Genomic DNA, 68,834 nt, shown 5'->3' on the forward strand with positions numbered 1-68,834 from the left:
GAGCAATGGCATCGTCCTTAACACCGTAAACTTTGGTTATGGCCCGGATTAGGGTTGAGAGTCGGCCCCCGCGTGACACACAGTAAAATCACACCATAATGGTGGCTGGGGACCGCAGGCATTCCACGACTACATCAGAGCAGGACCATTCTGCGGGGTCTCTCCACTACTGAAACTACGCTTCTCACAGCGGCGTGGGCCGTAACCCAGAGAAGGCTTTTAGTTTGCGATAGTGTTGCGTCAGGGACTTAGCTTCTCGGTCAGCTGCTGTAAGACTCCAGCGAGTAGCTGAGCTCCATCCAAACTGCGGGAACTGCGGTGGCTCCAACCCGACCATCGGCTGCCAGCTTTGCTTCGGCTAGGACTTCCCGGGAGAGGTATAGATGTAAGCACCTGACACTCCTCCACACTAGGGATGAAACTAGGTGTCTCCATTTTGATGCTTAGTTTGGGGTATATGAGGGAGAGATGAGATCTATGCAAAACTACATCTTCTAAGAATCAAGTCAAGTCATTACAGTGTTCCTGTTCCTTATTGTAAGTACATTACTTAGCACTCATCACAATTATTTATAGACATACTACTGCGTTTGTTCCCCCCTTTCCCTTTCTTTCTTTTCTCTTGTGCGTCTAGGTTATTCTACACTATATACAGTATATATAAAAGAACGAGACAGCACACAAGATAAGATGAACTCCAAGGTGTATTGCAGGTAAGTGGCACAAAAACCAAATGTTTCGGTCCTACAAACAGGATCTTTAAGATGCATTGTTAGGTATACAGTAGATAAATGTTTGGAACTATTCCCTATATCCCATTTGGCCACTTACTGACCGTGGTCCGTGCCAGAGGAGGGGTACCCATGAAAGGCAGTTCCTGCAGATTTCACTGTAAGTGCAATTAGGTACTGTAGTCTCGTGTACTTACTCTCTGGGGAAATACTCCTATTACCCCCTTCCCAGAAAATGCACCTCTAGTTCGGTGCCTATCCCCCTAGGTGACCTGAGAACGCCTAGTTGCCCATTACTTTCTTAATAGCGTATTATCTGGAAGAAGGATAGGGTTCTACAGTATATGTATGTGCCCGTTAGTGTAAATAGTGCAAGTCTATAGTAGTGTAAGTATATAGGCATACTAACTTTAAAACATTCAAATAAGCCAGGAGAAAGTGTGACCAGCGATTATTTCCCTAATGGGTAAATTCCTCAAGACAAGAGGATAATGTCTCTCAGGAGCGGTCACGAGACCACGATTTTCTGAAGGGGCCGTGGTACTCCGGCAACCAAAGGGTTTACTTAACGCCGTGTCCTCCATTTACTTGTTATGCGTGTTCATTAGGAAGTACAGTAGGAGGTGTAGTGCTGGGAGATGGAATGTTTGAGGAGTTGGGGAGTTGTGAACCCAACAAGTTAGCCAAATTTAGCATTGTCACAGTTACACAGTCAGTGAAAACACGAGGCGAAGCGCGTCGGATTAAAAATGGAAGAGGCAGTGACTGAAACTCGGAGGGTGATATTTAAAGGGAGGTGAAGAGAATGGTACTGTACACAGAGAATCTGAGTGGGTTTTCGTCAATGTAGTTAATACAAAATACTCAGTGGCTGTCAATATATTAAAAATAATAATAAGAAGAAGAATACAGCTGATCAACTAGTCCAGCCATATTTTATTATGTAGATACAAACTGTGCTTCCCTTACTACAGAATACAAGTAAAGTGTCCGTGTAATTTAAAGTGAATGCAAAAAAGTAACTAAGAAGTGTTGTGCCTTATATTATCACTACTGACTTTGTACCTGTACATTAAATATTCTGCTATACCCCGGAGAAACCGTTGTAGGATCAACATTCCCTAGTGTATGGTCAGGTTCTCTGCGTTACGGGCTTGTAGTTTGCAGTTTCCAGGTGCACGCCGATCACAGCATCCTTTCATGAATGAGGGGCCGTAGGGACCAGGCATAAGACTGAGTTTAGTGCTAGAAATCAATTAATTCAGAAAAATCTTTGAACTGTAAACTGTCACAAACACTGCAAAAGGTAAACAGCAATATATCAAACATCCCTTTTCTATTTTTTTCTTCTTTAAGTTAAAGCATATTAATGAAAAACATCCCTTTGTCTGTGATCGTTCTCCTAACATCTCCGTAACACGAAGAAGGGTATACCCCGCACTTACAGCGCAATCAGACATTTGGCTGCGTCTCAACCGGCGTTTGGTTCACCCTGGCTGCTGGACACTCAGGAGCCGGCCGCTTCCCCAATAAGGTCAATTAATTTAAGGGGTTTAATAAAAATAATTGTTTGTTCTTGTATAGTGCTACGTAGCGCTTTACAGACATTTTGCAGACACCGTTCCTGCTGTAAAATCTATGTTTTTAGGGCCTGAGGCACAGGGAGATACAGCGACTTGCCCAAGGTCACAAGGAGCCGACACCGGGAATTTAACCAGTTTCCCCTGCTCCAAACTCAGTGCCAATCAGTGTCTTTACTCACTGAGCCGCTCCTTCTCTCCACTCATTAAGTGGTTAGGATAGGGGGTTAAGGATAGGCGTTTTAAGGCAAGGGTTGGGTTTTTTTTAGTGTCGGGGATTAGGGTAAAAGGTTAAGATTTTAAGGGTTGGGGATTAGAGTAAGGAGTTGCGGTTTTTAGGGTAAGGGGTAAAATTAGGGTTTTCTAGGGTTAGGGGTAAGGTTAGGGTCTTACCTTAGCAGCAAAGCACCGGCGATGATTACAGTAAGTTGAGCCAAATCGGCTGCAACCAAATATCCTAGTCCGAATTTACAGATGCCTTTTCTTCTTACGTTAAAAAAAAACCAGGCACTTTGTGCGCACAAGTTGCAGTTAACAAGAGGAGAGACTGTATCAAAGTGTTTTTAAAGATTTTAGCAGTTGTGTAATATATTGTAGAGCGGTATTCATGTGTCTCTGTTCCTTGTCGATATAATCAAGCACATTTTGTCAGGGCTCGTTCTACAGTAGCCATGTCACTCGCTAAATATTATTATCCGGGATTCTGTACGTATAATGTGGTATATTTGCAATGCCAGTGCACAATAGCCGCTTCATTCTACATTCTATCTATAGTCTCATCTCCCCAATCTATTCAGTAGAATGAATATATGCACTCCGCATATTTCGGGGGGTAAGGCCGCCTCTCGTCAGGTTGAGGGGGATGACGGGTGCCCCCCCCACCCCACACTCTGTGGCTATATGTTTGATAATAAATCCAGTGATATACTGTATATCTACGTGTGAGGTATCTCCATATTTATGCTATCTAGTTGAGAAGCGGTTTTGGAGCAGGACGCAATTAGACGCTGCTACTGTGTCCAAATTGGGATAGAAGAAGAGGTGTGCTTTGAGAAGACGGTTTATTTTCTTGTGTATTACGTGGAACACCTGATGCTAATTATGGGTTGTATTATCCCATAAAGGATTTTTAAGACATTATAGTCGTTTTCATACTAAACCTCAAGCTTTCTTCATGTAGATTTCTCAAGTCATCCCATGCACCTTAAGAGGAGATGTTTAAAGGGGCTGAAATGGTGCAACTGGAAAATGAGGCAATAATGCACTATACATGTTTGGGTTATCATTAGATTACAGACAACTGTCTTTATGAGATGTGTGTGTATGTTTGAACATTAGGTGCATCTGTTGCTTTGAATTATGACATTTCTAAGCCTGAGCTTGGAACACATTGTTTGTTCGCTGTATTTCCATTCTGGATCCATGTCACCTTTAGATTTCCATCCAGTCACGCTTCTCCGAGTATTCTTTTTTCCCCATAGAAATGAAAGACTGTTGTAAACCAGAATACACTGGAATTAGTGTTAGAAAACAAATCGTAGATCAGGATCTCATGATAACACAGAGTCAGGTTAGTAATACTGACTTCAGTCTACTTCTTACAAGGTTTCGGAAAACAAACTAAAATATATACATCTAATACCCTGGACCTAGTTGTCTCTTGTCACATCCTGTTCCCTTTTAGACATCAGCAGCCTAGGTGGGATAAGTGGTTCTCATCTAGCGTCAAACTCTATACATCTATGTTTCTACGTCTGCGTTGATGGGTGTCCGTTCCCCCTGCAGAAGACTTTGAGTTTCACCGCTCTGTTCCTGGCATCTTCGGCACATCAGAGGCTTGTGTAGTCCATTGTAAAGGGCCGCTCCCAGCAAGAGGACGATAAATCCCAGGATCTGCAGTGCATGGAACTTCTCCCACCCCACCGCCAAGCTGACAATCCAGATCACGACTGTCCTGAGGCTGTCCAGCACCATGCGGGTTGTGGCACTGATTTCTTTAGTTACACTAATACCCGCAAAATTAAAGAAGGCAATACTGCTAATGTTGCCCAGCAAGGCGAGTATAATTAGGGGTTGGTTGCCCATTTGGCAGAAGGCATCCACGGCATCTTCTAGGACTTGCCGGTCGTTATTGCTGAAGTTGCCTGCTGGGATGTAGTAGAAGGGGATCAACAGCAAAGTGAGGATAACAAATCCAAAGAATCCTGCAGAGCAAAAAGAATGAAAGATGGGAATGGATTAACCTCTTCACCACATGCTACCCAATGGCTTTCTGGCCTATATACCATATTAGATTATAGGGTACTCCTGAATATAAGGCGACCCCCTAATTTCAGTAGCAGTTTTAAAGAAAACAGTTTACATACACACATAATTTGTTTGTGAATGGTGCTCTAAAAGTGCTAGGACTGTGTAACGTAATTTGTTTGTGAATGGTGCTCTAAAAGTGTGTATGGTAAAACGTTATATGGCCTTTGGAACGTTTTACATACACACATACATACATACTTATATACACACACACACTCTATCTCTCTGTCTCTCTCTGTGTCTGTCTCTCTCAGTTTGAGCTTCCTGCCACAAGCAACATGGCTGCTTCAGGCCCCCAAGGTGGAGCTTCTTCCGCTTTACCCTCCTACGTCATACATCCGACTGCTGATTGGCTCGCAAAGTGGGCGGGGACAGATTATAAGGCGAGTATGTACTTTTCAATGTAACTTTATTGGGAAAAAAACATTGCCTTATAAATCGGGCAAAACCGGTAATTACATTGTAGCTACAAGTGGGGTGTTGGTCAGCGAGACAGAGTCAGGGCCAGTAAGAGGGGAAGGTCTATGCTTTGGAGTTTGTGAGAAGAGGTATGGGAACCAACGTTGTTATTAAGAGGCAGATCGGTGTGTGATGGTCACTACCTCTGTGTGAGAGCAAGATGGTTACTAACCAGAGTACTGTATATAGGAGTTGCAATAAAGTGAAAGTCCTCGGCCATATTAATACCCCCATTTAGTAATGCAGAGAATTGTTATACACATGTAGGGTCAAATTCTAAACTTGGTAAAGCGCTAAAACATTTACTATAAAACATCTCAGTGTCATCAATTACCAGAACCGAGTTATGAAGAAGAACCTAAAAATGTTTACATGGGAGACGAGGTTAAGAGTTCCCTCCAAAAATTACATGATTCTTTTATATATATATATATATATATATATATATATATATATATATATATATATAAATAGGTTTTACCAGATTGGAGTCCGGAAAAAACGAGACAGCACACAGTCTTGTAAGTCCAGTAGAACTATATTCAGTTTAGCATGGCACCACATCCAACGTTTCGATCATCCCAACGTGACCTTCCTCAGGGACGTGCCACGTCCCTGAGGAAGGTCCCGTTGGGATGATCGAAACGTTGGATGTGGTGCCATGCTAAACTGAATATAGTTCTACTGGACTTACAAGACTGTGTGCTGTCTCGTTTTTTCCGGACTCCAATCTGGTAAAACCTATTTATATACATGTGCATATGGGACAAGCATCAGCATTTTTTCTGTTGTTTACAGTGTGCCAACTGAATGTGATTTTTTCATATATATATATATATATATATTTTTTTTTTTTTCATGAAGAACACTAAAATAATGTATAGTCTCACGGTATCTTGTTTTGAAGTTCATTGTGTAACGACACAGGGAGATAAAGTCATTTGCCCAAAGATCACCCAGTCTACGAGATCCAAAGGGGAAGACTACCCATAATCATGCAAATTCAAGTGCAACACACTAACCACTTCTCCTCTTCCCCCACATAACAGTGTTACTACTTGTCTATATGGTAAAAACACTGGGGGGATTTCATAGTGAAATACAGGATGAGCCCACGAGAAAAAAGGTTCAAGCCAACGTAATTTAAACAGAAAAATGGCTTAGGAGTAATAAAGCTTTCTGTGAGTAGGGTTACTGGCTCTGCACTTCTTTAATCCAGGCTGTGCTGAAAAGCTGTTTACTGCGGCAGGCATGAGCTTATAGGGGTCCATGTTAAAATGGAATTGAAGCAAAAGGTGACACGGTGTGCTCATTTACTTGTCATTTCCCAGAATCCCTGGCTGTAGTGGAAGCACTGTATGCAAAGAGATACTGGTGATGAGCAGGGTTGCAGACCTGTCTGAAACATGTGAATATGCTCACTAGTGATATTTTTATTTGCTATGAGTTATACTTTGAATTACTCAATCAAAAACAAAAATGATGTTGATGTCACATTTTCCCAAGTCTGTGTATGTCTTATGCAGCAATCGTTATCTCTCTTTATTACAGTATAGCACTGCAATAACACTGGGGCCACAATTTGGAGGCACACTAACATTTCCCTCTGACTGGCTCCGATATGCCTTATATTTGACATTGCTGAGAAAGACACAGCTGTGTGAAATACGTCCCTTTACATACCCTCAGTGCCCACGGCGCGGAGCGGGTGAACATCATGTTTGTAGACAAATTTCTCCTCCAGAACCATCTGGATTGCTACAATCACCTGGGCCATGATGATAAGCAGGTCACCTGTAGAGGGAGAATGAAAAGATATGTAATAGTCGCTTTCTGGAATTGCGTAACACAACTTTAAACGTACAGTAAGTCCAATAACCTGTGCTGCATGTCAGGCCACTGGGAAACATGCAGAGGGAGAGCTCATTCTCACCAAGGGTTGTCAGGTGGCTTCTTCAAAAATACTGAACACAATGGTGAAAGGTGTGACTGGCTCAACACACACTCACACACCTCTCCACTCCATGCTGTTTCCTCCTCTCCTTGGCCCCACCCCCAGGGCTCCTGACACCTCCTCCTGATTGGCTGCTGCTGGGTAATACAGCCAATTAGGATGGGTGAAGCTTCCCAGCCCTGCTTAGGAAAATCCTGTGGCCCCACAAAGCCGGTTAAATCACTAATTCCAGAGAGGTAATACCGGACACATACATGTCCAGTATTACCTCTTATTTTTTACTGGACAGTGTCCAAATTACAGGACAGTCTTTCGCCAATCCTCATCTTTTTCTTACAGTCCGGTTCAAAACTGAATACCTGGCGACCCTATAATCTCACACTATGGTGAACTGTAAAATCTAGTTTTGGAATTGAAGAAGGTACTACAGTATGGTCATTTGCTTAGTACAGGTACTTTATGCACTCTGATGCTTTTCACCCGATTCATTGTACAATAATGAATTAATAAGTATTATTTGAAAATAAAGAAAATACAATATGTCAGTATTAAAGTTAATGTGAAATATTGCTTTCTTTATATCCTCACTCACACTTTATATGATAGCTCATTGATGTACGGCTGTATATGTATATATACATGTTCTACTGATACCATGAAAACATGCACCTACAGCACTTACCTGTAATGACATTATTCAGACTCTTCCCACCGCTGGAACCACTAAGCAAATCTGCCAAGCCCACCACCACCAGACCACAGATGGTGACAAAGATTCCCAGCCACTGGCTCCACTCCAGTTTCCTCCCCAGGAAAGCGACAGAAAGTAGCCCTGTGAAAATAATAACGGCTCCTCGTAGCATCTGGAAGCTGGAGGCACTGGTCATATTCAGGGCTGGAATAAAGGATCGGTGAGGAACAATGAAACTCGATACAAGACGTATACAGAAAACAACAGTATTATTAGTGGTGCTGAGATGTATCAATGTGTTTTCCACGCTACAGATTGTCAATTCTTTTTAAATGTAAGAGCACAAATTTACTAAATATATATTGAAAATTTATGGTAACATACAGTAGGATTAACTGGAATTAGGGATGCCCGTGTGGGTGGGAGGTGCCAAGAGATGTGCCCCAGGTCTGGTGTTGGCAGGTCAGACTTTTGTGATTGGCTAGCCCTTCCTTTGCTAAACCCCTGCCTTTGCTCAACAGGATGCAAACCCCCTCCCCACTCAACAGGCTGCAAGCACCCAAAAAAAATCGCCCTCCCCCCACCAACCCTGTAGTCAACAGGATGCCAGCACCCACAAAATCCCTCTCTCCCCACCAACCCTGTTGTCAACAGACTGCCAGCACCCAAAACATCTCCCTCCCCCACCAACCCTGTAGTCAACAGGATGCCAGCACTCACAAAATCCATCTCTCCTCACCAACCATGTTGTCAACAGACGGCCAGCACCCAAGAAACCCCTCTCTCCCCACCAACGCTTTAGTTAACAGGCTGCCAGAATGTCTTGTCCCGCTCACCAACCAGGGACAAAGGTCAGGAATTCAGCCCTGCGCCCTGGGAATTCTGTCAGCGGCCTGATGTGAACTAGTGACTAATGTCATTGATAATTGGCTAGATCTTGGGATCAGTACTTTTTAAAAGAAGGGAAAACAACTCATGCATTATAAGCATTTGAAAAAAACCCTAAGTTGTTTATTTTCCAGGTGTGTTGATGGCTTTAAAAGCCAATGCTGGAGCTTTCGGGATTTCCAGGATATCTTCCTCAGATGGGTGTCTGTCTGTACATAGTATGGGTAATAGGTATAAAGTTATAACAATATATCAAAATAAAATATGTTGGCCTATATTTACTAAATAGTGTTATTCCATAAGACACCTTACAGTCCACTCACATGAAATACAGTATGAGTCTATGGGGCATATGTATCATGGCCAAAGTGGAGCAATACTGGGGCAAAATAACAGCACCTTATGAACAGTATGAAAGAAAAAAGTTTCACTAAAATCAATAGGATTTTTTCCTTTGATAAATATGGTGCAGAATGTTTGCCCCACGATAGCACCGCGTTTGCGTTGATACATAGAACGCCCGAGGGAGATGTACCGATGTAAAGGTAGTGCTACTGTAATAGAAGTTTGGTTTCATGCATTGCTCCATTTTCTGCTTGCGTTTGCGTCAAATCAATGGAAGTGTTTATTACATGTGACATAATAACAAAGGAGGGAGAGGGAGTACTGCAGGGGGGATAATCCTTTTTATTGGACCAACAAGTAGTTGATATGCTACAAGCTTTCGAAACTCTCAGGGTAACCCGGTCAAGGAGCCTGACAAGTTAGAAAGCTTGTAACATATTTACTACTTGTTAATCCAATAAAAGGTATCACGCCCCCTACTCCCGCCCCCTCCTGTGTTACTACATGGAAGGAAGGACAGCACGGCCCCCCACCCTACTTTGCTTAGATTTGACGCAAATTGTAGGATAGAACATTTTCCGCCACCTCCTGATTCTTGTGATGCAAATACAAGATACAAAAGTGACGCACAGAGGCGCTGAGTTTGCAACAATTATTACAATCTGTGCATCGTGTAACTCTTCCCTGACTCCTCCACTTGTCACTCCCCATATCGCAACATGACGCAAGTGGCACAAAACATGGTGCAAAGACCACGGTACATTGATGCCAAGAGACGCAAGATGAAAATGATGCAATTTATGTTACGTTCGCTCCAAATTTGCCTTGAGACAGTACGTCCCCCCCTATGTCTTTAGAACTGGTCGCATTCTATAATTATATTTTACAAAGAAAGGGAGTACCTCCAAAAAACAGGGCACTCGCTGATATGTATCCAAAAATAGTAATATAATCTATTTTTACTGTAGACGGTGTGGTCCATAAGGGACAAAATGAGGAGCTCCTATATTCTGTGTTTATATGAAGTGATACGCATCTACAGTATATGAAATGCTTCTGTATGTGTTTATATATGATTCCTCTGTATGGTATTGATACACTGTGTGTGTGTATATATATATATACTGTACACACACACATTTCTGTGCCAATTTTTTTAGAAATAGTTGGGTGGTATGATGCTGTGTTATATTGAATGATATAGTATAATTAGTGGTATTTTAATGTTACTCTGTTTTTCCTATAGTACTCGGGTACTGCGTATACCTTATGTGTGGTACCTCGTGGAGGATTTACTTCTGCTGCTTACAGTATGTAATATTACTGCTATTACTTTATATTATGCCTTCTACCTAGGGGTGTTCTGCTCTTACACTGTTTAGGTTTTAAGGATTTGAGTGCCAACGTTTATGACGTAATAATAAATGATATTAGTATTTTTGGACACATACTGTATCAGCGAGTGCCCTGGTTTTTTTGGAACATTTCTTTAGAGACACTCCTTCTCTTTTTTATATACTTATCTAGTATCTTCCGTGGTTCACCCCTTTTGGATTTCTAGCTGGGACGTGTACCATTATTTGTAGTATTTAGGTTGTGGTGTCCCATTTTCCTATTTTGCACATTCAAAACGATTGATGTGTGGTGGTGGTGGTGGTGGTGGGCGATGGAGCTAATTCATTGGATCATGATGCTGTAGGTGTACTTACCCACATACATGATGCTGTTAGGTGTACTTACCCACATACATGATGCAGGTCCCAGTCATGTCACAGAGCGCCGGCGGAAGGAAAAGCAGGGAGTTGAATGGCTGTGACGGTGACAGAGCGGGCTCAGGTGCTCTTCTGGTTTTATAGGCCACCAGTATGTAGAATGCGCCCAGGCAGGACAATTCTCCTAGGAACATGCCCACGGCCTACAACACAGGGAGACACACGGCGTTCACCTGTCATTCTTATGGGCATGAAAGGCTGGCCAGTTCCTCATGGGTTAAATCGTAGCTCTTAAAGCCGCAGTCCTGCTTTCCATTTTTTGTTTTTTAAATGATGCGTTCTGTAACGGTGGCCTGTTGGGTTAATGCCATATTAAAGCAGCAGAACATGTCGCACCGCACGATTTTAATAATAATAAAACAAAAAAAATATATATATAACAGAATTGAAGCAGGGGGTCTACTGTGCTGAGCTTTGTTAATTTCAGCTCGTGGGACCCGCTGGTTCCTCTCCGTAGGGGGCACCGGTAGCAGCTCCGGCTGGGTTGTGTGTGGCGAACATAATGGCGGCATAAATGTCACGTGGGCCAATAGGAAGCCGTGACATCATCCCTTGCGGCTTCCTATCGGCCTTTAAACCTGCGGAGCTGGTACCGGTGCCCCCTGTGGGAGGTAAGTACCTCGGGGAGCAGGGCGTCGCTGGCGCTTAAATTAATGGGGTTCAGCTCTGCAGACCCCCAGCATCCCACCTATTAAAAAAAGCACATGTTCTGCTGCTTAAACCTACTGATTGTCTTGTGACATCTCTTAGGCTGCGTCCATGGTCCCTGATTGCTTGCTGAGGCGCGCGGAGGACCCGCTTTCCCTGGCCTTAGATCGCGCGCCGTCCGGGGGCGTGTCAGGGGGCGGGCTAGTGACGTCACGGAGCTGGTTCGCCCTCATTGGGCGAACCGCTCACGTGACCGTCCCTGTGCTCCGGCGAGCGCCAAATCTAAATTTTGTATAAGACCTACGCTTCCGCGCGCTTGCGGAAGCGTAGGCGAGCCCCTACTAAAGCCGCTCTCATTGCGGCTGTAGGGGCTCACTGGTAAGCACCAGCACGCCTCAGCGCGGGTTAGCGCGTATGCGCTGACCATACCCGAGGCCTTACTCTGGAGAGAGAAATCACATTGTTGCACTTTTGTGAGAGGGAAATCTCCTGAATGTTATGCGCGTGGTCCCATTAAGGTGCTTGTTACATGTGTATGTGGGACGGTTACATGTGTATGTGGGACGGTTATATGCGTATGTGGGACGGTTACATGCGTATGTGGGACGGTTACATGCGTATGTGGGACGGTTACATGCGTATGTGGGATGGTTACATGTGTATGTGGGACGGTTACATGCGTATGTGGGACGGTTACATGTGTATGTGGGACGGTTACATGTGTATGTGGGATGGTTACATGTGTATGTGGGACGGTTACATGCGTATGTGGGATGGTTACATGCGTATGTGGGACGGTTACATGCGTATGTGGGACGGTTACATGTGTATGTGGGACGGTTACATGTGTATGTGGGACGGTTACATGTGTATGTGGGACGGTTACATGTGTATGTGGGACGGTTACATGTGTATGTGGGACGGTTACATCTGTATGTGGGACGGTTACATGTGTATGTGGGATGGTTACATGTGTATGTGGGACGGTTACATGTGTATGTGGGACGGTTACATGCGTATGTGGGACGGTTACATGCGTATGTGGGATGGTTACATGCGTATGTGGGACGGTTACATGCGTATGTGGGACGGTTACATGCGTATGTGGGACGGTTACATGCGTATGTGGGACGGTTACATGCGTATGTGGGACGGTTACATGCGTATGTGGGACGGTTACATGCGTATGTGGGACGGACGGTTACATGTGTATGTGGGACGGTTACATGCGTATGTGGGACGGACGGTTACATGCGTATGTGGGACGGTTACATGCGTATGTTGGACGGTTACATGCGTATGTGGGACGGTTACATGCGTATGTGGGACGGTTACATGCGTATGTGGGACAGTTACATGCGTATGTGGGACGGTTACATTCGTATGTGGGACGGTTACATGCGTATGTGGGACGGTTACATGCGTATGTGGGACGGTTACATGCGTATGTGGGACGGTTACATGCGTATTTGGGACGTTACATCTGTATGTGGGACGGTTACATCTGTATGTGGGACGGTTACATGTGTATGTGGGACGGTTACATGTGTATGTGGGACGGTTACATGTGTATGTGGGACGGTTACATGCGTATGTGGGACGGTTACATGCGTATGTGGGACGGTTACATGCGTATGTGGGACGGTTACATGCGTATGTGGGACGGTTACATGCGTATGTGGGACGGTTACATGCGTATGTGGGACGGTTACATGCGTATGTGGGACGGACGGTTACATGTGTATGTGGGACGGTTACATGTGTATGTGGGACGGTTACATGCGTATGTGGGACGGTTACATGCGTATGTGGGACGGTTACATGCGTATGTGGGACGGTTACATGCGTATGTGGGACGGTTACATGCGTATGTGGGACGGTTACATGCGTATGTGGGACGGTTACATGTGTATGTGGGACGGTTACATGCGTATGTGGGACGATTACATGCGTATGTGGGACGGTTACATGCGTATTTGGGACGGGTACATCTGTATGTGGGACGGTTACATCTGTATGTGGGACGGTTACATGTGTATGTGGGACGGTTACATGTGTATGTGGGACGGTTACATGTGTATGTGGGACGGTTACATCTGTATGTGGGACGTTACATGCGTATGTGGGACGGTTACATGCGTATGTGGGACGGTTACATGCGTATGTGGGACGGTTACATGCGTATGTGGGACGGACGGTTACATGTGTATGTGGGACGGTTACATGTGTATGTGGGACGGTTACATGTGTATGTGGGACGGTTACATGTGTATGTGGGACGGTTACATGTGTATGTGGGACGGTTACATGCGTATGTGGGACGGTTACATGCGTATGTGGGAAGGTTACATTCGTATGTGGGGCGGTTACATGTGTATGTGGGACGGTTACATGCGTATGTGGGGTGGTTACATGCGTATGTGGGACGGTTACATGCATATGTGGGACGGTTACATGCGTATGTGGGACGGTTAGATGCGTATGTGGGACGGTTACATGCGTATGTGGGACGGTTACATGCGTATGTGGGACGGTTACATGCGTATGTGGGACGGTTACATGCGTATGTGGGACGGTTACATGCGTATGTGGGACGGTTACATGCGTATGTGGGACGGTTACATGCGTATGTGGGACGGTTACATGCGTATGTGGGACGGTTACATGCGTATGTGGGGTGGTTACATGCGTATGTGGGACGGTTACATGCGTATGTGGGACGGTTACATGTGTATGTGGGACGGTTACATGCGTATGTGGGGTGGTTACATGTGTATGTGGGACGGTTACATGTGTATGTGGGACGGTTACATGTGTATGTGGGACGGTTACATGTGTATGTGGGACGGTTACATGTGTATGTGGGACGGTTAGATGCGTATGTGGGACGGTTACATGCGTATGTGGGACGGTTACATGCGTATGTGGGACGGTTACATGCGTATGTGGGACGGTTACATGCGTATGTGGGACGGTTACATGCGTATGTGGGACGGTTACATGCGTATGTGGGACGGTTACATGTGTATGTGGGACGGTTACATGCGTATGTGGGACGGTTACATGCGTATGTGGGACGGTTACATGGGTATGTGGGACGGTTACATGCGTATGTGTGACGGTTACATGCATATGTGGGACAGTTACATGCGTATGTGTGACGGTTACATGCATATGTGGGACGGTTACATGCGTATGTGGGACGGTTCATGCGTATGTGGGACAGTTACATATGTATGTGGGACGGTTACATGTGTATGTGGGACGGTTACATGTGTATGTGGGACGCTAGGAAGTGAGAGCAGATTGAGAGGCTTTTACACATATCAAATGTCTCTATTTAAAGGACCAGATGGAAAAAAAAAATACTTTCTTAAAGCACAAGCAGGAAGCGCCATTTTATGGACCCCCTACAATCTGTGATCAAAGTATAACAAAGAGTAACACTGCTTTTTTATTTACAATTCAACCTCCACAATTTCTTTTAAAATAGCCTATTCCTTTACAGTTCCTAATGCATCAATGTATCATGCAGCGTCACAAAGTTGTCTCTTGCAGGAGCGGCTTTAGGATTTGCGGGGGCCCAAGGCGGTATGCTGGCAGTGTCCCCCCCCCCCACCCTTGCAAAATAAAAAGGGGATTTACCTTGATGAGTAACCTCCCTCCGGCAGCGTCACGGCACCATGACATCATGGCGACATGTGACATCACATATCCATGCCCCCAGCCACCCCACCCGCACTTCACTGGTCCCGTGCTCCCTCCTCCAGCTCCCCCCTCCGGTCAGGTGAAAGTTGGATACCGGCGCCGACAGGAGGGAGAGGAGGAAGCGCCTCGCCTTAAGACACTTTCTTTAAAAGAATTGTGCGCCCCTGCACTGAAGCTCAGCACCAGTTATTTTTTCATGGGGCATTGACATCTGCCTAGATCAGTGGTTCCCAACTCCAGTCTAGAACCCCCAGCAGCTCAGGTTTTAAGGATATCCCTGCTTCAGCGCAGGTGGCTCAATCAGTGGCTCAGTCATTTTGATTGAGCCACCTGTACTCAAGAACCGATGACCTTAAAACCTGAGCTGCTGGGGGTTCTAGAGGACGGGAGATGAGAGCCTCTGGCCTAGAGTACTACTTCATTTCCAGATCCGTCTCTTCTCCCTTTAACCCTATTACCTTCATGCATTTCTCTGCCCTGTGTTGTACAATGTGTCCCACTGGCAGCAATGGGGGTCAATGGTTAATCAAAACCCCATGCACCAGGGTGAATAATTTTTTATTTCTAAAGTACCACGAATACAAACCTGGAAGAAAGGATGGTTGACTCCAGTATTTGACAATCACAGGCGATTAATTTGCTTTCTTCGTGTATTTACCCATTTTGGCACACATTAATTAAATGGAAGAGCTGCGTGCTGCTCATCCATCCTGTCCTGCTTCAAGAAGTCCTAAACCCCTTCACTTTTCCCTCAGTGGTCCCATTATGAGTGAAGTTCCTCGCTGGGATTACGTTACGTACCTGCAGAAACGGGTGCTGGAATTGGTGAGATTCGGAATCTTTACATCCTTTAGCTGTAAAGTTGTCTGCCCACCTGCAACGGGAGTAATATCCAGGTAAGCCCTTCCCATTCAGATATTGGAATGCAACATGGGAGTCACGGTATATCCATAATGACATGTTAGGTCAGGGGTGCCCAAATACAGTCCCCAAACCCCACATTCCCCCCAACAAGACAGGTTTACAGGATATCCCAGCTTCAGCACAGGTGGCTCAATCAGTGGCTCAGTCGTAGACTGTTAACTTGTGATACACAGTGGCAGATTTTGAAATCCGTCGCCCCATGGCACTTACATGTGGCGGCCGCCATCTTTCTGCCGCCCTCCTTCCGATTAGCAGCGTCGAGTGACGCCGCGGACGTCACCGACGTGATGTCACCTGGCGTCCCATTGCCATGGTAAAGTGACGTCAACGTCATCTGACGCCATGGCAACAAGATGCCGTGTGACGCCATGTTGGTGACGTCCGCGGCATCATTTGACGCTGCGAATCCGAAGGAGGTGGAGGGCGGTAGAAAGGAGACCAGAAGGAGGCGCCCAGCATATGTAAGTGACTTCTGTATATGGGGGCGGACATTTTTGCCAGCCCCAAATTTTGCCGCCTTAGGACCGGGCCTAACGGGAAATCTGCCACTGGTGATACTCCTTGCTTCCCACCTAGTGAAAAACCCAACAGGTAACGCCACTTTAACTGCAAGTAGATACTGTATAATGCTATCTAAGATTCTGCCACTAGATGGCAGTAAAAGTTCTTAGTTTCAACTTTGTGCTGAAAAACCTACTGTATGAGGTTATACTGTAAATGTTCTATCCACATGTCCACATACAGTGTCTCAGACAGGTCTGCATCCCTGCCTCTCACCATTGTCTCTTAGCATACAATGCTTCCACTGCAGCCAGGTATTCTGGGTAATGACATGTAATTGAGCACTAACAGTGTGTCAATTTTTGCTCCTTGACCATTTTAACACGGGACCCCTATAAGCTTATGTCTGCCGCATTACACAGCTTTTAAGCACAGCCTGGGTTACAGAAGTGCAGAGCCAGTAACCATACTCACGGACATACCGTAAATCTATGAGGTCTATTGATCCTGGCAGCAAAATCTTGTGCTAATCTTTTGCACTGTGGATCTTGTGCTAATTTTTGAGACAGTTTTGCAGATTTAACATTTTGATAGAGTTACAGTAGATTCACAAAAGTGCTTTGTTTTAACTCTTTCTGCTATTTTCCGCTTTGCTCCAAACACTACTTTATTTTTTTTACAAAACCTAAGGGCCTATTCTCTCAGCTTCGAAGTATGACAAACTGTTTCTAAAGTGCCCTTTCCGAGGGGATTGGCACGCTGTGCTACCATGTAAGCCCTTTTCGCGTGTACAAATTGTGTCTAATCGGCTTCTTTTAGAAGCGGTTTCACTCCGGCTCTGCCAATCCGATCATTTTGTCAAAAAAGCCTTAAACTCGTATAGCAGGATCCCCCGCCCCCCCCCCCCCCCGAGTCACCGGTGGCTCCCCTTGCAGGTCACCGCCATGTATAAAGTGATTGTGCATGCGCAGAGTAGGCGGCCATCCCAGGGAAGGTACCTGTGGGGACAACAGCCCCCAGCATGCCCAGGGGCAGAGACCATGTGAATCAGCACAGCCAATAGGGCTAAAACCTTCCCCCTGCACACAGATAGATACTATTCGCGCGCTTGGAGACCGCCAGTCGGAGCTGGGATGAGGAAGGGATAGGTTGTGCATGTGCAAGGAGTCAGTGGCCCCTGCACTAGGCCAGAGACCCCTTAGGCCCCAGCTTGGCCCCGACTCCCACATAGAGTGTGGCTGCGCATGGGACTTGCCCTTAGATAGGGACATTGCCCACTTAGCATCTCAGTTAGGGACACATTCAGGACGCGGCTGCGGACTGATGCTGCGGCGTTCTGGGACCAGGCCACCATACGGAGAGACACTATCCAAGGTGGGACCCTCCTACCGGACACTACCCAACCCGGAGGCGGACTCATTGCTGACGCGTGGGATCGAAGGCCTCTATCTACCGTCGCTTCACCGGGTGTCAGAGCACCCGTCAGGTACAACAAGTGCACCAACTGCACACACATTAGTGGGGCAGCGCTGTCTCGCACATTTGGGCGGGAGTCGCTTCTTGTGTACACCGTGGTGGTTGGGTGCCCAGGGGCCCCTCAGGATTGTGGAAGAAGGAGGGAGGACTATATCGCCAGTGTGTGGACACCGGGTTGCGGGTTGTTGGAGGGCACGGTCATGTGTGACCTGGTGGGTTGAACTGTGTATATAATTGTTCAGTATTCTTTTGCCTGCAGTAAAACTATTATACGTACCAGCATGTTATGTTGCATGGGGTTCCTGTAACGGGGTTATCCCACATAGTAGGATCCCGTACCGGTGGAGGCGCTACTAAGTGATCACTCAGGTACACCCCAGGCTCCCAGCAGCAGAGGCTCAGGCCTCCCGTGAGCCGCAGGTACAGCAGTACATACGCAGTAGCCGCCATATCTCCCAAGGGGTGGGGGAACATGCGCTACACTCGCATTTTTTTTTTACCCCAACGGCTCTTCTCGTAGCTCCGTTATACAAACCGTTTCAAAAAAAAAAAAATTACCATCACGTAAAAGGTGGCGAGATTGGTATTGCAAGTTACATCCATATGCAAGGGCCCATTTTATACTGTTACTAGCATTTTGTCAGCACTGCTGCATTTCTATGGCCGCGGGCATGGTGCCTCGGGCTGCGCTGAGCCGCACTCCTGCTCTGCCTCGCCTGCTCCAGCTGGTGCTTTTTTGTGTCCTGGCAGGCGAGGCAGTGAGCGCACTTTGGGGGCGGGGCGAGGCGAAGGCGTGACGGAGGCGGAGCGGAGGCGTGGCTAGTCCCTAGTTCACATTGGATGGTTGCGGTCACGTGACCGCTCCTCCGCTCCCCTCAGCACCGAAATTTAAAATCCGTCTGTCTCCTTCAATTTGCTGAGCCTCCGCACGCATACGGAAGCGTGTGGAAGGGGATACTAAAGCCACGCTGATTACAGATGAAGGGGGTACGTCTCTCTGCTCAGCGCGGCTCAGCGGGGTCTGTGCTACCATGCCCACGGCCTAAGGGCGTGCCCCAGATATCCTTACACTTCCAAGTCACATCCAGAGCCTGAAATATGGGCTTGGCTGAGGAAAAACCCATATATCAGACTGGGAATGGATTTAGCACCTCAGGTCATTCCGCTTCTAAAGCACGTGCAATCTGGGCGCTTTGGCGGTGACATTTTACTATCTAGAGCCCTTGATAAAGCGCTTGTCACGAAACATGTAGGTTTTCATTCCTACCTCCTTTTTACATGATTCAATAAAAACAATGTTCCCGGGTCGTCACCCTCCCTCCGTTTATTCGCTTGGTGGAGTGTCGCAATGTTTCAAAATGTTGTTCCAGTTCCTTGCGAGCGAATCTGCACACCGGAAGATTCCCCCAACTGTCTCCAACTCAACACCGAGCCCAGGACTTTCCGCACTGCGGGGCGTGCGAGCTCTGTGGATTATCTTAGCGATTCATTTATCAAGAGGGGCTACGTCTGTATACCCAAAGGGTTTAAGGAGCCACTTTGCGCCATTTACTTCGTGGTTGCTGGACATTCCCATAGAGAAAAAGGCCAGGTAGGCGCTAGATTCATTATCCACTAGCCCCATATACAGTACTTATATTTGATATGGACTGTTGGAGGGATTCGCTCTCTGAAAGAATTGAAATGGAATTTATATAGAAACATTTCTAACTTTTCTCGAAGCACTATTGAGCCCCAGATCTCCTCCTGGACTCGTATACACTGGCTGTGTAACCAGTCACTTGGTTTAGAAGAACCGAGGACAGCATTTTATCTCACATTTCCTTCCGCTGCTTCTGAACACGCCAAGCCGTGCGGTTTGTCACGGACAACTTCTGGTCATTATAAGCTCCAATCCCCCACTTTCCTATTCTTGATGTGTTTTGCAGTATGTTGTAGTCATCTATTTCTTCATGACCTCATTTGTTCTTTGTACCTTAAATCCCAGGTGCATTGTATCTGTACCATGATGTGCTATAACAAGTAATGAGAAGGTCTACACTTCCAAATAGAACATTGTTCACCTGTCTGCCCAGCTCCCTTAGAGCATTTAGTTTCTAATGATATGGGCACCCTGAGTTTCTGCATGGTCAAATTCATTCAGGGCCTTGTTTACTAAGCAGTGTTACTAAATAAGACACCACCCAGCATACTTTAGTAAATATTTACATTTACGTCCCATTCACGTGCATAGGAGTGAGGTGTCTTCCAGCCTGGAGACTGTCTTATGGAGTAACACAACGTTTTATGGCCGAGTCAGTTGAAGTTGTCTTTCAGAACAGACGTGGGGCTATGGCGTATGTACTATTTACAGTGTTATAATAAAATGCTTTATCGGATGCACCGATGCATGCTCCTGTGTAAGAGGCAAAGGTCAATGTACTTGTATCCAACTTACGAATAGACTAGTACATGCAATGTTACAGATCAAGCATGATTTACGTTCAACTGCCATGCAAAAGTGCAAACCACATCCGCGGCCTCGCCATGCACGGAGCCTGCTCCTCGTCACATTAAGCTTGCACCCCGGCACACTAAGCCTGCGCGTAGCCTACACTAAGGCCGAGTCCATAGACGGACAGGCGGTGCTGAACCATGCAGACGCTCCGCGCTGAGCCCCTGCATCCTCATGAGGATGCCTTGAGAGGGGGCTCACGCGAGCGTCCGCAAGCGTGCTGAGGCGCTGGAGTTTTCAGCCGAGCGCCAAGCTGTTTTTCAGCGCGCTGTCGGCTGAAAACCTCCAATCACAGCACAGCAGTGTCAACGTCACGGCGCCGTGACGTCGGCGCCGTGACGTCGGCGCCGTGACGTCGACGTCAGTGCGTCGCGGGCGATTGGCCCAGCGACGTCACTGCCCCGCCTCCCTCAGTCTCCCCCCGCCTCCGATCGCGGACGCTGTCTCGCCTGTATGGGCATGAAATCGCCCAGATTTCAGCAGGCGAGCCTCAGCGTCAGCACGGCTCGGATCTCCTCACCCCTCTATGGCCCGGGCCTAAGCCTGCACTGACCTCATTTGTTGTCAGACGGAATTATTATTTGTGTTGTTGCAGTTCAGTGTGTGTCCTGCAGGTGGCACACTGAATATCTTTGCCTACAGATGCAGCCACCAGTATCCGATGGCTTGCCTTGGAAATTTGGGACAATCTCCCAGTAATGCTGCAACATTTCTGTGAGATTTCTGCAGCCATACTAATGGCCCATCGGATTAACACAGGAGGGGTCCCTGCAGTCTACATAAAATATTTGTCACAGCGGGGCAAAATAATTCTCTCTATCTCTCTCTCTCTCTCTCTCTCTCTCTCTCTCTATCTATCTATCTATCTATCTATCTATCTATCTATCTATCTATCTATCTATCCTGTGTTCAGAAACAACTGGACCCTTTTTTTATATTTTGTCATATCTTGCAGAAAAATCACCACATTTTCATGAATATGTTGGCAATCATAAGTCTGTCACAGTAGATTATTACATTTAAGAATTATTTGATAATCTAATAGATATTCTTTGGAATTGGTGATGATGACAAATGCATAGTTACCAAATCGTGTTTAGCGCATTATAAAGTGGTTGAGTCAGAGCGAGAATTAAGGTCCAAACCCTGTACATAAAATGTTTCCTGATAAAGGACAGTCGTTAGGACTGAAAAAACGAATTCATAAAACAACGTATGTATGTATGAATGTATGTATATATCTATGTATGTATGTATTTATTTATATAGCGCCATTAGTGTGCATTGCGCTTCACAGCAGTAATATACGTAACAATCATATAAATAACAAATAATACAAATAACAGATCATGGGAATAAGTGCTTCAGTCATAAAAGTAACATTTCGGAAGAGGAGCCCTGCTCCGAGGAGCTTACAATGTAATTGGTGGGGAAAACGTACAGAGACAGTAGGAGGGCATTCAGGTAAGTGCGTCTGCAGGGGGCCAAGCTTTATGTATCGTGTATAGTATTAGCCACGGTGCTACTCATATGCTTGTTTAAGCAAGTGTGTCTTAAGGTGGGTCTTAAAGGTGGGTGCTTGTCGGATATTCAGGGGAAGGGCATTCCAGAGGTGTGGGGCAGTCAGTGAGAAAGGTCTAAGGTGGGAGAGGGCTTCAGATACAAAGGGGTAGAAAGAAGACATCCTTGAGCAGAAAGCAAGAGTTGGGATGGTGCATAACGAGAAATTAGGGCTGAGATGTAAGGAAGAGCAGAAGAGTGTAAAGCTTTAAAAGTGAGGAGGAGAATTGAGTGTGAGATGCGAGATTTGATAGGAAGCCAGGAGAGCGATTTCAGCAGGGAGACGCTGAGACAGATTTAGGAAAGAGTAGAGTGATCCTGGTAGCAGCGTTTAGGATAGATTGTAGGGGAAACAGGTGAGAGGCAGGAAGGCCGGACAGCAGGAGGTTACATTAATCGAGACCGGAGAGAATGAGGGCCTGAGTCAAAGTTTTAGCAGTCGAGAAACAGAGGAAAGGGCGTATCTTTGTTATATTGCGGAGGAAAAAGCGACAGGGTTTAGATACGTTTTGAATGTGAGGGGCGAATGTGAGAGAGGAGTCGAGTGTGACACCTAGGCAGCGTGCTTGGGCTACTGGGTGAATGATGGTGCTTCCAACACATGTGGAAGGAGGTAGTAGGGCCAGGTTTGGGAGGAAGTATAAGGAGCTCTGTTTTTGCAATGTTAAGTTTCAGTCGGCGTAGGACCATCCAGGATGATATTCCAGAGAGACATTCAGAAACTTTGGTCTGTACAGCAGGTGTACGGTTAGGGGTTGAAAGCTAAATTTGTGTGTCGTCAGCATAGAGGTGATATTTAAACCCAAGAGATGTGATTAGGTCACCTAGAGAAAGTGTGTACAGAGAAAAAAGAAGAGGTTCCAGGACAGAGCCATGGGGTATGCCCACAGAGAGATCGATAGAGGAGGAGGAGATGTTAGCAAAAGAGACACTGAAAGTACGATGGGAGAGGTAAAAAGAGATCTGTGAAACGCTATGTACATTAATGGCGCTATATAAATAAAAACATACAATACAATACAATCCAGGCTTTGTTACCAATACCAAGAGAATGGAGAATGTGAAGGAGAAGAGGGTGGTCCATGGTGTGAAATGCTGCAGAGAGGTCAAGTAATATGAGCGAGCAGTGTGTAATGACCTCTGTCTTTGGCAGCATGGAGGTCAACAGTTATTTTAGTGAGGGCTGTTTCAGTGGAGTGAGCAGTGTGGAAGCCATATTGTAGAGGGTCTAGGAGAGAATAGGTATTGAGAAAATGTAGCAATCAAGAGAATACAAGACTTTCAAGGAGTTTGGAGGCAAAAGGCAGGAGGGAGACAAGTCGATAGTTAGAAGGACAGGTAGGGTCAAACTTGCTGTTTTTGAGTAATGGTATATAAGTTGCATGCTTGAAGGAGGTTGGAAAGGTACCAGAGTAGAGGGAAGAGTTAAAAATGTGTGTGAGCGTAGGGATTATAGAAGGAGCAAGAAGTTTTAGGAGATGGGAGGGAATGGGGTCAAAAGGGCAGGTGGTAGAGGGAGAAGAGGAGATCAGTAGTGACACATCCTCCTCTGAGACAGCGTAATCACCTATGCTGAAGCAGGGATATCCTAAATACCTGACCTGTTGATCCCTGGAGTTGGCCACCCCTGGGTTAATGAATAGCACTGGTTTATCGTTAGGTTATTTGCTTTAGTGCATAGGCATTGGGTAAATCTTAATGTAATTTGAGGTTAGCCTTAGGTTACAGTAAATGGCGGAGTTTAGTGCATCGGGGCCAAAGTGTCTTTTGTAGTCTCTCAAGAGCACTGACATTCTGTGTATAATTGACTGCAATACGCCTGCTTCACAGGAAGAAATGACTGTACCCGGACTGGTATTTTCTTTTTGCTGTTATTGTGATTGCCGTGATGTTTACCTGTAGGAAGAATTCCCCTGACAGCTGACTGCACTGATTATACCGCACTGAACATGCCAGAACAGGTTCATGACTCAGACATCATACACACTGAGCTCTCAAACCACAGGTAACCAAACAGGCAGATCCCTTACCCCCCTCCCATCCTTCTGATAATCACTATGGTGCATCATAACCTCACCCCATTTATGCTGATTAGCTTCTTTGCTTAGTGTCCTACATTTCAAGGTGTCCAACTAAGTTACATATATAGCATTTGCCATACAGTGAAAACACATATAAGGCTATGACTGTGTTTCCCAACTCCAGCCCTCAGGGAACCCCAACAGGTCAGGTGTTAAGGATATCCCTGCTCCAGCACAGGTGGGTCAATCAGGTGGGTCAATCACCTGTGCTGGAGAAGGGATATCCTTAACACCTGACCTGCTTGGTTTGCCTGAGGACTGGAGTTGGGAAACACTGGGCTATGATAAATACTTATCATTGTATTGTAAATACTGTATTTGGTAATCATATATTTTGAATGATTAGATCAGTACAGAACGGCTCCGCACAAATGTTGATACATCCTATTATAATTATGTTCCAAATAACACTCTGATGACCACCACCCGACTTCTCCATGAGCGCAGATACCGGAGTGCTGGGTTGTCTTCCCTGCGCAGCCATATACTGTAGCACTTAGAACAAAGCTGGCCAGTAGTAAAATCCTGATTGTGTACCTAACGAAATGGCCGCCTTCTAACTTTGTGCTGCAGTCAGTGAAATGCTGCAGCTGCAATGTAATATTATGTTACTAAGTGTAACACATTATTGTTACAGCTTTCACAGTAATAGGCAGTCTGCTCTTTGGAACACAACAACAGATCTGTCTGTGATACTTTGTTGCCAAATGGCACTGGTCCAAAAGGTGTGTGTCAGATCCTGTTCCAAAGAGAAACTGGATATGACGTTGTAAATGGTTGCTGTAACAATCAAAGGATGATCATTAGATTAAAAAAATAATTAAATATGGCATTAGGAGTTTAAAAAAAATGCAGACAGTATTACCCAATACAGAACTAATTTGTGTTGCTGCTTTAACAATGTTTGTATCTTGACCCCTAAAGATGTCCTGCTTTTAAAAAATAAATACATTTTTTTTTAGTTAGAATCATTATTTTCTTCATCTCTAGTTATGAGGTTACAATGGTAACCTTTAGACTGCTAGGCTCTAGGAGGAACTCCATTTTAATCTCCCGGACACTTACTCTTTCAAATGCTTATCTTTCCTAAATGGAGCATCAGGTATAATAATAATAATAATAATATAAAAACGTAATTAAGAAGAAACTCACTTCCCCTTGGAAATACATTGTTTAATGATTTACCTGAAAAATACACAAATGGCAGCAGAGAATACTCTGAGGAAGGCATTTGTATGAAAAGAAATTTCCCTAATAAATATTAAACTACAGAATAATGATGTGTGAGAATTACATAAGGTGGCTGTATTTCTCGTACATACAGTATATAGTTTGCTTTTACTATTGAATATGCAATACCCTTTCATTGGCTAGATCCACAAAGCGTTTAACTCAGGACTCATAATACACTGTTATCACAATGAGTACAGACGTTATCTTCCCGAGGTAAACGCAAACCCAGGCAGCTAATTATATTATATTACGCCTGTCTTAAGTAAAGAGGGTGTTATCTCCCTCCAGAACCTGAAATATGGGTTTTGCTGGACAGGAGAGAGACGCATATTTCTGGTCATGTTAAAGCAGCAGTCCAAGCTGCCGTTAAAAAACAAAATCCCATCTAATATGCGCATCAATAGAATCCACATAATGATAAGTAATTAGCTAAGTTGCCGATCGATCGGCGAAGATTCGGCTTGGGGGGTTCACTAAATGGCAGTCAATGCAGCAGAAGAGGACCAAAGATGCAAAGTTCTGAGTGGAAGATCATGTGACCAGGCAGTCACTATAGTAGATACAATTGGTGCACTGCTAGAGAGAGGGCAGGGCTCAAAAAGGGGTGTGCTGTTTCAGAAGAGGAAGGGGATGTGACTTTGTAAATGGTTGCTATAGAAAAAAAATGCTTGTTACATTATAACACATTAAAAATGTAATTCAGAAATGTTTTTTTTTTTTTTTTAAATGTCTCAAGTATTTTCTCATTGTACAGAACTGATTTATTACAAAAACCAAAACATGGGATATTGCTTGGTCTGCAGCTTTAAAACCCTGGGTTAAGTATCACGGAGCTCTGTGGATTGTTTCAGCACTTACTTCCACTACAGCTAAAGCAAGTGCCAGTTACGGCTGAAAACAGCACTTAACACTGCGTTAGTGAGCTTTGAAGGTACATGTTAGCACATAACGATGCATTAACCTAAGTGAATGTCTCATTAAGTCCATAACGAAGCTCTGTGGGTTTGGGCTTCTGTGGGAATAAGACCACTGTAGCAGGGAGGTTTCCCTTACCTTGGGAGAGTTGCCAGCTCCGCTGACAGATACTTGGAGGTGCGTCAGCCATTTTGGTACAACTCTGGGGGAAGCTGAGGCAGCTCCAGGGAGGTTCAGGATATCCTCTGCGGACTGGAGCTAGCGTAGCAGAGCTGACTGGCACTGCAAGGAAGAAGGTTGTGTCCTGGGAGCCAGTAGGCTGCCTGGGACTAGGCTACAGTAGAACTTTCCCTTAGGCCCCAATCACTGTAGCTCAGTATTGTAGGGAAGGCCCATAGTTAGGGACCTTTCCTAAAAGAGACAGCACCGGTGATACTGCGGAGCCGGACGGACTCCAGCAAAGAACCCCTCGGCCTTCCGAGAGTACGCTTGCGGCTGCCGGTAGTAAGGAGATAGGGGAGTGGTGTCGGAGGCCCCGCATCGTGGGACACTGTGTCTGCCACCATTAAGGGAGCGAGGCCCTCGTTGCACAAGCTGCACAAAGGAATGTACCCAACGTGCACCAGCAACACTAAGTGGGGTAGTGCTACCATCCACATACTATTGCACCGCGTGGGTGACACATGTTATTCCAGGCTGCTTGGGATAAGGGAAGGGAGGACTGACATTGGATTGTGTGCTATTGTTGTGATATATGGTATTATGTGTTCTGCATTACCCTGTTGGTAAAAGTTATTCTGTTTATGCTATGGTGTGCGTATTTATTGAGTATATGTTCCCATGAGGAGCCATCCCGTCTACGCTGGGATCATCACGGGTGGAGGCGCTGCACCAGACACACCCCAGGCTGCCAATCAGCAGAGGCCCAGCCTCCTGTGAGCCTACAGGTAGCACCGGAACACTAATTGTCTGCTATTTCCGTTAGGGGTAGGGAAAGGGTGTTACACCATATAAAAACCCCTTCTGTCTGAGATAAAATCAGATGGAGCTGCAAGTCCAGTCCGATTATGTCACTGCTCTTACTTGGGAGCAATAGCCAATAGACAGAGGGGATAAGACAAGCAGGGAATTCTGGGAGATGAAATAGCAACTACCGACTTTCTCCCTCTGAAGTAGGTTACAGCTAAAATTGTGCAGCGTTTGAGCTTTTTGGGTAATAATTCGAGTACTACATAGAATTGACGACTCTTTCATATGATGTGCCTAGCTCAAAGTAATTTTTTTAGTGGCGCGCTCCTTAAAAAAGAAAACCTGTGAGAACAGAATAAGTGACACCCCAACTAATACAAAGACAGAAGCGAAATGAAGGCTCTGTTACGTATCCAGTTTCACTTCATCAGAAGTGTGACCGTGCTCGGACACGCCTGGGCGCCAGCGCACTGTACTCTGAGATTTACTACTGGCAAAAACAATATAAAAGAAAGGACCTGTTAATTTAGGAGATTATGTTTCACTCGCCTTATCAGCTTTCACCACGCTGCCCGGGCTATACGCCAGCTATATCATGATAAATAGAACTTGCTCAGTGCTTGCAGGACAAGCGGGCTACAGTATAGAGCAGGGGTGGCCAACCCCAGTCCTTAAGGGCCAACAACAGGTCAGGTTTTCAGCACAGGTGGCTCAATCAGTGGCTCAAAGACTGAAGCAGGGCTGTGATATCCTGAAAACCTGACCTGTTGGTGGCCCTAGAGGACTGGAGTAGCTCCCCCCCACCCCTCCCCCCCACACACACACTCCTGGTATAGTGGAACACTAATGCGAAAAGGAACTACAGTATATGAGGAGATGAAATATTGTATTAGACAGAAACATTTATATTTGGCCACCAATGTGAATCTTCAAGACAAATGAATAAATAAAGATGTAGAGCTCATTTCCAGCAGCTGTTGATTTTGAATCATTGGGTGCGTTCTCCTTATTGGGCTCTTAAGACAGCAATTCCATTGGACCCTTAACCCTTACAGTGCAGGTGCCACCTGCCCGTTCGGCATTTATGGTTAGGCCGCATCTGTAGTGGGCGTGACAGCATGTGCATGCGCGGTGCGAACACCAGACCTCTTCTCCACGAGGCCGCCCATAGTGCGCGCAACCTCACAAGCGATTATTAGCGACCGCGCAACAGATTTGTGAAAAGACAAATAATTTTGTCATTTTTCGCACGACAGCCGCGACACGGTCGGGTCACGGGCACGATTCAGCCGGCGAGGGCGAACCGCTCACGTGACGTCACGGCCACGCCTCCACGTTGCGCAAACCCTGTGAGCACAAATTGCTCGAGCGACGCCATGCGCTCCATCGCGCGCCCACTATAAACGTGGCCTTGTGTGAGCGGTGCAGGAGCGATCAAATGACAGCGACCGGCGCTCGGATACTGGAAACGGCAGGGAACTCAGCCCGACCACCCCGAGAAAACAAGCAAGTGCTTATTATATGACGTACTGTAGATCATAAGGCTCATAACATAGCAGGTGCATCTAAAGGACACTGAGCTAGCAACCACAGACTTTCTCCCTCTGGCAGTAGGTGAAAGGTAAAATTGTTTACCATTTGAGCTCTTTGGGGAAATAATTATTTAACGCCCTACATGTAATTATAGGACCGTTGTACCCTTGCTGTACTTGGTCGTTGCAATTAAACATAGTTTAAACTATTAAAACAAATATTAGTGCTTTCACTTTATTAACAAAATCGAGTCCACTTATTGGGTAACTACTATTCTGCCTTGTTAACACATGCAAGAAAGAAGATGAAAAGACACGAAAACAAGTATAAAAGGACTTACAAGGTATTCTAGCGGCCCACACTGGAAGGGTTAGGTGATTGTTGGATTCTTATTGTATGACCGGAACTCACATATCCTATAGAGAGTTCTGAGATGTTTCCCGATTTATTACATTTATTTTTCTCTTAACCCAAATTAAAATAGTTTGGTCTATTGCATCTGTAAAGCTGTGGTACCTTTTGCTATTCTTTAAAAATGTATTAACTGAGCTAATAATAAGTTGCACGTGTCGGAGAGCCTTGGAAAGCTGTGTTTGGGTATCTTAACACCAGCCCCATGTTATGTCCCATGTTCCCTGTGTGAGACGTTACACGGCGGGGAGTTCATGGTTGCACATTTGCAGGGACTACATTACATGGAAAATGTCCCTATGACAAACTCACATCATGACCACACAGCTAAAACATTGGAATTAGTTGTATAGTGTACACTATAAAGCTGTAATTCTCTCTTTGCTATATTCATTGCTCATGCAATCTGCATAAAGATGAAGCAGCATTGGCCTCTGCCATATATGGTACTACTGTATGTAGCATCCCCGGAAACAAAATGGCGTTTAAATCTCATCTTTAAATGGTCAACAGGAAGCCACAATGGCATCTGTCTCAGCTACGTATTGATTGCGTATTGAAACGCGTAGGTGCGTTCATCTAGTCCATCTTTTTCAGTTTGCAATAAGCTTATGTTTATCCTGAGTTGCCCTGGATTGTTCTGATTTTTTTCCATGTTTGGCTGTCGGTTGGCTGTGCTCTGGCATTACAACAGCACAAAAATAACCCCTCAAAAAAGCTGTACAAATCCCTCGACGTGGCTAGGACAGCACCAAGACAAATCCAATTGGAGGATGTAGAAAGAGCACTGAAATGGACTAATCGGCGATTTTATGATAAGGGAAACAAAGCTGATAGGCTCCTGGCCAACAAACTTGGGGGCGAGAGACCTAAATCCCACATCACCGCAATCTGTTGGAAAAACGGGCTTCTTACCCATAACGATAAAGAAATAGCTCAAGAATTCACAAAATTCTGTACAAAACGATACAATCTGAGATCGCCGTGCAGAAATCCCAAAAATTCAGAGGTTATCTCAAAATATTTAGAGCAATGTAAACTACCTCAGCTTTCCGAAACCAATTTGCAGGTACTTAACGGGAGAATCACCCAAGAGGAACTTACAAACGCAGTCAAATCTCTAAAAATGGCAAAGACCCCAGGGCAAGATGGTCTAACCAATGTATATTAAATTTGTATGTAAATTTCTGACGACTCTGTGGCCAGGTCTCCTGCTAGGCTTCCCCTTAGCCCCTTACGTCCGCGTGGGATGCGGATGCCGCCGTAGGTGCAGGGAGGTGTGGAGCGGCGACTGCATTTCTGGAGGTTCCTGGCGACTCCCTTTGCAGAGCGCCATCATCTCCATTGTGGCCGTGCATGTGCAGTACAGACATGCATGCGCAGTGCAAGTTCAATGTTGCGGCGGCCATCTTGCTTCACCCTACGCATACGCAGTAGCAGGGACAAGCGGCGGCCGTTTCACCCATGGGCTCCGCGGAAACTACAACACCCAGCAGCCACTGGAGCTGCTAGATCACATGGTGCGAAACAACTAATCGGGCTGCAGCAATCCCCTGTGGCCAAAAGAGATACTTTTCGCACACTGAAACCACACGAGTCAGTCGGAAGAGGGACCTCAGTGGAGCAGGTAGTGTCCAGGGAGCATTACTTCCCTGGACTAGGCCAGATCTCCCCCTTAGGCCCCAGCTACAAATTGTTTTACGCTAAAAGAAGCGCTTTTTCAAGGTATAGGTGTCTTGAGAAAGCGCTTCTTTTTAGCGTACAACGTGTTGGTAGGGCAACGCTCTTGCAATTTTTTGTCCCATGATCAATAAACAAATATTTTTCTATGGAAAATGCACTTTGCTTTTCATGAGTTTTTCCTAAAATCTGGATGCCATCAGTTGTGCTCTGTTATCCTTTGCAAACCTTTGTATCCTGCCGCAAATCTAGCAATAATACATAAAGAAGGCCGAAACCCATTTCAGTGTGGCAGCTACCGTCCGATCTCGCTGCTCAACACTGACCTAAAAATGTATAGCAAGATACTGGCAAACGGGCTAAACTCAATTCTGCCCAGATTAATTCATATAGATCAAGTGGGATTTGTATTAGGGAGACAGGCCTCGGATAATACTCGAAAGATTATAGATATTATTGACCATGTGCATCTCACTGATACTAAAGCTATCCTGTTGAGCCTCGATGCTGAAAAAAGCGTTTGACAGGAGAGACTGGGCATTCATGGACGGTGCAATGCAGAGGTTTGGGTTCACGGGCCCCTTTCTAGAGGGGGTTAGAGCTTTATATCGGAATCCCACAGCCCCGGTTAAACTCCCAGGAAACAATTTAGAACTGATTGAGATCAATAACGGAACTAGACAGGGATGCCCATTGTCCCCCCTCCTCTTCGCACTTTTGAGCCACTTGCCTCAAGAATTCGAGATGATATAAATATTCAGGGTATCACAATTGGTGATGTAAATTATAAAATTTCCCTATTTGCTGACGATATAATACTATCCTTAGCCAGCCCTCAAACATCCCTACCACAGAATTTGGCGAAATTTCAGCTACAAAATTAATAATGACAAATCGGAGGCATTAAACGTATCTCTTCCAGCCCCATAAATTCAACTTTTACAACTGAATTTCAATTACAAGTGGAGCTCCTCCCATATTAAATATTTAGGGGTTAATATTGCAAAATCCTTTAGCGCCCTATATCATTGCAACTATTCCCCCCTGTTTGACAAGAACAAAAAGGACCTCCGAACTTGGGGTAAATTCCAGATATCATGGATTGGGAGAATAGCCTCGGTAAAGATTAATTTTCTCCATAGACTGCTATACTACTGTATTTCCAAACACTCCCAATCCAGATACCAGGATATGAACTAAAGGACCTACAGTACAGTACAAAGTAGGATCTTTCAATTTATTTGGCAAGATATAAGACCGAGGACAGCCAGGTCGGTTATGCTAGCCTCAAGGACAAGGGGGGGCATGGGGGTTCCGGATGTGTTGAGATACTATCAGGCGGCCCAGCTTAAGCAGGTGGTGATCTGGAACGCAGATCCAGATCTGTTTGGTTGGCATGCTATAGAGTCCCAATACGCAGGGGCCTCTTCTCTGCTGATGTTTCTCTGGTCGGCGACGATCCGGTAACCTAGTGCCAGGGTGTTCAAGTTGGGTCCGATGAGATGCACATGGAATATTTGGAATAAAACCAAAACAAAATACAAACTTACGTCCTCCCCATCAAAAATATCCCCCATTTTTGATAACCCAAATTTCCCACCAGGGTGCGAATCGAGACAATTCCACCAAGTCCAAACCAGAAATATAAAGAGATTAGTGGACTTTGTCACAAAAGGAAAGAGTCTCACCTTCCAGGAACATTGTATCAAATACGCGGCCCCAAACCTCCATATGTTTAAATTTCTCCAAATCCGACTATCTCTATACAATCTCCCAGACTCTCGTCTTCCCAAACTCACAAACTTTGAGTTACTTTGTAGGAGAGATATCTATCAAAAGGGATTGATCTCGGGGATATATTTGAGGATGGAATCGTCAACAAATACCCAGATCATAAGTATATGACCAAAAGGGCCGAAGACATCAACCTAGAAATAGATAGAGGTGACTGGGAAGATATTTGGGAATCAGCAGCGAAAACCTCCATCTGCACATCAGCCAACGAGAATATACATAAAATCTTATTCAAGTGGTACCTTACCCCAAGTAGACTAAGTAAGATCTACCCGGAGGCTTCCGATCTGTGTTGGAGGGGTTGCGGACAGAAGGGGGATATGTTACACATTTGGTGGACGTACCCCGCCATTCAAAAATTCTGGACTATGGTCCAAAAAATCCTCAGGGACATAATTGAACTCACAATCCCTGTAGACCTACTGATCTTTCTATTGGCTAAACCAATATTGACTGTCCGCTAAGACGACTGATCTCATTTATACTAACGGCGGCAAGATGCTCGATAGCGGTCGCATGGAAGAAACTTGCCCCCCCCCCTTCCAGAGAGGCTGTATTGAAACGGTTAAATGATGTAATGCTCATGGAGAAGCTGACAGCTTTCCTGAACCCATCTATTGACTAACTTCACAAAACCTTGGCTTGAGAGATAAGACAAAACAAGATAAGGGTGTCTAGGATAAAGCGACCTTGTATAATCCTGCCTCTGTACCTAAAACTGATTCTGTGAGACCACTCTCCGTGACTAGAGGTGGACAAGGAGGATAGGAGACTCCCCCTTTCTTCCACCCTCCCCTTTCTCTTCTTTTTCTCCCTCCTTCTTTCCTCCCTCCCTACCTCCTCTCCCCCTCTGTTCTTCCTACCTTTTTTCCTTGTTAGTAAACCTTGTATACAACCTACTCTTAAAGGTATATCAGGTGAACTGAGCTCAAGTTCTAACCAAATTGCTCAGGCTCTCTCACAAAGATACACTCTAAATGATATTGTTTGTGACACTATGGGTATGAAATTGACCTGTATGCCAGTTTTTTGTACCGTGTAACCTGTTTACTCCTGCACTCTGTTATTTTTCCTCAAACCAATAAATATTATTTGAAACAAACAAAAAAAAAACAGTGCTAGGGCCTAATCGTTCTTTATTTTATTTTCCTGAATGTGTGTACTTTATTGCAAATCCAATACACAGACGTAGCGAGACTTCCTGTCTCTGAAGCTGTGGCTGGTAAAGCTTTAAGTCGCAGCTCCGAAGGTAGCGCTGCCGCGGTTACGCTGCAGGGGTCGGGGGGGGGAGGAGGGGGGTCCATGCTTCCGGAAAAGACCACTGGCAGCGATAATTCTCTGGCGCCCTGGCGCCCGCGGTCCCGCGGCTCACACCTGAGCTAAAAAACAGTGAGTCTTGCTGCATCTGTGTGATGCAAAGTGGGACCTTAGGCAGGTGAAGAGAACACTTCAGTGTCAAAAACGCAGAGAGAGGAAGGAGACTGAGTCGGAGGTTATCCATCGATGCACATTGTTTGGACAACGACAGAAACACTTCCCACCGCCTCGCTGAGGTTCAGCTCATGCTCGTTGATGCATGAAAGATGCACATTGAAGTGTGAAAGATTGTACTGTGCTTCACATTACAAGTGCAGCTGTAACGGGGCAATCCACGTGACTGCATTGCATGTATGTATTGTATGCATGTATTGGGATTTATGTAGCTAAACCCCCTACAGCTGCAACACGTGTATTGTATGATTTGCAATGAATGAACCAACAAATATATTACACATTTTACTAAGCAGTGCTAATCCTTAAGACATCTTCTGGCCAATATATTTAATACAGTTTTAAAGCAACATTTTAACAATAAAGTGGCACATCGTGGTGTTATCCTTATACCCCTCGGATTATACACGCGGTCAGTAAACAGAAATGCACATACAGACACAAACAATGTACGCAGCCTCCTGAACAACAAGATATTGAGAGCAGCCTCACCGACTCCCCATATTGAGAGCAGCCTCCCAGACTGCCTATATTGAGAGCAGCCTCCCAGACTCTCTATACTGAGAGCAATCTCCCAAGCTCCTATATTGAGAGCAGCCTCCCAGGCTCCTATATTGAGAGCAGGCTCCCTATATTGAGAGCAGCCTCCCAGGCTCCCCGTATTGAGAGCAGCCTCTCAGACTCCTATACTGAGAGCAGCCTCCCAGGCTCCTATATTGAGAGCAGCCTCCCAGGCTCCCTATATTGAGAGCAGCCTCCCAGACTCTCCGTATTGAGAGCAGCCTCCCAGACTCCCTATATTGAGAGCAGCCTCCCAGGCTCCCCGTATTTAGAGCAGCCTCCCAGACTCCCTATACTGAGAGCAGCCTCCCAGGCTCCTATATTGAGAGCAGCCTCCCAGGCTCCCTATATTGAGACCAGCCTCCCAGACTCCCTATACTGAGAGCAGCCTCCCAGGCTCCCTATATTGAGAGCAGCCTCCCAGACTCCCTATATTGAGAGCAGCCTCCCAGACTCCCTATACTGAGAGCAGCCTCCCAGGCTCCCCATATTGAGAGCAGCCTCCCAGGCTCCCTATATTGAGAGCAGACTCCCAGGCTCCCTATATTAAGAGCAGCCTCCCCGACTCCCCATATTGAGAGCAGCCTCCCAGACTCCCTATATTGAGAGCAGCCTCCCAGGCTCCCCGTATTGAGAGCAGCCTCCCAGACTCCCTATACTGAGGGCAGCCTCCCAGACTCCCTATATTGAGAGCAGCCTCCCAGGTTCCCAAAATTAGAGCAGCCTCCCAGGCTCCCCATATTGAGAGCAGCCTCCCAGGCTCCCTATATTGAGAGCAGCCTCCCAGGCTCCCTATATTGAGAGCAGCCTCCCAGGCTCCCTATTATGAGAGCAGCCTGCCAGACTCCCTATATTGAGAGCAGCCTCCCAGACTCCCTATACTGAGAGCAGCCTCCCAGGCTCCCTATATTGAGAGCAGCCTCCCCGACTCCCCGTATTGAGAGCAGCCTCCCCGACTCGCTATTATGAGAGCAGCTTCCCAGACTCCCTATATTGAGAGCAGCCTCCCAGGCTCCCTATATTGAGAGCAGCCTCCCAGACTCCCTATACTGAGAGCAGCCTCCCAGACTCCCTATATTGAGAGCAGCCTCCCAGGCTCCCTATATTGAAAGCAGCCTCCCCGACTTCCCATATTGAGAGCAGCCTCCCAGACTCTCTATACTGAGAGAAGCATCCCAGACTCCCCGTATTGAGAGCAGCCTCCCAGACTCCCTATATTGAGAGCAGCCTCCCAGGCTCCCCATATTGAGAGCAGCCTCCCAGGCTCCCTATACTGAGAGCAGCCTCCCAGACTCCCTATATTGAGAGCAGCCTCCTAGGCTCCCTATATTGAGAGCAGCCTCCCAGACTCCCTATATTGAGAGCAGCCTCCCAGACTCCCTATATTGAGAGCAGCCTCCCACGCTCCCTATATTGAGAGCAGCCTCCCAGACTCCGTATACTGAGAGCAGCCTCCCAGGCTCCTATATTGAGAGCAGCCTCCCAGGCTCCCTATATTGAGAGCAGCCTCCCAGACTCCCTATACTGAGAGCAGCCTCCCAGGCTCCCTATATTGAGAGCAGCCTCCCAGGCTCCTATATTGAGAGCAGCCTCCCAGGCTCCCTATATTGAGAGCAGCCTCCCAGGCTCCCTATATTGAGAGCAGCCTCCCAGACTCCCTATATTGAGAGCAGCCTCCCAGACTCCCTATATTGAGAGCAGCCTCCCAGACTCCCTATATTAGAGCAGCCTCCCAGGCTCCCTATATTGAGAGCAGCCTCCCAGGCTCCCTATACTGAGAGCAGCCTCCCAGGCTCCCTATATTGAGAGCAGCCTCCCAGACTCCCTATTATGAGAGCAGCCTCCCAGACTCCCAATTATGAGAGCAGCCTCCCAGGCTCCCTATATTGAGAACAGCCTCCCAGACTCCCTATATTGAGAGCAGCCTCCCAGGCTCCCTATACTGAGAGCAGCCTCCCAGGCTCCTATATTGAGAGCAGCCTCCCAGGCTCCCTATATTGAGAGCAGCCTCCCAGACTCCCTATGCTGAGAGCAGCCTCCCAGGCTCCCCATATTGAGAGCAGCCTCCCAGACTCCCTATATTGAGAGCAGCCTCCCAGACTCCCTATACTGAGAGCAGCCTCCCAGGCTCCCTATACTGAGAGCAACCTCCTAGGCTCCTATATGGAGAGCAGCCTCCCTGGCTCCCTATATTGAGAGCAGCCTCACAGACTCCCTATACTGAGAGCAGCCTCCCAGGCTCCCTATATTGAGAGCAGCCTCCCAGACTCCCTATATTGAGAGCAGTCTCCCAGGCTCCCTATATTGAGAGCAGCCTCCCAGGCTCCCTATACTGAGAGCAGCCTCCCAGGCTCCCTATTATGAGAGCAGCCTCCCAGACTCCCTATATTGAGAGCAGCCTCCCAGGCTCCCTATACTGAGAGCAGCCTCCCAGACTCCCTATATTGAGAGCAGCCTCCCAGGCTCCCTATTATGAGAGCAGCCTCCCAGGCTCCCTATATTGAGAGCAGCCTCCCAGACTCTCTATACTGAGAGCAGCCTCCCAGGCTCCCTATATTGAGAGCAGCCTCCCAGACTCCCTAGATTGAGAGCAGCCTCCCAGACTCCCTATTATGAGAGCAGCCTCCCAGATGCCCTATTATGAGAGCAGCCTCCCAGACTCCCTATATTGAGAGCAGCCTCCCAGACTCCCTATATTAGAGCAGCCTCCCAGGCTTCCCATATTGAGAGCAGCCTCCCAGGCTCTCTATATTGAGAGCAGCCTCCCAGGCTCCCTATATTGAGAGCAGCCTCCCAGGCTCCCTATTATGAGAGCAGCCTCACAGACTCCCTATATTGAGAGCAGCCTCCCAGACTCTCTATACTGAGAGCAGCCTCCCAGGCTCCCTATACTGAGAGCAGCCTCCCAGACTCCCTATATTGAGAGCAGCCTCCCAGGCTCCCTATTATGAGAGCAGCCTCCCAGGCTCCCTATATTGAGAGCAGCCTCCCAGACTCACTATACTGAGAGCAGCCTCCCAGGCTCCCTATATTGAGAGCAGCCTCCCAGGCTCCCTATATTGAGAGCAGCCTCCCAGACTCCCTATTATGAGAGCAGCCTCCCAGACTCCCTATACTGAGAGCAGCCTCCCAGGCTCCCTATATTGAGAGCAGCCTCCCCGACTCCCCGTATTGAGAGCAGCCTCCCTGACTCGCAGCCTCCCAAAACTCCCCGACTCGCAAAACTCCCCGTATTGAGAGACAGCCTCCCAGACTCCCTATATTGAGAGCAGCCTCCCAGGCTCCCTATATTGAGAGCAGCCTCCCAGACTCCCTATACTGAGAGCATCCTCCCAGACTCCCTATATTGAGAGCAGCCTCCCAGGCTCCCTATATTGAAAGCAGCCTCCCAGGCTCCCTATATTGAGAGCAGCCTCCCAGACTCCCTATTGTGAGAGCAGCCTCCCAGACTCCCTATATTGAGAGCAGCCTCCCAGACTCCCTATATTGAGAGCAGCCTCCCAGACTCCCTATATTGAGAGCAGACTCCCTATATATGAGAGCAGCCTCCCAGACTCCCTATATTGAGAGCAACCTCCCAGACTCCCTATTGTGAGAGCAGCCTCCCAGACTCCCTATATTGAGAGCAGCCTCCCAGACTCCCTATATTGAGAGCAGCCTCCCAGACTCCCTATATTGAGAGCAGACTCCCTATATTGAGAGCAGCCTCCGAGACTCCCTATACTGAGAGCAGCCTCCCCGACTGCCTATATTGAGAGCAGCCTCCCAGACTCCCTATTGTGAGAGCAGCCTCCCAGACTCCCTATATTGAGAGCAGCCTCCCAGACTCCCTATATTGAGAGCAGCCTCCCAGACTCCCTATATTGAGAGCAGACTCCCTATATTGAGAGCAGCCTCCGAGACTCCCTATATTGAGAGCAGCCTCCCAGACTCCCTATTGTGAGAGCAGCCTCCCAGTCTCCCTATATTGAGAGCAGCCTCCCAGACTCCCTATATTGAGAGCAGCCTCCCAGACTCCCTATATTGAGAGCAGACTCCCTATATTGAGAGCAGCCTCCCAGACTCCCTATATTGAGAGCAGCCTCCCAGACTCCCTATATTGAGAGCAGCCTCCCAGACTCTCCGTATTAAGAGCAGCCTCCCAGACTCTCCATAGGCATAGAGAGATTGACTGACTTGCCCGCTGTAACAAAGAAAGCTGAGACTGGGGTCCAAACCGAATTCACCCACTTCAGACATGACCACTGAGGTTCCCTGTCAGTCCTGGGTAACTTAATAAAAGCTTTGAGAGAAAAAATACAACTTTTAAACACGTCTTAAATTTTGAAACAGCTATTAAAAGTGTCAGTGAAGGTGTATAATGCCTGAGTGCTTTCCATGTGTTGCAGAGCTGAGAGCCCTTATAACAGCGGGCTGTACTGACCTGGGAGACTCAATGCTACCCTGATCGGTCAATAGTAACTGTAATGTGTGTGTCAGGCAAGTGTTAATAAGAGATTTATTTCACCAAGTAAATCAGCTTTTCTGAGTCCGGGCACAAAAAAAAACCACCTTCGTTATCTCTGAGCTCATACAGCGATCCCGAGGATGCAGAGAAAGAGGGTGTGGGGCTTCTGGATAGAAAAAAAATAAATGCGTTTTATTTTTGGAAAAAGCACTGCCTTATATCAGTGACTCTCTACAGACCCAGATGTGTGAGACTGAGGTCAGCAGGTTCCGCTTTAATCACCGTCATGTGACATTTCACCCACTTGCGTGTCTCCTCACATGACTTTTTGCCACAGGATCCTGTCTGTGCTTGTGGCTTTCAAACTGCAGAGTGTGCTGCATTGTGCGGGACTTGGGGAAAGTGCCATTCACAAGAAGCAGGGTGACCAGAGTTTCTAAAGTACAAACCAGGATGATTAAAGAATGATTGATAAAACACCACATCGCTTAAAAATAAATATTATAGTGGTGTTTGTCTAATAGCATCCCCATTTATGCTGTGTTGTTGATTTATTTCAGTTTCCTAAGGGTTCTCACAAGCAACACTCACAGTACGGGGTATTACTGTGTTACAAAGAGGTACCGGTAATTTGTTATCCAATATACTGTATAGTGAAAATGTTTCGTCTTTGATATGATCGATCACAGAAAAACATGCAGTGTCTATTTTTACGGTTTGAAAAGTTCTAAAGCTGCAAACCAAGCAATATTCTACATGTGTGTGTTTTTTTTTTTTAAATAAATCAGTTCTGTACTATGAGAAAATACTTGGAGCATTTTTTTTTTAAACAACTCTGAATAACATTTTTATTGTATTATAATGTAACCAGGCTTTTTTATTTCTATAGCAACCATTTACAAAGTAACAGATACTGAGTCAATACTACTCAGTAGCCATCTAGTAAACTAACGAGCCGAATCTTCGCTGATCGATCACAGGAGAACGATCGATCGTCAACTTGGCTAATTACTTATCATTGTGTGGATAGGGAAGCCAATCGGGATGGAAGAAGCTGACCAGCCACCTAACAGCCATCCTCTCTCCCTGCTCAGGAAAATCCGCAGCCCCCCAAGCCGGTCAGGTCACTATGTCCAGAGAGGTAATACTGATATACACATACATGTCCAGGGAGGTAATACCGGTATACACATACATGTCCAGAGAGGTAATACCGATATACACATACACGCCTAGAGAGGTAATACTGGTATACACACACATGTCCAGAGAGGTAATACCCGTATACACATACACGCCCAGAGAGGTAATACTGGTATACACACACATGTCCAGAGAGGTAATACCCGTATACACATACACGCCCAGAGAGGTAATACTGGTATACACATACAGTACACACCCAGAGAGGTAATACCGGTATACACATACAGTACACGCCCAGAGAGGTAATACCGGTATACACATACACGCCCAGAGAGGTAATACTGGTATACACACACATGTCCAGAGAGGTAATACCGGTATACACATACACGCCCAGAGAGGTAATACCGGTATATACATACACGCCCAGAGAGGTAGTACCGGTATACACATACAGTACACACCCAGAGAGGTAATACCGGTATACACATACAGTACACGCCCAGAGAGGTAATACCGGTATACACACACACGCCCAGAGAGGTAATACCGATATATACACACATGCCCAGAGAGGTAATACCGGTATACACATACACGCCCAGAGAGGTAATACCGATATACACACACATGTCCAGAGAGGTAATACCGGTATACACATACACGCCCAGAGAGGTAATACCAGTATACACATACATGTCCAGAGAGGTTATACCGGCATACACATACATGTCCAGAGAGGTAATACCGATATACACACACATGTCCAGAGAGGTAATACTGGTATACACATACACGCCCAGAGAGGTAATACCGGTATACACATACATGTCCAGGGAGGTAATACCGGTATACACATACACGCCCAGAGAGGTAATACCGGTATACACATACATGTCCAGAGAGGTAATACCGGTATACACATATGTAGCGGTCATGTAAAATGGCTACAGTCATCTCTCCTGCTGACAGTAAGGCCTGGTAAGTTGTGGGCATGCCAGCAGTAATTATGGAGGTTTGCCCTCACACCCTGGTGAGGTGCCCTGTGTATGGATGGGAGTGGTCACAGGCTCTGACTCCATGGTTAGTGATGTCAGAGGTGTGTCAGTTCCAGAGTATACATAAGGCACAGCACTGTGTCTAAAGGTTCAGTTCTGCTAAGTGGAGGAGGAGTTCTGAGAGGAGTAGAGTTATGTTATAGTATCTGAGTAGGAAGACTGTGTCCAGGGACCTGGCACAGAGTAAGGACATCCCGGCTGGGATAGGGAATCCCTATTAAAGGAGAATTACACCTTTCAAAGGGAAGCACTGAATGATTATGAGTGGCTAGAGAAACTACTGCGAGGGGCAGATAGCCCACCTCAAGCAATAAATATGCTCTTAATTACAAACCCTCTCGTGTACATGTGTGGAGTGATTGTACAGAGAGGAGCACCACAGAGGAGTTCCTCGCCAGGACCATCCCCAAGTGACCGAAGGGACCCTGATGAGGTGGAGGCGCTGCACTGGAACTAGGTAGGACTCTGCACACTACCTCAGCTGCCTGTCTGGACGGGTCCTCCCCACACACCATCATGCGGGAGACTCAGGAGTCCTGTTGCCAACAGGTGCACCACCAGACACTATCACACTGTAATGGGGACCGGTTAGACCACAGGGGCCAATGTGAGATTGGGTGGGTCAGGCCGGTTCACAAAAACCGTTACATTTGGAGGCGAGCTGCTGATATCAGATCTGTCAACAGGACAGGCTCTAGCTAGGCACACTGGGAAACAGGGAGAGCGTCTGCTGCCACTCTGTGCTGCGTAGGGACGGACCTAGGGGTGGTCAGGGGCTGACAGGGTATTGTCAGTTCGCAGGGACGACCTAGGGGCCTGAAAGGAGTGAGGGGTTTGGAGCCGGGCTATAGCTGACCGAGTCACTTTGAGGTAGTGCTAGTTGGTAGGACGCCAGAAGGGATAGCCTGTTAACGTGGTCAGGAATCCTGGAGAGGGTCTGCGCTAGGCTGACCAAGAGAGGTAGACGCCCCAAGTACTGCATGGCAGAGCCAGAGTACTCTAGCCCATTCCAGACACTTACCATAGGGAGCACAGACTGGGAGGAAGGAGTTACAGCAGACACTGAGAGAGTGAGCCTAGCCTGAGGTAGTGCAACATGAGTCCAGCCTAGATCAGGTACACATGTGGTGGTGCATCTGAGCAAATCTTTATTGTACTGGTGTGGTGGCTGCCCCGCAGAGCGGAGCCCCATGTACGATAATTGGTACGAGAGCGTGACAACCCAAGGAATGGAGGATCCGCGTGGTGCGGAGAGCCCAACATGGCGACCAGAGGCTGATGGGGAAGGCACCCGTGGCGTGCGCCCCACTGAAGAGCAAACTGTCGCTGAGCTGTCTTTAACTAATCTGCTCTGGAGTGGAGCGAAGGCTGTGGCTGCCCCGTTTTTGTCCTATCTGGGACACCGAGGTGCCAACCTTGAAGAGTGTGAGGACATTGTGATAACTGGGGGGAACCCAGCGAGGAAAGCAAACAAACTGACATTTCGGGCTTAAAAGCTATCCAAAATGGCGGTTCCCACTTGCTAGGGAGACCGCGTGGGCCAGTCGCAGAGAAATTGGCTGATTCAGGACTTGCAAAAAGCTGGCCGGGAATGGCGCGAACAGCAGAGCCCCGCCCTGATGGGGGTATGGCGCGAAAGCTATGGCTGCACCTTCATGGACAGTGACTCACTCGGCCCCTGTGCTGAGTCAACCGCTTAGTCTATGGGACCCTCCCCTGATTTCCACCAGGGGGAGTGACTTTCAACTATGGCCTGTGGGAATGCACCCACTGGGCCCAGGGACTGATATCCAGACGGCGCCACTACAAGAAGTAGTTCCGGCCGCGGAGGTAACGTGCAAAAAGGAGGGATATTTTGCACGAAAGGCGGCTGCCAGGAGAAGGCGGGAACTAGCCGCGGGCAAAGAGTCCCACTCTGATGAGGAAATTGGCGCGAAAACGCCGACCGCGCCCACCAGGACTGAGAAAGGCGCGGCCTTAATTAAGGGGCATGCTATTCCCCTGTGGGACCCGCCCATAATTGCAACCCCTGGGGGCGGGTTCCAGCTATGCCAGCGGAAGGAGGAGCTGAAGCAGGAAGTGGCTGGCCCAGAAGCTTCTACCAGTCAGTTGCGAGGAACCACTGACCTGGAGAGACCCATATAGAAAGTGGTCCCTACTAAAAGAATGGCCTGCTCCTCCACTGTGGGCACTATGGTCTCCACCCAGCCCTACTCGGTACCCGGTGGGGTACTGGTAGTCAGGGTGGCCAACACCGAGACGGTGGTCGGGCTCTGCCTTCAATGCGGGCTGCCCGGAGGCATTGTTAACACAGCGGCACGCTGCCCACAATGCGGGACATTATACTTGTGGCCAATGCCGACGTTCATTCCGATCCAATCTGCTGACCCCCCGGGGGATACAGCTAGGCGCTCCGCCGAGTCCCCTGGTGCACTGTGGATCAGTCGTGCAAGTCCAGGAGAAAGGGGACTGGAGTCGATTAAATCGGCTGGGTCAGCAGCAATCGAGACGGTCGGGTCACCCCCCCGACCGCACTGAAAAAAGACTATCGCCCCGATCGGTGACCCCTAAGTCGGGGAAGGGAGACTACTCGGATGAGGATCTCCGCGAGCTAGCGCAGGTGAAATCGAGGCCCAGGACAGAACCGGGGAGGACGACACCCCGTGGCGTGAGTAGCAGCCTGGACAGCAGGGCGTCCCCCGCAGATCGGCGAGCCGAGAGACGGAGTCCCTCCGCCCCAGGATATGGCGGCGACGGGCGAGAGACGCCTACACCCCTGCGGAATGGTAAGAGAAAGCCACTTACTTACCTTGCTCAGGTAGATGGTGTAGCGGAAACAAGGCCGTGCCAGGCCCCAGACGCACGTGCGGAGAAGATACCACTTCCGGTGGAGACGACGGCGGAGCTTCCGGATGTCGTCATCGAGGAAGAGATCCCGCATGGGGGTCCAACCCAAGATGGCGGCGCTTCCGGTTCCGGAGAGGACATCATTTCCGGTGGCGACGGCGAAACAGACGGGAAGGATGCAGCGACGCTTCGGCGATCGGGTGAAGGTCCGCGATCACCTCAAGGGCCCAAGAGCTGGATGGGCGAACCGCAGACTGAGGAGGGTGAGCTATCCTCCTTGGATCAGTCCATGGACAGCCGGGAACGGGTCGTAGCCCCGTGGCGTATCCCCTCTTGCCCTTACGCCCAACCCCACGCCCTAGGTAAAACCCCTGCCCCCATCACCTGTTCCACGGGGTCCCCGCCTAGCCTGGAACTTGTGGACGTACCTTTGGGGGGGGGGAGGAGAGACGGACTGGGGAAAGACAGCGCAGTTGCGCTACGGAGGGCATTTCTCGGGGAGGGGGAGAATTAGGTAAGGCCGCGGTAGGCCGGTGGTTGCCTCCTGCGACCAATAAAACAGAGGACAAGGCCCTGGGATCATCACGGTGGTCCGTAAAACGGTCGGCACGGACATCGTGGGTATTTTCATGGGGGGATGCGGAAGAGAGTGACTCAGGGGAATTACACAGGTTCAAGGAACACCGTTGGTGGGCCCCACTCTATGAAGGTTATGTGGCCTGGATGGATCGTACGCGATTCCTTATCCGAAGGGAGGATGTAGTCGATTTTTGGTGGGCCGAGGGAGAAATCACCCCTGAGCAGCGAGATAGGGAGCTGCAGGAACGGTGGTTTAAGATTGAGCACAGGGAGATAGAGCCCATGGGTCCCGACACACTGTCAGATCCTGTGGATCCTGACGAACCCCTGTCATGGGTGCTACCTGGGAGGGCAGGTAGGGCTGACCTGACTAGGATCAGTAGAGCGGAACGGGCAATAATGGCTCGATATAAGTCTTCCCACGGGTTGGAGTACCCTTATGTCCCTGAACCCCTCATGGAGGAGATAGAAGAGAACAGAGAAAGGTGGCTTAGGGAAACCATCGAGATGTACCTGGTCAGTAAGGGGAGTGAAGTTACTGGAAGGAGGGCAGAGGACAGAATAGATCACCTGATGCGGGTGTGGAGTATAGGGAGGAATATACACAAACACAGGGTGACCTATAGGCCCGAGAGGGGACTGCCTAGGCACTATCATGTCACGGTCCTGGACATGGGTGGTAGAGAGGTTAGAAATCCTGACCCGAGTCACTATTATTAGGGGGTACTAAGGCATTTTGCGGGCTCGTGGCTGCTGGTCGGGGCGGGCTTGGCGAGATGTCACTGTGGTCATTTTTTTTTTCTGTTATAATGTACAATCTGTGATGTTAACAATTATGTGTTATGTGTTACAGTGCTTCCTGGAAGAAGGTATTTAAATTTAGGTCCCTGCGAGGTCGATGGGATTCACCAGGGGGAGAATGTAGCGGTCATGTAAAATGGCTACAGTCATCTCTCCTGCTGACAGTAAGGCCTGGTAAGTTGTGGGCATGCCAGCAGTAATTATGGAGGTTTGCCCTCACACCCTGGTGAGGTGCCCTGTGTATGGATGGGAGTGGTCACAGGCTCTGACTCCATGGTTAGTGATGTCAGAGGTGTGTCAGTTCCAGAGTATACATAAGGCACAGCACTGTGTCTAAAGGTTCAGTTCTGCTAAGTGGAGGAGGAGTTCTGAGAGGAGTAGAGTTATGTTATAGTATCTGAGTAGGAAGACTGTGTCCAGGGACCTGGCACAGAGTAAGGACATCCCGGCTGGGATAGGGAATCCCTATTAAAGGAGAATTACACCTTTCAAAGGGAAGCACTGAATGATTATGAGTGGCTAGAGAAACTACTGCGAGGGGCAGCTAGCCCACCTCAAGCAATAAAGATGCTCTTAATTACAAACCCTCTCGTGTACATGTGTGGAGTGATTGTACAGAGAGGAGCACCACAGAGGAGTTCCTCGCCAGGACCATCCCCAAGTGACCGAAGGGACCCTGATGAGGTGGAGGCGCTGCACTGGAACTAGGTAGGACTCTGCACACTACCTCAGCTGCCTGTCTGGACGGGTCCTCCCCACACACCATCATGCGGGAGACTCAGGAGTCCTGTTGCCAACAGGTGCACCACCAGACACTATCACACTGTAATGGGGACCGGTTAGACCACAGGGGCCAATGTGAGATTGGGTGGGTCAGGCCGGTTCACAAAAACCGTTACACATACATGTCCAGAGAGGTAATACCGGTATACACATACATGTCCAGAGAGGTACTGTAATACCAGACACATACTGTAACACACACATTACCTCTCATTTTTTACAGGACAGAGTCAAAATACAGGACAGTCCAGTTCAATACTGGACACCTGGCAACCCTACTTGAGTATGTATGTGTGGATTGTATTGCTGCACATATTAAATGGGGGGAGAGGGGAAACGCATCTTGGACTGCTGCTTATATTGAGTCTGAACAGGGATTGTGATGGTAGGGGTAAATATGGCTGCTGTTAATAAAGGTTAAGTCTGCCATTACCCCTACCTGTCAGTATTACACTGGTATTGTATTATATGTTATGTATATATGTATGTCTTTACTTGGTTCCAGCACCTCAGGAATCAGGGGTTAATACAGTATGTTTGCAGGAGAATTGTTGCAACTTGGTCTGTGACCTTTCCCTGTATCCTTGTTATGTTGCATAGGTTATGTTGCAGTTCTACCCACCAATTAGGGCCTGGGCATGTAGGCAGCACCTGGCCCTGAGTGTTGCAATATTATGGTTTAAGTGTATAAAAAGGTGGGGAGGGAGACCCCTAGCAGACAGGGAGGAAGACCCCTAGCAGACAGAGAGGGAGACCCCTAGCAGACAGAGTCTGCAGAGAGTTACAGAGGTGTTGCTGTGACAAGAAGAAACTGCAGTGTCCACTCCAGTGCTGGTCTCAGGCCTGAAAACCAGTCCTGTAGGCACTGGGCAAGAAGAGAGAACAGGGGAAATCTCTGCAAGCCGGTCCCTGCAACTAGGTGTCCCCAGTTTCCCCAGTTGAGTATGTGTGATGATTGTGTTTTGAATAGTTGTGGATATACTTTTCCAATAAATTAATTTTATAAGCTCTCGTGTTCTGGCTGACGATATTGATCCCTGGTATTAGTCCTGGTCTCCCGTGACAGGGATATTTAAACGATTTTGAGAAAGTTGTTGGGAGATTTAATGACAAACCGGCAATAATGTCACGCTAATAAGTAGTTATACTGTGCTGTATTTAAAGACCGTTGAATCCTTTCAAATGGCAGGGATGAGCCCTTGGAACCTCATTTTAGAAAGGTGTATATAATTTTATTGCTTTCAAAGCAGACGGAAATTCATTCATTCTTCACCGACTGCAAAATAAGGCCTCGGGCATGGTCAGCGCCTAAGGCGCGCTCACGCTTACCAGTGAGCCCCTGCAGCCACAATGAGAGCGGCTTTAACCACTTGAGTGCCGGAGGGTTCAGCCTTCCTTCCCTTATCATGTGATTGCAGTGATCGAGTGATCACATGATCTTTGAGTCATTTCGGGGACATGGACAGGTTGGGGGTAAGAGGGGACCACCCCTTCTGTGCAAATGACGGTTTGCCCTCTGTAAACCAAGCACAGTGCCGGGACATACACTGAGCATCTAAAAGTGCATTACAGGGTTAATGCAAAGCCTGGACAATTACACATAGATCGTCTTCAAACTGCGACCTTGCACAGGGCAATCAGACACTGCAAATATTTAGCAGGCACACGTTCTAAGCCCTTTTGTGTCAGAGGCCCAGCAGTGCATTGCTAATGTGTATACTAGGGGGAGCTAACTCCAGTCCTCGAGAGCTACCAAAGGTCAGGTTTTCAGAATATCCCTGCTTCAGCACAGGTGGCTCAATCAGTGACTGAGCCACCTGTGCTGAAGCTGGGACTGATTGAGCCACCTGTGCTGTAACTGGGACTGATTGAGCCAACTGTGCTGAAGCTGGGACTGATTGAGCCACCTGTGCTGTAACTGGGACTGATTGAGCCACCTGTGCTGAAGCTGGGACTGATTGGGCCACCTGTGCCGAAACTGGGACTGATTGAGCCACCTGTGCTGAAGTTGGGTCTGATTGAGCCAGCTGTGCTGAAGCATAGATATCCTGAAAACCTGACCTGTTGGTGGCCCTTGAGGACGGGAGTTGGCCCCTCCTGTGGTTATACAGTGTGTGCATCAGGGTGTCTGTATGTATGTGCAGTGTACAGGTACAGTATGGGCAGTGTACAAGTGTGTGCAGTGTACAGGTGTGTGCAGTGTACAGGTGTGTGCAGTGTACAGGTGTGTGCAGTGTACAGGTGTGTACAGGTATGTGCAGTGTACAGGTGTGTGCAGGTATGTGCAGTGTACAGGTGTGTGCAGTGTACAGGTGTGTGCAGTGTACAGGTGCGTGCAGTGTACAGGTGCGTGCAGTGTACATGTATGTGCAGTGTACAGGTATGTGCAGTGTACAGGTGCGTGCAGTGTACAGGTATGTGTTAGTGTACAGGTGTGTGCAGTGTACAGGTGTGTGCAGTGTACAGGTATGTGTTAGTGAATCCCCTGCAATCCGTTCTTTAGAACCCGGCAGCAGATTGCTGAATCCGCAGATTGGAATTCTACAAATGCGTCTGCGGGCTGTGCCCAATGGCGGATTGTGATGAATCCGCCCAAATCCGTTTGCGGATTTTACACCACGACATGGATTTGGGGGCTAACATCAGCGAAAATCCAGGACACGGATCTCTAATGGTAACGCACCTCTCTGTCGCTTTGCTGCTGACAGTGACGCTCTGCGTGGCTCGGAAAAACAGGAGGGATACAGAGGTGGGCATACAGAGGAGGGCATACAGAGGAGGGCATACAGAGGAGGGCATGCAGAGGAGGGCATACAGAGAGGACATACAGAGGAAGGGATACAGAGGAGGGCATACAGAGAGGACATACAGAGGAGGGCATACAGAGGAAGGGATACAGAGGAGGGCATGCAGAGGAGGGCATGCAGAGAGGACATACAGGGGAGGGCATACAGAGGAGGGCATGCAGAGGAGGGCATGCAGAGGAGGGCATACAGAGGAAGACATACAGAGGAGGGCATACAGAGGAGGGCATGCAGAGGAGGGCATGCAGAGGAGGGCATGCAGAGGAGGGCATACAGAGGTGGCATACAGGAGGGCATACAGAGGAGGGCATGCAGAGGAGGGCATGCAGAGGAGGACATACAGAGGAGGGCATACAGAGGAAGACATACAGAGAAGGGCATACAGAGGCGGGCATACAGAGGAGGGCATACAGAGACGGGCATACAGAGGAGGGCATACAGAGGCAGGCATACAGAGGAGGGAAACAGAGGAGGACATACAGAGGCGGGCATGCAGAGGAGACACACAGAGGAGGGAAACAGAGGAGGACATACAGAGGCGGGCATACAGAGGAGGGCATACAGAGGAGGGTATACAGAGGAGGGCATGCAGAGGAGGGCATACAGAGGCGGGCATACAGAGGAGGGCATACAGAGGAGGGAAACAGAGGAGGACATACAGAGGCGGGCATGCAGAGGAGACACACAGAGGAGGGAAACAGAGGAGGACATACAGAGGCGGGCATACAGAGGAGGGCATACAGAGGAGGGTATACAGAGGAGGGCATGCAGAGGAGGGCATACAGAAATGGGCATACAGGGGAGGGCACACAGAGGAGGGCATACAGAGGCGGGCATGCAGAGGAGACACAGAGGAGGGAAACAGAGGAGGACATACAGAGGAGGGCATACAGAGGAGGGTATACAGAGGCGGGCATGCAGAGGAGGGTATACAGAGGAGGGCATGCAGAGGACGGCATACAGAGGAGGGCATACAGAGGAAGGCATACAGAGGAGGGTATACAGAGGAGGGCATGCAGAGGACGGCATACAGAGGAGGGCATACAGAGGAAGGCATACAGAGGAGGGTATACAGAGGTGGGCATGCAGAGGTGGGCATACAGGGGAGGGTATACAGAGGCGGGCATGCAGAGGAGGGCATACAGGGGAGGGTATGCAGAGGAGGGCATACAGAGGAGGGTATGCAGAGGAGGGCATACAGGGGAGGGTATGCAGAGGAGGACATACAGAGGTGGGCATACAGAGGAGGGATAAAACCTCATTAACCTGCGAAGCACTAGTGTTTTATTTATTTATTTATAGTGCATCGATTTTTATGATGGGCGAGCAGGTGCCAACATCAATAAAACCCCCTGACAATGCGATTTACTTAGGAGACGGTCACAGTAATGCACACAAAGCTCCAGGGACACCGTGATCTTAGTCTCCGATCCTGCCTGTTCTGCAATAACGCGGCTCTGCTTTGTACACACACTAAACGCAATGCTGTCAATACTGGGCATTAAAATACCTCTGCTTGGGTTAATTGCAGTACTGCAAGAAACCCGTTCCCGTACATACTTAGCTGACAGAGTGTTAATGGAGCCGGTGATCAGCATCATTCCTGCCAGCAGAAGCTGGTATGAAGTCCACGCCATGTTTCCGCTCGGTGCTGCGTTTGGCCCCTGGGGTCCTTTTGCGTGCGTTCTTGTAATTGTGGGAGCAGACAGTTCTGTGCGGTGGCAGCTATAGGGGATTAAATACACAGACTGTGTTCGGTTTCCTGTACCAGGAGAAAAATAAATCACGTGACTTACTAGTCAGCTGAGCTAAAGAGAGAGAGCGAGAGAGGGAGAGCGAGAGCGAGCGAGGGAGAGAGAGAGCTATGACTGAGCTGTGTGTGTCATAGCAAAGCCTACAAGGAAGTGGCAGTGAGCTTTCTGTACGCCTGATGCTGTCACACACACAGTGATACAGCCTCCCTCGCTCTGCCAGAATAAGGAAACATACTGTAGTAACTGCAGCCCTCAGCAGCTGGAAACTGAATGACTTGCCGCAGCAGAGAGAGAATGTTGCTTAATCGTCCCTCTCTGCATATAAATAGCCACGTGACAGAGTATTCTGCAGCTGAGTTTATATTTCCGTAGTACAGCGTTAGAAACACACTGGGTCACTTTCTTTATCAGAGGCCCCCTTACGTTTTACAGTATAAGCTCCTTGGGCCAGGGACCTACTGCCTCAGCGTGTCTTGACATACGTGTACTATTAATACGATGTCATTGTCCTCCCTCTCACATTGTACTGCACTGTGGAATATGTTAGCGCCATACAAATAAAAGATAATAATAGTCATTTGTTCTGCATTTTCCCCAGTAAGATGTCTCCTCATTCAATGGGATTCATGCAGATGTTGGGCAGTATGACAGACAATTTCCAATATTTCCAGCGTGTACATGATAAATGAAGAGGTTATGCTCTGAATCTGGCCGGTGGTAAACTAAGGGGAAGCATGAGAAGCTGCTTCTTCACTGAAAGAGCAGAGAATGCATGGACTTGTTTATCAGCGGACAGGGAGGCCAGTGCAGTACAGATGTGCTCAGGACATACATACTGTATATACCATATTGTACTCCAAATATGGAGCGAAGACTGGGATCAAGTGGGACCTGAAGACTCTACAGCCGCTTAGCAAACAAACCAAGTGCTCCATGCACGGTGAGCAACAAGGAGCAGAAACACCAAACAACGTCAAAATCTAATTGGGACAAGTAAATTAGGAGTCAGTAAGTTATTAACCGGACGGTCGCTCCTCGGATCAAAGGGAAGTAATGACTATGGCATGTACAGTAATACAGTGGGTGTAATGTGGGCCAGTTCCGGAAAAGCAGACAAGTACAAGTATTTTGAAACTGTTTTTCGTAGGAGCGACTGTGGGTGTGGGACAGTAGTCCCAGTAGAGTGCAGGCTTTTGGGATGCTTGATTTGTGGGGAGAGTTTTAAGGTTAGTCAGTATTAAATCAGAAGGTTAGCACCATTTACAGGGGAAGAGATGGCAGGGAGGCGTGGGTGAGATCAGGTGTGTATGCCTGGATTCAGGATTAGGGGAGATACCCACCAGCAGGAAGGAGTAGATAGAGAGTGTGAATAGAGGATTTGTGGGGGTGCTTTTTATTGAGGGGTAAAGGAATTGTTGGGAGAGAGGTGTATAAATAATGGTGCAGTGGGGAAGTTGGAGAGAACAGAGACGTTCACAAAGGAGTGAGGAAACAGTAAACAGAAAAAGCAGCAGGGAGGGCATAGTGAGATGCAGGAGGAGAGACTTCCCAGGTACTGGAGGATAGGAAGAGTACAAATAATCACAGCTTTTAGAAAGTCAAGTGCTCACAGTTGCAAAGTTGTTGTGCAGAGTATAGATCTTCATACATAGTAATATTCACCTCCAATTTCAACTCCAAAATTAACTCTACAGACACTGTAAATGTGACACTTTGATGTTACACACAGTCATAATGATTTTACTCAGTAGCACATAATACCATCATACTTTGGCCACTGAGCATCAGATAAGATAAGAATGACACAGCACGAATAATAAGTAAAACTGTCACTGTAAGGGTCATTGAAATCTCTAATGAAACCAATTACATTTATACAGTAAGTTGTTTAATCTTTTCTTTTACCTGCTAGGTGTCACCTTGAGTGACAGATCTTGAGTATCCCACTACAATATATTTACACTACAATATATTTACATACTGTATCTCGCATTTTATAACATAGCAATCACCTGTTTTTCTTGGTGTCAGCCCAATCTTCTTAGTCAATCAGCAACATTAGAACACTGTTTCTTCATTTAGCAATATTGACTTTGATTTACAAAACCCTCTTGTCCTATCACTAAGTAACTATAGGATTAACTGTGTTGCGATCTCTATTGTATTGCCTTTTACTAACTATTTAACTAACCTTTGATTCCAAACTCCTGATCCTATAATATTGAACTCAGCAGACATTAAACATGCCAAGTTTCATACAAAATGGACATTAATAAAAACAAGAGAATCTTAAGCCACATAAAATATTTATACACCTGCCTGTCTTCAGGATGATTTATGTCTTCTTATCTTTGCACAGGCCGCTAATAATTTTGAAATATAATTTCTAACTTAATACTAAATTACTTATTTTAACTAGTTACATATATATACTTGTAGCATTTGTTTAAAACAACTCTGAATTACATTTTTAATGTATTATAATTTAACAAGTATTTTTTGTTTCTATAGCAACCATTTAAAAAGTCACATCCCCATCCTTTACTGAAATCGGCTCTGGCACACCCGTTTTTGAGCCTTGCCCTCTCTCTAGCAGTGCACCAATTGCATCTAGTGACTGCCTGGTCACATGATCCTCCCCACAGAACTGTGCATCTTTGGTCATCTGCTGCTGCACTGCCAGCCATTTAATGAACCCCAGAGCTGAATTTTCACCGATCGATCACAGGAGAACGGATTGATTGGCAACTTAGCTAATTACTTATCATTGTGTGGATTGTATTGATGCACCTATTAAAAGGGGGAAAAAATAAAAAACGGCAGCTTGAACTGCTGCTTTAAAAAAACCTCTCCTTGTTCACTCTTGACAAGTGGAAGAAGAAGTGGCTGTTATAGAAACTTTCAAATAGTCTAAATGAAGATCTGACACCAAGCATTTCTTTCAAAGTAAAAGAGCATTGGAAGAAAGTCTCAGGCCCTGAAACTGGTGATAGGGAACTCAAAGTAAATGTTTAAAAAAATACTTATTTACCAAAAGAGTAGTAGATACAGAGTTCCATCCTATCAGAACTGGTGGGAAATAAAGTAAAATAATGCACGGGACAGAAAAATAGGAAGGGAATCCAATAAGGGTGAAAGATAAAATGGTAAAATCATTATATCGTGTTATTACACATGGAAACAGAAAATGCTGCAGCTTTAGTTACACAAAAATAAATAACCAGTGGATTCTTTTTACAGTAACCTATTTTATACATAGTTGAGAAAACAATGTGGTAACAATGATTTTTTTTTTAATTATAAGTGATTCAAAATAACATTAATAATACAGTGTATCACAGCGTGGCTGTACTGTATACCCCTTCCCTGGCAGCGTTACATGGTCTCTCCAGCTCTCTTCTGTTCTCACTCTGCTAAATGGCCTTGGAATTGCAAGCGGCTGTGACAGAATGTTAGTGATATTCCCTGAGACCTGGCTGTGACATACTATAATTGCATTGACAAGCTCTGTCAGATAAGCAGAATTCCTGATGAGTCAGGGCGTTATTGCACCATGTACCAAATTAAGGGCTTCCTGTTTTCTGACCTATACACCACGGGGCAGATTCACAAAACCACGATGTGGAGTATTGCACGACAGTTAACGCCAGAGTGGTCTGCGATACTCCGTGGCTTAGTGGATCTGCCCCTATATAGGGTATTATGAAGTCTCCCAGCTGCATGAAACTGATCTAACTTACAGTGACACGGCCACTAACAATGCTCAGTGTGACTCGGTCCTGAGTAATACTTTAAACTTTGTCGGGCGCTTTGATGCCACTGGTATATTATGGCCCTGGCACACCGTGGGCCCTTATAATGTGCCAGGTACATCATGGGAACATGCTCGTTTTGTTGGGGCCGATCAAGCACACCCAGTGGCGGATTTACAAAAATGCCGCCCGTGGGCACTTACCTGGTGCGTTGTCATGGCAATGCGATGCCGTGTGACGTTACCTTGGTAACGCGATGCCATGTGACGTCCCAATGTCATTTGACGTTTGAAGAAGGATAACGGCAGCACGAAGGAGGAGATCGGCACGAATGAGAAGGTAAGAACATTACAGAGGTCCCCGGCAGAGGGTGAAGAGAGCGGGGCCTCCGTATATGCCGCCGTAGGCCTGGGCCTGTCGGGCCTAATGGGAAGTCCACCAGTGAGCGCACCGCTAAGTGGTTTGAATGATTGGAATGGACGTGAAGCCCTCTCCACTCCCGTTTCCGTCAGGCTTGGTGTGGGGGTGATGGTCATGGGATTGCTGCTGAAGTGGTCAGATGACCAGAAATGCTGGAGATCCAATGGCAATCTGGTTCCGCTTGACCTTTCACACTGTGAAAGTGAAGGCGTCATTACAATAACCGGGTTCCAATATTTTGCTAATGAGTTAGAGCAGGAGCGGCCAACTCCATTCCTCAAGGGCCACCAAGAGGTCAGGTTTTAAAGATATCCCTGCTTCAGCCCAGGTGGCTCAATCAGTCCCTGCTTCAACACAGGTGGCTCAAACAGTCCCTGCTTCAGCACGGGTGGATCAATCATTCCCAGCTTCAGCAGAGGTCTTTGACTGAGTCATTGATTGTGCTACCTGTGCTGAAGCAGGGATAGCCTTAAAACCAGTCCTGTTGATGGCCCTTGAGAGCTGGAGTTGGCCACTCCTGGTCTGTACTCACGAAAGTCTGTAGAATCAGGGCAAGTAACGTGATGTTACCTAAATCAGACACAGACGCTATTTGGCCTGAATTTGATGGCGCATTCACAAAACAAATGCCCAGCGCTGGTCACACGCTCATATTAACAATTAAATAAGGCAGAGACAAAAAAGTATGGTGATAACGGCCGCAGCATCAATGTTATTAACATATTATATTTTAACATCAAACCTCCCTCGCCTCTCAGCCAGAAGGTAAAATCAATGACAGTATACTGTATATTTAAAGTACGCTCTGCTTCTCAGCCTAGCGCAGGGTCTGCAACCTTTCCAGGAAGAAGAGCCATTCTATAAAAAATGTCTTTGTCCAAAATATCCAGAGAGCCGCAACACATGCGTGAATATTACACCCCCACACATACATACACTGTCACACACACTAATAGGTATATACTGTGTAAGCATTAACATACGACACATGCATGAAAATTACAACCCCCAAACACATTCATACACTGTATACACACTAATAGGTATGTAGCCCTCTTTCCCCTTTATGTGAAAAGTATACGGGTGCTGATATTACCTGTTGGTTCACAGAGATCTGAGCCTCCGCCACTGAGAGCCTGGGGTATACCTGAGATACTAGGTGACAGCGCCTCCACCTGTACTGGACCCCATTTGGTTGGGATAACCCCATGCAGGAACAAATAATAATACCACACAGAATATAACAATAACCTTTATGACCTTTACCAAGCACACATATCGATATACACCTTAACCCCTCTATAATGCATGAGGTACAATTGCCCACGCACCATGCCCGGCTGTAATAACCCACCACTGTGTTACCCCACACCGTGTCCACAGTACTGTCCGAGGCCCTTGGCCACTCTACCAAGTAAGTGTCCCCAAGTAGAACCTCTACCCTTTGGGCGTGATCAGCGCCGTACTGTACAGTGTGTTGGTGCACTTTAGAACGATACCTGCCCGGGGCTCCTGCACCCGGGTATCGCAGAATACAAGAGGGAATCCGTCCGGCCCGATGTCGTCATCCGCCACCGCGTGGGGTGAATTCCGGCGTGGATAATATCACCGTCAAGATAGTCCCTGTGTCCTTCGTGAAGATCTTATCCCAGAACCCACCTTGCAGGGCTGCGCAGCGTGGCAGCTATATCGCTGACTACCAAATGGCTAATGGGGCAGAGTCCCTACCTAAGTGGCCTGTCCCTAAAGCAAACACAAACTCTACTCGTGAGTCGGGGCCTAATTGGGGCCTGGGGGACACAGTCTGGCCTAGCCCAGAGGAGCACTACTCCCTGGACACTACCTGACCCTTTGCCATCCCTCTTCCGACTGGCGTTGTTCACAGCGCGTCAAAAGTATCCATTCCCTGCAGCAGGGGATCCGGGCGCGCTATTGGCTCCCTGGCATCATGTGTGGTATGCCCCTAAGCATCATGGGGCTTTTAGTTCCCTACGGATTCCCCTTTGCTCAATCGCGCCTCGCGAGCTGCACTACACACGTGCGGCACCTTGTGCATGCACAACATAACTCAAAATGCCGGCGGCCAACGGAGGAAGCCTGCACTCGCCGCAATACCGCCCGCTCCTGTCCCCACTTCTGCTGTGCGTGGATCTTTTAGCCCTATTGGTTGTGCGCCCCGACGTGGTGCATGCCCTGGAGCATGCTGGGACTCAAAGTCCCGTGCGGAGCCCTTCTCTAGTGGCAGCCGAACGCAGGCCCAATGCGCATGCGCGAAAGTCAAGATGGTCACAGCCTGCACTCCGCAGTACCGGAGTGGCTCCCTGCACCTAGCCGGGTCAACCCACAGCTGTCCCCCTCCCGGCCAGGAGGTAAGAGGGGACCCGGCTACACATATTTTAAAATTATTACTACTAATACACTCTGCAGATTCCGCAACCCGTGGACGGATTTGCAGAATCCAATCCGCGAACAGATGGCTGAATCCGTGGATTGGATGTACACACCTGTCAACGCATTGTATCCAATGGCGGGTTTTGATGAATCCGCACGGATTCAAACCGATCAAGTCCGTCCACTGATTTTTACACCGCAAAGCAGATTTTTTGGGGGAAAAATGCAAGAAAATCCGGGAAATTCATTTGGGCGGATTCGCACATCTCTAGTTACATGGACTTACAGTGTAGTAAGTCTGAACCTTGCCTGAGTGTTCTGTCCTGGGTTTCCTGGGACTCAGCAAACTTTGAGGCAACAGATGGACAGTTCTGGTAAAAAGATGCATAGAAGTAGAGGGAACAGGGAAGGGGAGGAACTGGAGCAAAGGTTACTAGGCAACAGCAAGAGAAAAACACAGAGCTGGAGATAGCACACTGAGCCTCCACAATCTCAGGAGAGTAAATATAATGTGAGAAGATCTGCTGTATGTTTTATGTTCACACTGTGGCTAGTGGTAGAGACAGGAAGTTTCACTCACTACCTTTAGATGCACACTGAGGCCTTCTTTCTTTCTGTTATTTTATTGTAAACAAACAATAACAACAAATGAAGGGAACTGTGGGTAAGTGACATACATGTTGGGGAGTGGTGAATTAAGTTAATTCTACCAGGAGATGTGGTACAGACTGCTCCTAATGGCTGGTGGCTCCAAAGGGAAGCACACTTTCCTGTGCAGACAGGAACAAGCAAAAGACTGATTACCTCTCAAAATATAGCAGGTGGGTAAAGCCAAACCAAGAGAGTTTTAGGCAGAGGGGGGTTGCCAAAGCAACAGTCTGGGAGCAATGGGGGAAAAGCAACTACAAGTGTTGCAACTACACTGAGGAGCATTTGCTTAAAGGGTTTCATGTAAAATGGATTTCAGGCAAAAGGTGACACATTGGGCCTCATGCAGTAAGCGGCGCAAAGTCACTTTTCGTCCGTTTTGCGCCAAAAATGCATACCCCGATTCAGTAAGGACCTAAAACTTGGCGAAAAGCAAAAAAAAAAAAACGCCAAGTTTGTTGGCGTTTTTTTTTTCCGCCATGGTTTGCGCCGCTATTCGCCATTCTAGAATTGAGATTTTCACGGCAATCCGTCTCGCCCCAAAAAGTTGACAAGTTGCTGGGGACAGGCTGCGGATGAGAGGCGGAATGGCACTTTGAAAAAATCAGGCCTTTTTCCTGCCTGGGATTGATGCCGGAGGTCTCCGGAGCTTATACCATTAATACTAGCACCGGAGCCCCCCGGCATACATCCGAGGCAGGAAAAATGCATTTAAAAGCCACTTCATTACCTTAGCGGCTAACTGCTAAGGCAATGAAGGGGTTAACCAGCCGTGCCAGGTTTATTGTGGGTAGTGGGGGTGGGTGAAGGGGGTATTTGGCCCTTGGTGGTTGTTTAGGACTTGCGGGGGGGGGGGGGAGATTGCGGGTGCACTTAACCCCTTCATGACCTTAGCGGTTAATACCGCTACGGTCATGAAGGGGTTAAGCCCTCCCGCTACCCACCCGCAAGCCCTAAACAAACCACCGTTGGGGCTAATACCCACTTCGGCCACCCCCGCTACCCACAAGAAAAAAAATACACACACAACAGCCCCACACTAAATAAATAAATAAATATATTATATATATATATATATATATATAAAGGAGAAAAAAACAAAAAACAGGCGCACTCATAGTGTAGTAAAGTTAACAAATTTATATATGGGACTGGGTAAAATATAAACTGCTCAATCAGAAACGGAGAATATAAAATCGCATGTATGAGATATAAACATAATCGCCAACATGTAGAGCAGGAACTCAATGGATCCTCCGGACAGACCACCGCATGCGTCACTGTGCAGGGGGAACACCGAAATGGTCATTCTTCCGTATACCGGAGACAATCAGGCACCTCCTTGCGATTCCAATGTCTATCCTGTTGTAAAGGACTTCCGGATCAGCGTCCCTGCTCTCAGTGCATGAGATTCACAAAATATTATACATGGATTTCAAGCTCACAATTTGTCTAGACATTTTTGTAATGTACATGACAAGAATCCCTGTTCCCTGTCTGTTATGGGTATTGAATCTATTTCACCATCCCTTTTGGGAGGTGATACTGTAGATTCAAACGCCTTTGTGTCAGAGAGACCTACTGGGTGTATGTTGTAGGGACATTGGGGGTCTCAATGACAATATTGATATAAGTACAGTTGTTTAGCGCTTTATCCTGATTTATTATGATTGATCATCCAGTAGGTCTGGTTTGAACAAGCTAGCCTTGTTCCCTCTGGGTTGGTATCTTTCGTATATATCTTTATGATCAGTACATTCATCATTTATATTATGAGTATTCATTTCATAGTACATATTTTTATTTTATTTTATTCACATTTTTTATTCACATTTCATTTTATTTCATGTTAGATAATTTATACATCACACACATTACAAATACAACAATATTAATTTGAATCACATATAACTTTTCACACAAAATTTCACTATCATTCTTGTCGCACTGTATCTGGTGCAGCGGTCGTCCTCTTCTCCTCCTTTCCTTGATCTGTACATCATATTTGATGGTATATAAAAGTGCAATTATTTTGGCACTTATCTTTCCTCTATGACATTCTATTGTCTATATCAGGGGTGGGGAACCTCCGGCCCGCGGGCCGTATAAGGCCCCCGAAGTCATTTGGTCCGGCCCCCGGGAAGCCTGCAAGAATGGTTTAAAAAAAAAAAAACTTTTTAAAACTCCCCCTCTCCTGATTGGCTGCCCGTGCTGTCACTCTGCCAAGATTTTTTTTTGGCCCGCCTCTTCCTACAGCACCGCCCCCCTCCCTTCTCTCCTCCAGTAATGCCGGGCTCCTTAGGCTCCGCCCCTCTGTCCCTCCCTTCAGGCTCCGCGGGCCTGTCACTCGGCTGCACTGGCCATGCTGCTCCATCAGCCCATCCACGGGCCCCAGGTAACCCACATACCCCCTCCCAGGCACCTTACCCACCCCAAGGGGGGAGAGGCCTTAATATTGTGTCTGTTTGCAGAGGTGGGCTTATTGTGTGTGTGTGTGTGTGTGTGTGTGTATCTGTCACTGTGTGTGTGTGTCAATGTCACTGTGTGTGTGTGTGTGTGTGTGTGTGTGTGTCAATGTCACTGTGTGTGTGTGTGTGTGTGCGTGTGCGTGTGTGTGTTTACAGAGGTGGGCTTATTGTGTGTGTGTGTGTGTGTGTGTGTATCTGTCACTGTGTGTGTGTGTGTGTGTGTGTGTGTGTGTGTATCTGTCACTGTGTGTGTGTGTGTCAATGTCACTGTGTGTGTGTGTGTGTGTGTGTGTGTCAATGTCACTGTGTGTGTGTGTGTGTGTGTGTGTGTCAATGTCACTGTGTGTGTGTGTGTGTGTGTGTGTGTCAGTCACTGTGTGTGTGTGTGTGTGTGTGTCACTCTCACTGTGTGTGTGTGTCACTCTCACTGTGTGTGTGTCACTCTCACTGTGTGTGTGTGTCACTCTCACTGTGTGTGTGTGTGTCACTCTCGCTGTATGTGTGTGTCACTCTCACTGTGTGTGTGTCACTCTCACTGTGTGTGTGTGTATGTGTGTGTCACTCACTGTGTGTGTGTGTGTGTGTGTGTCACTCTCAGTGTGTGTGTGTGTGTGTGTGTGTGTGTGTGTGTGTGTGTGTGTGTGTGTGTGTCACTCTCACTGTGTGTGTGTGTCACTCTCACTGTGTGTGTGTGTGTCACTCTCACTGTGTGTGTGTGTGTCACTCTCACTGTGTGTGTGTCACTCTCACTGTGTGTGTGTGTGTCACTCTCACTGTGTGTGTGTCACTCTCACTGTGTGTGTGTCACTCTCACTGTGTGTGTGTCACTCTCACTGTGTGTATGTCACTCTCACTGTGTGTGTGTGTGTGTGTGTGTGTGTGTCACTGTCTCTGTGTGTGTCACTGTCTCACTGTCACTGTGTGTGTGTGTGTGTGTGTTTGTGTCACTGTCTGTGTCATGGTCACTGTGTTTGTGTGTCACTGTCTGTGTGTGGCAGCAGCCACCTGAGGTGATGAAGGACCTGAGTATCACCAGGGCGGCTCGGGTAAACAGCGCTCCGGGGGGAGAGGGTATAAGAGGAGTAGGGGATGGGGGGGAAGGGGTATAAGAGGAGTGGGGGATGGGGGGGGAAGGGGGTATAAGAGGCTTGGGGGATAGAAGAACGAGTTTGCGGTGGGAGAGACACCTCCTCCCCACACCGGGTAGCAGTTGCGGAGGAGGGCACCTGCTCCGATCCCCCCTGCTCAGACTCCCCCCCCCCTTGCGCACTTACACGGTCCTCCTTCTCCCCACACCGAGCAGCAGTTGCGGAGGGCACCTACTCCGATCCCCCCCCCAATCAGATTTCCCTCCCCCTGTGTGTGTCAGAGAGAGTGTGTGTGTACGTCTGAGCGAGTGTGTGTCTGAGGGGGAGAGTGTGTGTCTGAGGGGGAGAGTGTGTGTCTGAGGGGGAGAGTGTGTGTCTGAGGGGGAGAGTGGGAGAGTGTGTGTCTGAGGGGGAGAGTGTGTGTCTGAGGGGGAGAGTGGGAGAGTGTGTGTCTGAGGGGGAGAGTGGGAGAGTGTGTGTCTGAGGGGGAGAGTGGGAGAGTGTGTGTCTGAGGGGAAGAGTGGGAGAGTGTGTGTCTGAGGGGGAGAGTGGGAGAGTGTGTCTGAGGGGGAGAGTGGGAGAGTGTGTGTCTGAGGGGGAGAGTGGGAGAGTGTGTGTCTGAGGGGGAGAGTGGGAGAGTGTGTGTCTGAGGGGGAGAGTGGGAGAGTGTGTGTCTGAGGGGGAGAGTGGGAGAGTGTGTGTCTGAGTGGGAGAGTGTGTGTCTGAGGGGGAGAGGGTGAGAGTGTGTCTGAGGGGGAGAGTGTGTCTGAGGGGGAGAGGGGGAGAGTGTGTGTCTGAGGGGGAGAGTGTGTGTCTGAGGGGGAGAGTGTGTGTCTGAGGGGGAGAGGGGGAGAGTGTGTGTCTGAGGGGGAGAGGGGGAGAGTGTGTGTCTGAGGGGAGAGGGGGAGAGTGTGTGTCTGAGGGGGAGAGGGGGAGAGTGTGTGTCTGAGGGGGAGAGTGTGTGTCTGAGGGGGAGAGTGTGTGTCTGAGGGGGAGAGTGTGTGTCTGAGGGGGAGAGTGTGTGTCTGAGGGGGAGAGGGGGAGAGTGTGTGTCTGAGGGGGAGAGGGGGAGAGTGTGTGTCTGAGGGGGAGAGGGGGAGAGTGTGTGTCTGAGGGGGAGAGGGGGAGAGTGTGTCTGAGAAGGAGAGGGGAGAGTGTGTGTCTGAGAAAGAGAGTGTCTGAGAGAGATAGAGAGTGTGTCTGAGAGAGAGTGGGTCTGAGGGTCTGAGAGAGTGGGGCTGAGGGTCTGAGAGAGAGATTGGGTCTGAGGGTCTGAGAGAGAGATTGGGTCTCAGGGTCTGAGAGAGAGAGAGTGGGTCTGAGGGTCTGAGAGAGAGAGTGGGTCTGAGGGTCTGAGAGAGAGAGTGGGTCTGAGGGTCTGAGAGAGAGAGTGGGTCTGAGAGAGAGAGTGGGTCTGAGGGTCTGAGAGAGAGAGTGGGTCTGAGGGTCTGAGAGAGAGAGTGGGTCTGAGGGTCTGAGAGAGAGAGAGTGGGTCTGAGGGTCTGAGAGATAGAGTGGGTCTGAGAGAGAGTGGGTCTGAGGGTCTGAGAGAGAGAGTGGGTCTGAGAGTCTGATTTCCCTACCCCCTGCCCGATTTCTGTGTGTGTGTGTGTGCGTGTGCATTTGCGTGTGCACAGACACCAACCCACAGTCAGTCATAGTCACCCACTACCCAAGAGTCAGTCAGTCACCCAAAGAGAAGCAGTTCCAGCCATCACATTAGTGGTGAGTTCATTAAATGTTTCACCAAATACAGCAGGCTAATTTTTAAGTTGATAATTTTGGATGGCCCTCGAATGATTTTATAAATATCAAAATGGCCCTTGGCAGAAAAAAGGTTCCCCACCCCTGGTCTATATCATACATCATGGTGGAATGATACTTGTACCCTCTGAACTTTTAAGTCTCTGGTTATATTTACCATTGAGTTCATGTTTTATTGAAACTATATGTCTTAAATTCCTAGACAATATTATGTATTAACTCTAGGTATTGGAAGTGCATTTAGCATTTGGTCCATATGTGTCCCTTTCAGGAACTTCTACTACTGGTTTTTAATTTATAAATTGATTATAAGAGATTATATATTGGTATTGTATATGTGATTTATATATTTTTCGCATTACATGTTGTTTATTTTTAATTATGGGATCTTTTTTGTCCTTTTTTGTCCTTTATTATGTTTATTTTATATTTTTATGTTTCATTTTTAATTTTTATTATTCTTTCATCTTTTACTTTAATGTATTATAATTGTATTTCTCTGATTAGAATGACATGATTAATCTATTTCTATATATATATATATATATATATATATATATATATATATATATATATATATATATTGTTGATTTATTATTATTTTTATTTTTATATACATATATATTCTTTTTTGTAACAAGCACTAACTAGTATTCTCTTTATATATTATATATGCATATATCTTGAATCTTACTAATTTGCACCAGCATATACATGGGTTAATATTTCATCTGACCATGCAACATACCTGTTATCTATTAATTAATTAGTTCTATTTCTGTGATTGGCTACTCTGACTGTATATACCGAGTGAACCATATACCTCATATAACCCCTGACGAAGTCTGTAAAGACGAAACGCGTAGGGTGTTTTATTTGGAGCATAATTTTTATACTGTTTAACCTTTCACTCTGAGAGAACGGAGAGATTCATCTGTACTGTTGGGACTGTTTGGTACACGGCATCTGACTGCATTGTCGGTGATTAGGCTGACCCGGAAGCCTTTTTGTTAATCTCATGCACTGAGAGCAGGGACGCTGATCCGGAAGTCCTTTACAACAGGATAGACATTGGAATCGCAAGGAGGTGCCTGATTGTCTCCGGTATACGGAAGAATGACCATTTCCGTGTTCCCCCTGCACAGTGACGCATGCGGTGGTCTGTCCGGAGGATCCATCGAGTTCCTGCTCTACATGTTGGCGATTGAGTTTATATCTCATACATGCGATTTTATATTCTCCGTTTGTGAGTGAGCAGTTCATATTTTACCCAGTCCCATATATAAATTTGTTAACTTTACTACACTATGAGTGCGCCTGTTTTTTGTTTTTTTTCTACTTTAGATATCTTCAAGGGAGTGGTGTTCCCCCTAAACGGGCTGCAAAGACTGTGGAGGACAGTGTTTTGGGACTGGTTTTTGTATCTTCTATAATTCCTTATTAATAGCGTGAACCTGAGTGCTATACAGGGTTCTCTCTCTATCCCTTCACTACTGTATGTACACCCTAAGCACCGTTCATCACCCTATCTTATTAGTGTGGCTGCAGCAGGGGCCCCCTACTATCCTAATATTATTTTTATGTGTATTTTTGTGTATTTTTTATATATTTTTTTTGTATTTTTTATGTATTAATGTTTTATAGCTGCTACATTTATTATTACTCCCAATAGTATATGGTTCACCGTCTATCATAATATACTTGGCTAGGTTTTGTCCTCAATTGGCGCCACTCCTTATTTTCCTTTCTTTGTTTATATATATATATATATATATATATATATATATATATATATATATATATATATATATATATATATATATATATATATATTACACCAACAACCCCTATACCCCCCTAACATACATATAGATGCACATCGATGAAACTATAGGCCGGCGGGGGCCTTCGGGTGTTACCCGCGGGCCTGCAGTACCAATTCTGTGCCCCCCCAAATTAATGTCAAAACACATACATACTTATAAAGAAATAACCCCCCCCCCTAACAGATACAGTATAGTAATGGGCACAATTACTATTATCCACAAATGGATAATAGTGCATTTGCCCATTTAAAATACATAAAGAACAATAAATATATTAAATACATATTGCACTCACCCTTGTCCGGCTGCCACGATGAAGGCCGTCCTCATCTTCATCACCGTCCATGCCCCCTCCGATGCTGCAAAACATAAACAAGAATAAAAACAGCCAATGTAATGTCCCCTAACCCCTTATTCACCATAGCGGTTATTAACCGCTACAGTCATTAAGGGGTTAACCCACCCTCACCCACCACTCGGGAGGCCTACAAACCCTCCCCCACTACCCCCCCACCCCATGAGGCCTAACATACCCTTGGGGCCAATACCCCCTTCCACCACCCCCCCAGTACCCACAATAAAAACAATACACGGCCACAATAAACATCATTATATTTATTAAATATATAACCCACCCCCTGTGCCCCCCCCCCCCATAAATACATGATTTATTATTTTACATACAGGGTTAATAACCCAGGCTCACGGGAGTCCCCGGTGTCCTGGAATCTCTCTGCATGTTCAGTTCCCGTCTCCATCTCCTTCAGGACATCCCTCACGTCCTCCACATCTCTGGGAGTGATGCGTCTAATTCAGCCGAATCGTGTGTTGGGTGCTCTTGCTCCAGCCCACATCCATCTCGCTGGTGGAGAACACCTCCCGGCGCTCCCCCACTTTGGCACTTATCCGTGTCTTCCAGTCCACGGGCAGGGTTGAGTCCCTGAAGTCAAGCTGCAACCCGGCAGGTTCTTCTTGCACGGTAGCGGCGTTTACATAAGCCATAGTTTCTACGGGTGTTACTGGGTATATCCGACCCAGCCTTTGACTGATGTCAAATGGTATAGTGTGGGGTGAGATGTTCTGGATGGTCAACGTGATTCTTCCAGGAATTGAAGACTTCCACTCTCTTATCTCTGGGACCATCTTGTACCCTCTCTTTGCATCTTCTTCTGGCATAGTCTCTAGGGAAAAGTCAGCCTCGTCACGGCCCAGATAGCTGCACACCATGGTCATGTGCCTCATTCCCGCTGGCGGGATCTCGGTAACCCCTTTTCGTTATTGAATAGTTCACCATATCCCTCTTGGGCTGAGATCCTACAGCACTCTTCTTTTAGTACCGGATGGATCCGTAGAGAGGAAAGGGGTAGCTTGCCAGCCTCTTGTAGATAAGCCTGGATCTGCTCGCACCACATCGGCGTTGGTCCCCAATATGATTGGGGAACTAGAATGTTCCTGGGCTCGGGACATATAAGAGCCTCCACCTCCATGGGGTGGGTCTTGTTGGTGTTCAGTTGGGGTATGTTCAACCGTACTTGCAATACACCGTCAATGGATAGTCTTCATTGCTAAGACCCCACAGCTTCATCTCTCCACCGACTGCATGGGCAGACGTTTCAGAGGCTGGTTGTAGAATGGCCGGTAGATAATGGTTACTCGTGACCCGGTATCCAGTAGTGCAGAGGAGTTTATCCCCTCCACTAGAACTCTTATAATGGCGGCCGGTCCCACTCGAGTTGGTGTACAGTGGCACCAGTATCCCTAGTGTTCTTTCCCCAAATGACAGTCCCCACCCAAACGTGTGTTGAGTTGCGCTACCCACAATGTGTGTGTGGCCATTGGTGCATGTAGACTTGATACCTTCCTGGTCTTAGTCTAGACCAGGCCACCTTGGCTGCGGGTTCGCTGGGCCACAACGTGTCCCACGCCGCGCGGATCCACAGGGGTCCGGTCCACCTCTGAGAGAGCTCCCATTGGAGAGTGTCCCTTTTCAAGTGTCTCTGATAATACAAACTATGTCTGGTCCCAGCCCATAGGCCATGTGCACCGTGTGGCATCTGTCACCGGTGCACTAACCCTAACGTGGTAAGCTAAGGGGAAGTGTCCCTATCTAGGGGCCTTCCCTTCAGCAGCCACAAGCTAAGATGAGTCGGGGCCTAGCTGGGATCTATGGGGAGGGGGATAGGTTTGTCTCTGGCCTAGTTCAGAGGTCACTGGCACTCTGAACACCTCCTTACCCCTTGCTGTCCCTGCTCTGACTGGCACGTGGTCCTGGGCGCGAAATGTATCTCACTCCCTGCAGGAGATCCTGGGAGCCCTATTGGCTGCTGCGCGTCACATGCCTCTATCTCCCAGAGCATGCTGGGAGATGTAGTTCCCCTGTGGAGCCCTTTCCTTGATGGCCGATGCAACTACCAGGGCACTGCGTATGCGCACTGTCCACCCTGAACATGCGTGATCAAAATGGCCGCTGCGACTCACTGCGCATGTGCCGTGGGCGTCCTGCATATGCGTGAGAGACCAAGATGGCAGCGCCCTGTACGTGGAGCTCCGGAACACCGGAGCAGCTCACCCACAAACCGCAGCTCCCCCGCCCGAAACGGAGGTAAGTGGGGAGCCCGACTACAGTTAAAAACAAGGTGCGAGTGCACCGTAGGACACAAGGTTCTCCTGTAGTTTCTGTTCTGTTTTCACTTCTGTGAACTTTAATGAACTGCTTGTTTTTTTTTGCTTCTCTCAGTTTCTTCGGTGAGTGTCACAAGCTCTTTACCTGCAAGCAGAATCCAGCAGGCAAAAACAAGTAGTGCTTTTACCACTGCAGACACTGCAATAAACTAATTTACTGCATCTGCATTCCTGCCAGCTCTGTAGAGAGGTTGCTCTTTAATGAATAACTGACTTTTCCTCCTGGAATTGCTTTTCTCCTTTCTCACCTCATTTCATTGTTATACCCTCCTCCAGATTTTTTTTATTTTCGGGGAAACGTTAATGTAAAATAATTTCTTTAATATGGTTGCCCTAGTGATTTTCGTTGCTGGTTGCAGGTGCCAAGAACCTCTGCTGGAGGAGCTGCAGCCACGCACGACGCAGCCTCCGAGAAGGGAGCTGCAAAATTGTGCTTTCACCATGTAAAATGGCGGTTCCCAGCGAAAACAGGAGGCCGCATAGCAGCTTGTGCAAAAGTTGCAAGACTGTGTTGCAAACCTATGGATTTGGCGCAGAGCCTGACCACGCCCTTCTGGCAAAGTTTCTGGGAGTGGCGTGAACGCCAAGCCCCACCCTGTTCTCTCAATGGACTATCTCAAAACCAGAGGGAGGAGCTAAGGGTGTATCTATCTGCTACCGAGTTGCGGATGTGGAGACTCAGCCACAGACGCACGTTATTAGTACTACTGCACAGTCGCACGCCTACATGCTCCCTCCACAACCAACTTCAACGATGGAATTTCACTTCTCTGCTGAGCAAGAGGCAGTGATCATGCGCGAGCACTGCGCTAAAATGGTGGAGGGACTTTTCTCTAAACCAGAGGGAGAGGACCCAGCTAGTGAGCC

At 47.4% G+C, this 68,834-nt stretch overlaps 1 protein-coding gene across 1 annotated transcript; it reads right to left on the reverse strand.

Annotated features, from left to right (window-relative positions):
• Positions 1–686: 686 nt before the first annotated feature.
• Positions 687–51,227, reverse strand: SLC35F6 (solute carrier family 35 member F6). Its single transcript, XM_075598732.1, has 7 exons — positions 51,164–51,227; positions 50,735–50,936; positions 15,888–15,960; positions 10,699–10,873; positions 7,717–7,929; positions 6,764–6,874; positions 687–4,515 (listed from the first exon to the last, which is right to left on the reverse strand). The coding sequence occupies exons 2-7, from the start codon at positions 50,809–50,811 to the stop codon at positions 4,052–4,054; spliced, it is 1,113 nt and encodes a 370-aa protein (XP_075454847.1). The 5' UTR covers positions 50,812–50,936; positions 51,164–51,227; the 3' UTR covers positions 687–4,051.
• Between the last annotated feature and the right edge of the window lie 17,607 nt (positions 51,228–68,834).

The sequence above is a fragment of the Ascaphus truei genome, chromosome 4 (genome assembly GCF_040206685.1).
Source record: "Ascaphus truei isolate aAscTru1 chromosome 4, aAscTru1.hap1, whole genome shotgun sequence".
Lineage (NCBI taxonomy): Eukaryota > Metazoa > Chordata > Amphibia > Anura > Ascaphidae > Ascaphus > Ascaphus truei.

Coding starts and splice junctions, on each gene's coding strand:
- SLC35F6 (XM_075598732.1), bottom strand. CDS start 50,811: ATGGCGTGGACTTCATACCAGCTTCTGCTGGCAGGAATGATGCTGATC. Junction 7,930..10,698: donor GACCTGCATCATGTATGTGG/GTAAGTACACCT, acceptor CCTTTATTCCAG/CCCTGAATATGACCAGTGCC. Junction 6,875..7,716: donor TCTGAATAATGTCATTACAG/GTAAGTGCTGTA, acceptor CTCCCTCTACAG/GTGACCTGCTTATCATCATG.